Source organism: Eucalyptus grandis, chromosome 2 (genome assembly GCF_016545825.1).
Source record: "Eucalyptus grandis isolate ANBG69807.140 chromosome 2, ASM1654582v1, whole genome shotgun sequence".
Lineage (NCBI taxonomy): Eukaryota > Viridiplantae > Streptophyta > Magnoliopsida > Myrtales > Myrtaceae > Eucalyptus > Eucalyptus grandis.
The window spans coordinates 18862462-18934302 of record NC_052613.1 but is presented as its reverse complement, the minus strand read 5'-3'; the positions used below and the strand labels follow the sequence as shown (position 1 = coordinate 18934302).

Here is a 71841-nt window from a genome sequence, read left to right as displayed (position 1 = left end):
CATATTTCCAAATGAATGCATATAGGGTTTCTCATATTAGACTCATGTGCTCTAGGATGAGCGCATGATTGCAATTGTACGTATTTGTTGCCGTAGGTCTTACAATGTATTTTTCTTTTTCTTTGGGTTGAACAATGTATTGGTTGATCTGGTCTATTTGTAGTAGAATTGTAATGGAATTCATTAATTTATTAATGTCTTTTGGTTAGTCTATCAGCACGAGTTGTATATATCAATCATATTCAACTTCATTTGTGGCAGCTAAACTTTTATTTCAAGGATTCAATTTTTCTGAATTTATTTTCATTTTATGTGTTAGATAATGTTACTCTTTCAGATCTGAGCACATCAATGACGAGTGAATTAGCAAAATAAGCCTTTGTTCAATACGTAAGTTTTAAAAGAATAGATCGGTGTATAAAACTGCCAAAAATAGTGGAGATACTTTGAAATTTAACAAATAACGTATTTCAATAAAATCATTTGCTTATTTAAATTTTCAAAGAATTAAATTAATCTCAACACGTTAACGAAAATTTTCAGTTGACTTTAGATGGTTCACATCTTTGGGCGTTTTGTTTCAGCCTCTCTCTCGAGAGATAGTTGAGTGCATTATAGAAATTTTGGGAATATTAGGAATTGCATCTGATGGGATTTGATGATGCACATTTATTTTAGCGCGTCGAACAAGTTTATCTAAAATCAATTAGGTGTCTCGTGCTGTATAAAATATATTTGAGCCTCTAGTTTGTCTTTCACTTCTATCTTACATATATCATGAGGTTGATGTGTACTTGACTTTCTGAATCGACCCAATTCTTTCATACGTTGGAGACTTCACTACAATACTTAGCAAGGAAAAGGGAAAACTCCAAACAAGGGCCCGAAGTGGTCTAATTTTTTCGAACAAGGGCTTGAAGTAGACTTTGTTTTAAATAAGGGATTGAAGTGATGATATTAGTTCCAAAGTAGGGCTTGAAGTGGTTATGCTTATTTCAAATAAGAGCCTAGCCTTACTGATTGACAAAATATTCCAATCAATTAGGGATAATTTTGTTAAAACACAAGTTAAATTTAAATTAAGTTAGATTAAAAAATTTAAAAATAAAACAAAAAAAGAGAGGAAAAACATAGGTGGGAGGGAGCACTCTTGCTTGTGGTTGCTGCCCCATTGCTAGTGGGGCAACGATAAAGGTCGATGGGGTTGCTGGCACTTGGGCGAGGGTTAGCAACCCTTGCCAACCAGGATCTTGTCAACCAAAGGCGAGGCCAGTAGATCTTTGCTAGAAATGGGAGAGGGTGGCGACCCTTGCATAGGCTTGGTGGCCCTTGCCTAGCGCCTTTAGACTTCACCCCAAGTTTGGGGGCACTAGGCGAGGGTTGTTCTCTCGCTTCTGGCATGGGCTTGCTGGCCCTCACCTTTGGTCGACAAGCTTGCCCCACCAAAGATGGGGTGGTGACTAGAAGCGGGAGGGTTCCCTCCCGCCTATATTTTCCTCTTTTTTTTTTTAATGAAAATTTAAAAGCAAAAGAAAGAAAGAAAAAGAAAAGAAATTAAAAATTTTAAAAGACGAAATTACCATTTACATTTGATAAGTTTAGGCTCTTTTTTGACATTGATATGGGTTTTTGGGCTCTTATTTGAAATACGATCCAGTTTAGGCTATTATTGGAGAAAATGAGGGTATTTTGAGTAATTATTTGAAATAGTGTCCACTTTAGACATTTATTTGAGAAAATGAAGGCATTTCAAGCTCTTATTTGAAATTTTGCCCAAAATAAATTCTCGAAAAGAAAACCTTTATCATGATATTGGTAAAATGATTGTAGCCTTTTTCACTTGTGGATCCTTTATGCGAATAATAGCCCAAATACTATCGTCTCTTTTTGGGCTTGTTTGCACCTTGGTGGGTCCATTGCTTGGGCTTTCGGTAACATTAAAGTCCGGCCCAATAGGGGTTGGCCCGAGCTTTTGAGTCCGATGAAGTGGCTTGATAGTCCAAGTCGGGCCAATCATCGACGGCCGTCTTTGTGAAAAAAAAATCATACAAAGTTTCGATAAAAAGCATTGTGCATCCCAACTCGTTTTAATCTATACTGAGTTACGAGGCTAGCATATACTAGTCGTGAAATTACATGACTTGAGCATACTCATCGGAAAACTTATTTGAAGTTTCAACCGAATATGGATGAGTTCATCTCCGGTCCCTAAAAGGGATGACCATCGGTCTAGTTTCAATCGGAGAGTTAGATGGTTCCGGTGGTTACCGATTCTCATAACTTCTCGGTCCTCCTCAATTGACACAAGAACCTACCCCTCAAGCCTTTGAAATGTTTCCCCTACTTCATTAAACTGGTAGGTTTAGGTCCAATCAATCCCACGTGCTAAAATCTTCAATTGATTTGACCCCCATTCGACGGCCCAATGATGCGAGCTGACTCCAATTTTGGCACAAAGTGTTCTAATCTTTTACACGCACTTACCAGACTTGAACATTCAAATGATAACCTATGTTTTTTAGTTTAGGTTCTTCACGGACGTTGCAGGTTACCATGCGACCTGTTCACCATGGGATCATCATCCTACGTTGCGCCTAATGGACTGACAAATTTCAAGATTTTGTTGCAAATTTATATGTAGATAACGGGCTAGATGAGTCTCCGCACAATACAATTTTGTTATAATAACTATAAGTACCGGACCGATTAGACGTGATTATCAAGATTTGGTTCAGGGGCTTATAGATTTCATAACGCCAGTTTTGAAAGAGTAGATAAGACGATTTCTTTATCCGTCATTTGGCAAGAATGATGGCCAACTAGTTTTTCTCACGTTTATATTGTTGATCTCATTTTCTTTTGGCAAGGATGATGAAAGCAAACCCATTTCTCTTCCTTCTTGGTCAGGGATAAGATCTAACAATATTAATCATTTGAACAAGAGGATTAGGTCACAATTCCATTTCAACGAAAGAGATCATGTCGCCAGTCCACCATGGGACATTAGAAAAGGTTCTTTTTGGGCCCTTCTTTTTGTCCTTGTTGAAAGGATGAGGAGCAGCAAGACACCTTAGCAATCCCGTGAAATTTTTGACTATTTAGCATCATTCTCAATTCCGAGGATAACAAGCTAAATATCGAGCTGGAGCATGCTAGCAACTTGTCACGGGTCGATCAATTTCGGTCGATCAAACACCGCGCGGCCTTAGGATCAGTGATCCCAAGTCAGCCTTGCACACACACACGCTCGAACACAAGAACCGAATGGGCAAAGAGAGTGTATATTGCTTGTGAACGAACTGATTACAAAGTGGGAGAGGGATCCCTATTTATACAAGAGTGGGTCGCATCTCGGCCGTGGATCGTCCCTCCGATCCAACGGTTCATTTTGAATCCGTATAATCATTACAAGCTATACAACAGGCTACTCGAAGGCTACTCGATGGTCTGCATCCGGCAGGCCCTTGGGAAGTCCATGGGTCGCGCACGTCAGGCCTCGGGCAGACCATGGGCGTGTGTCAGAAGCAAGATCGGGGTTGCAGGTCCATTTGACACGCGACCAGCCGAATCGTCACGGGCTGTTCGAACATCGCTCAGGGGTCGCTCACGGGCTGCGCATGGGCTTTCCGCTCGTTCTGCTCATGGGTCGTTCGTGGGCTGCTTCCGGGCAGCCCCTTGTATGTGACACGGTCCCTCACGTACAATCTTGGATCATGCTTGTCCGTGGGCCGTGTCATTCTCCCCCACCTAATCTGGTGACGCCCTCGTCGCATCCGTGGCATGGAAGGCTTCTATGTGCCCCTTGAATTCCCACAGAGCCTCGGAGGGTTCCCAGCTTGCTTCACTCTCAGGAAGGCCTCTCCACTGGATGAGGTATTCCTTCCTTGGTGCCCGATATTTCTTCCGTATGATCCGATCCGCGGGATACACTCAACATCCCGATCATAGGAGGTCTTCACCCCAAGGGGCGCTCGCTGCGATGTGCCCCGATCCGGATCATCCTCGTCCACGTGAAACGGCTTCAACATGCTCACATGGAACACGGGGTGGAGTCTGAGCTTGGGCGGTAAGTCCAGCTTGTACGCCACCTTTCTGATCCGTTGTATCACTCGAAAAGGGCCTTCAGAGCGACGGATCAGCCCTTTATTCACGTTTTTGTACCGAAGGACGAGGTGCAACTTGACTAGCACCAAGTCCCCGACCTGAAACTCCACATGCCGTCACTTTTTGTCAGCCCATTTCTTCGTGCGTTTCGCGGCCCTATCCAGGCACGCCCGGGCCAAGTCCACGTGTTCGCCCCATTCCTTAGCGAGCTTATATGCGGCTGGGCTGCTTCCTTGATATCCCGAAGCGATTGCGCTTGGCGTGAGTGGCTGCTGCCCGGTCACGATTTCGAACGGGCTTTGGTTCGTGGACTCGCTCCGTTGCAAGTTGTAAGAAAATTGGGCCACGTCGATCAGCCGTGCCCAATTCGCTTGCGTGTTGCTCACATAGTGCCGAAGATAGATCTCCAGCAATCCGTTCACTCGCTCGGTTTGTCCGTCGGTCTGCGGATGCATGCTGGTGGAAAGATTGAGACTCGTCCCCAACAACTTGAAGAGTTCGGTCCAAAGCCGTCCGGTAAACCAAGGGTCGCGATCACTCACGATCGTGCGTGGAACGCCCCAATATTTGACGACGTGCTTGAGGAACAGCTTGGCAGCTTCCTCGGCTGGGCATTCCATTGTGGTTGGCACGAACGTCGCGTATTTGGAGAGGCGATCTACCACAACCATGAGGGCCCGACACCCTTCGGATTTGGGCAAATTCACAATGAAGTCCAAGGAAACACTCTCCCATGGACGTTCCGGGATAGGCAACGGTTCAAGGAGTCCCGCGGTAGGCCGTTGCTCTATCTTGTCTTGCTGGCAAACAAGACATGTCCGCACATATGTCTCCACATCATCCCTCATGTGCGGCCAGTAGTATTGATCTTCAACAAGCGCCATGGTGCGGTGGATTCCCGGATGTCCCGCCCATTTGGAGTCATGGCACTCTTTTAGGATTTCCCTCCGAAGTTTCCCGTGGAGCGGCACATAGAGTCGCCGTCCTTTGGTGTAGAGGAGGTCGTCCTCAAGCCAAAATCTCCTCGTCAAGCCCTTTTGGGCGTATCCAAGGAGGGCTTGGGCTGTTTGATCATGCTTCAGCCCCTCCCTGATACGATCAACCCAAGGACAATCGGGCCTGCTCACCACGTTGGCCAATTCGAACTTCCTGCTTAAGGCGTCGGCCACGGAATTGGACTTTCTGGGCTTATACTCCAGCACATAATGAAACTCGGCCAGGAAGTCTTGCCACCGAGCTTGTTTCGGGCTGAGCTTCTTCTGGGTTTGGAAGTAGCTCGTAGCCACATTGTCGGTCCTCACGACGAACCGGGACCCCAAGATATAGTGCCTCCATGTGCGAAGGCAGTGCACCACCGCGGTCATCTCCTTCTCTTGGACCGTGTATCGTCGCTCGGCATCATTCAACTTTCGGGATTCGAAGGCCACCGGATGGCCCTCCTACATTAAGACACCGCCGATGGCAAAATCAGAGGCATCGGTCTCTACCTCATATGGTTTGGAGAAGTCGGGCAGCATAAGAACCGGCTCCTCGGTCATGGTTCGCTTCAACCGATCAAACACCTATTGACACCGATCCATCCACTCCCACGACCTTTCCTTCTTCAGCATGTCCGTGAGTGGCACGGTGAGGCTCGAATATCCCTGGATGAAGCGCCGATAGTAGTTCGTGAGACCAAGGAAGGATCTCAACTCCGTCACCTTAGTCGGTGGTTCCCAATCAACAATGGCACGGATCTTGGCCGCATCCATCTGCACACGTCCGCCCCCAACGATGTGCCCTAGGAACGGAATTTCTTTTTGTGCAAAGGCACATTTCTCCCGTTTCACATACAAGTCGTTTTCTCGGAGGGTCCGAAAAACTCGGCTCAAATGTTCAACATGCTCCTCAAGCGTCCGGCTATATATCACTATATCATCAAGATACACTACAACGAACCGATCAAGGAACGGATGCAGTACCTTGTTCATGAGTGTGCAGAACGTAGCCGGCGCATTGGTCAAGCCGAATGGCATGACAAGGAACTCGTATGATCCATAGCGGGTCACACATGCTGTCTTCGGCTCATCCCCCTCAGCAATCCGCACTTGATAATATCCCGATCGAAGGTCGAGTTTGGAGAACCAATGGGCTTCTCCGAGCTGATCAAACAAGTCAGCAATAAGGGGAATCGGGTACTTATTCTTGACGGTCAGCTTGTTCAATGCCCGGTAATCAATACACATACGGAGGGATCCGTCATGCTTCTTTTGGAACAAGACCGGGGCACCGAACGGGGCCTTGGATGGCCGAACATATCCAGCATCCAACAGCTCTTTGAGCTATTTCCTCAGCTCCTCCAACTCGGGCGGGGCCATGCGATAGGGAGCCATGGCCGGTGGTCGAGCATCGGGTACCAGCTCGATCCAATGGTCGACCTCTCTCCCGAGGAGGCAGCTTCTTGGGCAGCTCGGGCGGCATCACGTCTTGGAAGGCATCGAGGACTCGGGATGCTTCTTCGGGCACCGAGCTTTCCTCCGCGCCCTCCTCCTTCAATGCCGCCAAGAAGGTCACCTCGCCTTTCTTCAGCCCTTTTGATAGCTGCATGGCCGACAACATCTTCCTATCGCGTCCCGATTCACGGTAGATCGAGACCATGCATTGGCACCGCTTGTCCAGGATACATATGCAATCCGCGAAGGGCATGACACCCGCATTGATCCGGTCGAGAAATCCCAAACCGAGTATGAAGTCGTAGTCATCAAGGGGAATTACCTCGATATCTTCCTTGCTGGTCCAAGGACCCAAGTGGAACTCCACGCCCTTGGCCATACCGCTGGTCGGGACTTCCCTGGAATTCACCGTCTTGAGCCAACCAGACTCATTTGCCTCGACCGGAAGATGCAGCTTCTTTGCGGCCTCTTTGGATATGAACAGATCGGACGCCCCGGTATCCACGAGTGCGCTCATCGTGGTACCTCCGATCTTCACATCTACGAACATCATTCCTTTCGGTTCTTTGGCCTTCTTGGAAGCCTTGATCGTTCCAAGGATTCGCAACGATCCCAACCGCGCCTCCTCTCGCGGCTTGTCCTCCTTGCACAGGGCCGCCAACTTTCCTCTCTTCGGGCAATCCCGAGCCATATGGGGACCATCACAAAAGAAGCACTTGTATGTGCGTACCTTGTGTTGATATCTCCCGTTGCTTGACTCGGGTTGATTCCTGTGAGGAGTCGGAGGCGGCCTGCCAGCATTTGGTCGAGGGAACCGGCCTCAATCTCCCCCACCAGTGGCCTTTTCTCTTGGTCGAAAGTCGGGCTTGGCGACGGTTGCCGGCCTATATTCAACAAGGGCCTTTGCCACAGAAGTGGCTGTGGTGAAGTCTGTTGCATTGCACCGTTTTAGCTCTGTTTGACCCAAGGTTTGAGTCCGCCCATGAACGGTGGAACGCCTGTCTCGGTCATGGACGGGATTTGGAGCGACGGCTCGAGAAACGCTTCACATATTCACGAACTCCGCCCCTTCGCTCTAGGCGCTTGAGTTCCCCTCGGGCTTCCTCCTCCGCATAAGCGGGATAGTAGGTTCGCCGAAATTCCTCGACGAACCGAGCCCATGTCACGATAGGATCGCCATTCCTACCGTCCGAACGACGTCTCCACCACAGCAGCGCATCATCAGCTAAATACATGGCTGCGGTGTTCACCCGGATCACGTCGTCGGTCGTTCCCATGGTTTGGAAGTACCGTTCCATGTACCATAGGAAGTTGTCCATGTCCTTTGCCACCCGGGAGCCTTTGAACTCCTTTGGTTTGGGTGCATCGGCACGGGACTGCACGGTGATCACCCCGTTCACGCGTGCTGCTTCAAGCTCCACGAGCTTGCCCTTCATCTCCGCCATTTCTGTCCGCATGGCCGCCATCGCGGCTTCCCAAGTCTCATCCCGCTGCTGCAGCTCGTGCATGAAGGATCCTTGCACCTCGACACGGAGCTCTCCCATGCCGGCTTGGAGTTCTTGCACTTCGGCCAAGATCTCCTCCCTACCGGCTTCCGCTCCTTCGACGGTGCAGTGCGGAGTCGTCCACAAACGCACAGGCGTCGTGACGGTCTCCTTTATGGCCGTCGGACGATTTTCCAGATCCTCTTCGGATCCCTCGCACACGAGGCAGCACGGGCCTTTTCGACCGGGTAGCCCTCCCGGCTGAACGCCCACGATCTTCACGCTCATCGCCTTGAACGACCGGAGCATCAGCGCGAGAATCAGCCATTTCGTTTGGGAATGATGGCTCTAATACCATTTGTCACGGGTCGATCAATTTCGGTCGATCAAACACCGCGCGGCCTTAGGATCAGTGATCCCAAGTCAGCCTTGCACACACACACGCTCGAACACAAGAACCGAATGGGCAAAGAGAGTGTATATTGCTTGTGAACGAACGATTACAAAGTGGGAGAGGGATCCCTATTTATACAAGAGTGGGTCGCATCTCGGCCGTGGATCGTCCCTCCGATCCAACGGTTCATTTTGAATCCGTATAATCATTACAAGCTATACAACGAGGCTACTCGAAGGCTACTCGATGGTCTCGCATCCGGCGAGCCCTTGGGAAGTCCATGGGTCGCGCACGTCGGGCCTCGGGCGGACCATGGGCGTGTGTCGAAGCAAGATCGGGGTTGCGGGTCTATCGACACGCGACCAGCCGAATCGTCACGGGCTGTTCGAACATCGCTCAGGGGTCGCTCACGGGCTACGCATGGGCTTTCCGCTCGTTCTGCTCATGGGTCATTCGTGCGCTGCTTCCGGGCAGCCCCTTGTACGTGACACGGTCCCTCATGGACGATCTTGGATCATGCTTGTCCGTGGGCCGTGTCACTAGCATACTACTACTCTTTCCTCATGAGAATAAACATGTCTCCTTACGAAATTCATTCTATAATCAAGGTTCAAATGGTCACGAGAAGCACTAGAGCTAACCATGCTTGATGGTACAATTGAAAACACTTTGATCAAAAAAGTTAATGGAGTCATGCATTCTTCTAATCAATTTTTTTTAATGATTGGCGGGTTACAAATATGAATATTGTCTCATATTTATATTTAGTTAAGTTTGCATGTGAATGATGTCCATGATTCGTAATCCACCGGTTAAAAGTATGGCTATGGGAAGTTTTTTGGGACTTGGATGAAAGAAAATATTGGCCGAACTAGAATACAATTGGGTAGATGCACATCCGCTGAACGTATGAAGAGTCACGTGGGAAATTGTGTGAATTTAAAAATTGATTGTGGGTGGGTTCACATGTGCATAGTGCACGCAACAACTTGCTTTTGAGAAAGAACCATAAGAAGGGTTTAGGAAGATTCAAATGGGTTGAATCAGTTTGGTAATTTACCTAAAGGAAGCCTGTCGAGGCAATGCTCTTCTCAAGCTACATTGTCACATTGTCCTCTATTGCTGATTGGATGAAATTTTCTCAAACCATGCTCATAATAATTGATATTTATAGATTACTGATATTACTTACATACAAATTAAAATTAAAATTAAAGTAGACGATATCTATATTTGTAACTCACCAATCAGAAATATGATTTAAGGAAATTTCCTCTACACATTTACCTAAACACTTTGTGTTCTTTTTACCACTGTTTTCTATGCATAGTCTTGGGAAATATTTGAAACTAAGGAACTATATCCAACTAAATTTTAATTGCAATGACAAGCGGCCTTTAATTCCGACTCTCGTTTCTTATGGCAAGCTAAAACTATCATTGTTTGGTGATGGATAATCACTTTGCCTGTCTCTAGCCTCTCCTCTCTTCCCACACTGTGGTCAATCTCTCAAAACGTGTTTTAAGAACTGTTAGCTCATCATATGATTCAACCGTTTGAAGGGTTGTGCTGAAACCGGTCAAGTCCTCAAGAATGGAACGGCCCAGACCTTCCCACTTTGAAACGGCGGCGATTCATACGATTTTCCGCACAAGCAACTTCCTCCCGCCCACCTTCGCTCCGTCTATAAATAACTCTAATTTGGGGTCGTTTCAGGACTCAAAACACAAGCTCAAATGCCTCCCCCAATCCTAGGCAGCTTGCTCATTCTTCATAACGTAGTCAGCATTGCAAAAAAATGGGCAGCAAGATCTCTTCCCTGTCCTCCAAAAGCAGTTCTCAGCAAAAAAGCACCGGCACAGGCACCACCAGCACCAGCACTGGCACCACCACCACCACCGGGAGCAGCAGCAGCAGCAGCAGCAGCAGCGCATACACCGGACTAGCCAACATCATCAAGCTCCTTCCGACGGGGACCGTCTTCCTGTTCCAATTCCTCAACCCTCTTTTGACCAACAACGGCGAGTGCCACACTTACAACAAGTACCTGAGCGCCATTCTGATTGCAGTTTGCGGCATTTCGTGTATTATCTCTTGCTTCACCGACAGCTACACGGGAAGCGATGGGTCGACCCACTACGGGTTCGCCACGGCCAAGGGCATCTGGCCTAGCTCGAGCTCGAGTAGCTCCACGAGCTCGTCGGGGTATAAGCTTCGGTTTTCGGATTTCGTCCACGCTTTCTTGTGTGTGATCATTTTCTTAATTCTGGCATTGTTGGACACGAACACCGTGAAGTGCTTCTATCCGTCTTTCGAGAACACGGAGAAGACTGTGATCATGGTTCTGCCAACCGTGATCGGCTCGATCTCGAGCACGCTGTTCACGTTGTTCCCGAGCACGCGCAATGGAGTCGGGTATCCTTCAAGCAGTACCACCTCGACGACCAGTACTACCTCGGAGAGCAATGCCGAGAAAGTTTGATGATACGCAGAAGCACATATGCATGATACGATGCAACCACATGGATATTTCCAAATAAATGCATCTAGGGTTTCTCGTATTAGACTCAGGTGCTCTAGGATGAGCACATGATTGCAATTGTACGTATTTGTTGCCGTAGGTTTTACAGTGTATTGGTTTATTTATTTATTTTGGGTCGACCAATGTAATGTTTGATATGATCTATTTCTAGTGGAATTCATGAATTTATTAATGTCTTTTGGTTAATCTGTCAGTGCAAATGGTATACATCAATCATTCAACTTCATTTATGGCAGCTGAAATTTTATTTCAAGGATTCAAATTTTCTGAAATTATTTTCTTTTTTAAGTTAGATTATGTCACCCCTTAGGATCTGAGTACATCAGCAACAAGTGAATTGGAGAAACAGCGGCACGTCCCATATATGAGATTTAATCCGAGTTTTTTGGTTGGTCGATTTTAGTCTGTCTTTAAAGCTGCCAAAAGTAGTGGAGATACTTTGAAATTTAAGAAATAACGTATTTCAAGAAAATCATTTGCTTATTTACATTTTCAAAGTATTAAATAAATCTCAACATGTTAATAAAATGTTTCGGTTAACTTTAGATGGTTTCCCATCTTTCGGCATCTCGTTTTAGCCTCTCTCGAGTGATCATTGAGTGTGTTATAAAAATTTGGAAAGATTAAAAATCGTATCCGATTGGATCTAATGATGCACATTCATTTTAGTGCGTTGAACAAAATTACCTAATAATTACTCCTTGATGGAATAACTATAATTTAGCAATTTTCTAAACCAATTAGTTACTGGAGTGATAATGCCTCGTGTTCTATAAAATATATTTGAGCCACCGGTTTATTGCTTCGATGTTACTTATCTCATGAGGTTGATGTGTATTTGACTTTCCGAATCGACCTAATTCTTTCATACTTTGAAGACTTCGTTAGAATCCTATTTATAATTTATTAAACGCTCTTTTGATCAAGTCATACCTAGCAAAATAAATTCTTGAATAATGAAAATCCATATCATGAACGAAAATCCATATCATGATATTGCTAGAAGTATTTCTGAGAAAAATGGTTGTAGCCTTTTCATGTTTAGATCCTTTCCACGAATCATAGCACAAAATCTATCATCTTTTTTTGGGTTTTTTTTTTCTTTGACAACCCAATTGTGAGAAAGCACCTTGGTGGGTCATTGTGTGGGCTTTTGGAAACAACAAAGCCCGGCCCAATAGGGGCCGGTCCGAGCTTTTTGAGTCCAATGAAGTGGCTCTACAGTCCAAATCAGGCCAATCATTAACGGCCGTCGTTGTGGAAAGAAAATTATTCAAGTTCCAATCAAAAGTTAGAAGGCTTGCATATAATAGCCACGAAATTACATGACTCAAACATACTCATCAGAAAGCTTCTTTAAAGTTTCAACTGAGTATGAACAAGTTCATTTTTGGCCCCTAAAAGGGGTAACCATTGGTTTGGTTTCAATTCGGGAACTGAATGGTTCTAGGCGGTCCCCATTTTCCATAATTTGGAACTGTCAATAACCAGCTTGACTCTCTATTCTAAGTGCAGAACTGAACAACTTGAATAGGACTGGACCGACATGTCTTTTTTTTTTTTTAAAGTAATTCTTTTTCTCTTAAAAAGTAAAGATGATTGGGGCACTTAAGATTCAATGTAAGGCAATTTGTAATCTCGTTCTCGTGGGTGCTGCTCTATGTTGGCATGTTAATTCGGCTGACCATCGTTGAGATTAAGATAATTGTTTGAATCCTAAACGGACACTAGTCTCTTGACTTTTTCATTATTGAGATTCAATCTTTATGAGCTGTCCCTTCTGTAATTTGTTGCATCACCGTTTACTCGCTTAAGCACATATGAACCACCTCGAGTAAATATGCCTAATTAGCGTCCTTGACTGACTTTACTTATGTTCAAGTTGATCTTGGATTTGAGGGTAATTGCAAACCACGTTCCCAAAACAAGAGAGAGATGGGCAAATCGAATCCGTACTTTAGAGCAACGTGGTGCACTTTGCTTTACCACTGAAAGGGTTTGCCATTTTCTTTTGCCGCTGAAACAAGTCTTCCAAGTGGCTCTCCCATCTCACCTAATTCACGTAGCTACCAAGCTTGATTACTAAAATGCCATTAAGTGGATGGAAAAGGTGAACTTATTAACCATCACAACTGGTTCCTAAATTGACCTGGTCAGGTGGGTCGGCTTCTGGTTCCATATCAGTTTCAGGTTTCAAGATAGGAACTAACCTAATATGAACTGATCCCTCCCTGTAAATTCACTTTCGACTTCGCCTGTGCACTTTCTAATTCTATTGTGATCGGGGTTTGTATGGGACTCGGGTTTTTAGGAGGCTTGTGCATGGGCTTCTTGGCCGATTTGTGTTTGCCAGGCTATAACTGAAGCTGGTAGACCGGGTGGCCCGTAAATGGACCGGTCAATGCAACCCGGGCAGGGATCTTTTGTCTGGTTTCTTGCTTGAGGTACTGTTTAGCCAGGAATCCCAAAAACATAAATTTAACCACAGAAACACAAGTTTCGTGAATAATGAATAAAAGAAGCTTAATATCACCAATACTTCAAGTTGTTTGCCATCGAATTGCTCATGGGGAGTAAAGATACCATTTGTTTCTGAACTTTTGTGGAGAGTTAATATGGTCCCTGAATTTTGTTTATTTGAGTTGACCATGGGGATATATAAAAAAAGATAGAAATGTCAATGTGAATCGTGAGTTTGTACCAACTAAAGACCAAATATGTTTATGCACAAAAAAAAAAAAGGACCAAATATGAAGACGTGGAAAAAAGCTATAAAAAGGCAAAGAAAAGGAAATTTGGAGGGGGGGAGGCAAGGAAAGAGAGAGAAAGAGAGAGGATGACGACCAAGCCATTGTCCCGACTACAATGAGGGTCAAAATCTTTGTCAAGCTTGGTAGGTCGCCCGATCTCAAGTGATGGCCTTCATGCCTCGCTTTGTTTTGAGATTGAGAGAGGGAGAGATGTGGTTGCAACTAGTCACGGAGCCAGGAAGGTGCAAGAGGCTCATCTCCCCCTTGACCACCATGCAACTTTATCGCAATAGGTCCAAAGCGTCAATTACTAAAAATAACACAAGGAATGATCTGGCCATTTTTTTCTTGTATAACCATCTTCATTATTTGTGAAAAAGTATTTTATTTATTATATTTGCAATAAATGATGAGATAAGATATATTTTATGATCATCCACACTAATGACATAATTATTTGTTGGTGTCTTTGAACAAGATGAAACTTCACAAAATGAACTTTGTAAATTTCACTAAGCTTATTCCAATGATGGCTCTTTAGTCATTTTCATTCGGTCAAAATCAAAAGTACGTTTTCCTACACCTTTTCCTTTGTATTTTGATTTATATTGTGGTGTGCTTCCTTACACGTAATGATAACAAATATTAGTCAAACTTTCAACTGAGTACTTTGAAAATTTTGCTCCCTCCATTAGGTTATGTCTCTCACACCGGTTGCATCCCCTATTTTGACATCAAGCAATGGTGGCGGAGGCCTAGTGAGAGGTCGCGGCCCACAAATTCACAATGGCTATGATGATGACAGCGAGGGCCAGTAACCCTCGTCAAGATCTAGACAAGAGTTGGTGACGAGCTTGCATCTCTCTCTCCTCCCTTCCTTGCCCGAGATTTCATATTCCCAAGCTTTTTTGGTATTTTTCCAAAATCTCTTTTGGTATAGCTACATATATTTGTATTACAGATCGATTAGAAAGATACTAGATTCTGGTTGATCGCTTAGGTCAATCTGTCAACCACGCAGTGAAAAGAATCTAACTTCTCATCTCAATCTTAAGCAAGCAAAAGCGGCGACCAAGCACCGATTTCAAAATTACCATTCCGTCTCCTTGTTAAAGTAGATTAAATGAATGACGATGATATGCATGGGATGTGAATTGCTTTTTAATATTCGAAGTGGTCCCAAACTTTCTTTTATCGAATCTAATCTCCAAATTTGCAAAATTCCGTTCAATATGGTCATTGTGTTAAGAATATTGCCATGTCGCATATGTTTTTTCATGTGAACTGCCATGTTAGCGTTGATTAGGCCGAATTCTATCTAAATGCACACGGACACATAACATCAAGCCATTTATAATATATGATGTGGAAGTTGTATGTAAGCCACAGGGATGCTTGCATAGCAAGCCTAACATGAAGTTAACACAATCATGGTCAAGTTAGCTAATGGTGTTAGAATTACTACCCGAAAACTACATTGGTTGATTTTTTGAAAGTTTAAGAGCTATATTGAGCATAAAAAAATTTCAAGACCCATGTCGAACATTTGAAAAACTACACGGTGTGTCCATCATATCATCCTATATCTAATATATGTGTCATATGAATGATGACATGATATAACGAGTCCATCATGATGTCCGTGTGATAGGAGTGATAGGAATTTAAGTGTAAAATCCATTCTAAATGGTAAATTTCACTCTTATAGAATTGACGTGTGGCAAAACGGATGCACAAATTGCCTAATTAGAGTAACTACCAGAATTATTGACGGTAACGAGATTGTGCCAACTTATCCTTCGAATATTCATAGTTAGATTCTGTAAATCATGGTCAGCCCAATCCCCGCTTCTTTTACTGGTTGGTTTACGTCGACTTCTAATTCCATTTGTTATATCAGCTGCTGAATTCTCGGATTGCTTTACTCATGTTTGACCACCCAATGACAAGCCATAGTCCACTTTGGCACAGTGTTTTTGGCACAGTGTTCTTATCCAACGTTCAACGTTTAAATCATTGGTCTTTCACAGATGAGAACAAAATACACACGGGAAAAAAAAGATTATTAAATACCTGCGCATTGATAACATCATTCGTCGATTTTGCACTTGTGATAAGATAATCTGTTGTCAATTTGCAGATGCAACTGAAATGTACTCGAGTTGACTCTTCATGTATTATAATCTCTTAAATTCAGGTGTACGTTTCTAATTTCATTTCTTCACGGATGTTTGCACAATATCATCGTACCAATTACAAATACCGACCGGCTAGACATGATTATCGAGTACTATATATAAAGGCATAAGTATATATCAATCGGCATATACCCTTTTGAGTCATGTCATTGTAAGAAGATTTCTTTACGTCATGTGGCAAGACAGATGGGCCTCAAGTTTTTCTCACGGTTTGACATTTATAGTATTATTTGTATCGCATTCTTCTGGAAAGAGAATGAGAAAGAAAGCCTTCCTTGAGGGCTTCCCCTCCGTTTTCCATGAAAGCGAACTTCTTTCTTTTTCGTCTCGGTCAGGTATGAGATCTCATGACATTCTTCATTTAAACTGAAGAGATCATGTCCCAAGTCCATTTGAAGTAATACCATGGGACAAGAAAAGGGTTCTCTTTGGCCCCTGCTTTTGTCCTTGTTAAAAGGATGAGGAGCTTGGGTAACCATCTCACCAACCCAACGGATTCTTTGATTTGAGCCATAACTACTTATCATTGTTCTTGTTTTTACAGCTTGAGGTTAGCGAACTCGATATTGTCTTGTAATTCTACTGGCACACTGGTGAACTATAACCCGCTCCATATGAGAGTAGACATGTCTCCTTTACAAAATTCATCATGTCCTCAAGTACCAATGGTCTTGCACTTGGGAAGACAGTGAATGCGAGAAGCGCCGGTAACCATGCTTGGTGTTACAATTGGAGACACTTAAATCGAAAAAAAAAAAAAAACTAAAAATTCATGCATTCTTCCAACCATTTTTTTTAATTGGTGGGTTTCAATACAGATACCTCATCATTTTCATATTTAGTTAAGTTTATATATGAATGATATCTATAATTTGTAATCCACCAATTAAAAGTATGTTTAGATAAAATTTCCTTTGATTAGAATGGATGATAAATATGGCAGGAACTAGAGTATAAGCGATTAGATGAATGTTCACCAAACATAGAGAAAAGTATAAAAAAAAGTTCCAAACCTACTGTAATTGTGCCAATTCAATTATAAGCATTTCAATTGTACCAATACTTTTTCATATTTTGTCAATTGAGTATATCTAATCAACTTTGATTGGAAATCGTCAATGTCTGTGCTGCCCATCCCACGTGTCATGATCGGTGCTATTGTGGACATTTTGAAATAATATTTTGAATTTTTTTGTTCTTTTCTTTTCTTCTTATTATTTTTTTGTTTTTTTTTTTACTTTCTTTCTTTTTTTCCCTTCATTTTGGCCGGTGAAGGCTAGAAAGCCCTCAGACAAATCTGGTGAGGGCCTCTTTGCACCCTTGCTCACAATTGGGGGGCCAAGAAGGCCTTAGCGAGGTCCATGACCCTGTTAATGGTCGGTGAGGGTTTGCTAGCCCTTGCTTAGTGGCCGATGACCATGAAATGAAAAAAAGAGGAAAATAATAATAATAAAAAATCTAATTTTTAAAAATTGTAAAAGTTTTTCTATGTGAGTTGGCCGTGCCATGGAGGACAACTAGTATTCATATCAGCAATTTCCGGCAAAAATTTGCTAGAAAAACTCAATTGACAAATTTTGAAAATATTTAGGACTAAATGACATAATTGAAAAGTTTAAGACTGAATTAAAATAAGCGCAATAGATATTTTTTCCCAAAAAGAATTGTGTGAATTTTTTTGCTACTTTTCCCCCAAACATATGAAGGGTAAGATGGGAAATTATGTGAATTTAAAGATTGATTGTGGGCTAGGAAACACCGATATCGACACGCGATATAACATGACATGACACACCAACAAGTTATTTCTCAAAAATAAAGAATTTTGACATGTTATGACACACTGTATATTAAATGTATACTTTATATATAAATAATAAATTATCATTTTTATTATTATTTGAATCAAATTAATTTGATTCAAATTCACAAATAAATAAATAATAAAAAAGAGCGTGGAATGAATTTATACTAAAAATCGCAAGTCATGGGAAGTGAGAATTGGAATAGAAGACAAGACTAGGTTTTTATTTTTATTTTTTTTTTTTTATTATCATATTTACATTATGATCCTTCATTTATTGAAAATTTTCAAAATTGACCCGTGCGTATCGGATTTCTAAACTTGCGTGTCAAAGCGTGTCGAGAGAGTTGACCATATGTCGAATTTTAATACTTGTTGATTGGATGTTAAAATATGTTGGATATGACATGAAGGCTTTAGAAAAGTGTCGGTGTTTCCTAGATTATGGTTGCACATGTATGTAGTGCATGCAACAATTACTTATAAGATGGAACCATAAGAAGGGTTTAGGAAGATTCAAATGGGTTCAATCACTTTGGTATATAATCTTCCATAAAAGAGAAGGATATAGTCACAAGGCATAAAGGAGAAGGATATATAGTCACAAAGCATGCTCTTCACCTCATTGAAGCCTATCGATGTTATATTTTTCTCTATCTATATTTTCCAACATTGCTAATCTCAAATCATGCTTATTATACTTGGTGGTTACAATTTATGAACATCACTCATATGCAAATTTAAGCTAAAATTAAATGTGAGTGATCCCTTGATGTGTTCTTGGTTAATTAGGTTTGGAGATACTTGTGAGGCCCCAAAACATGTAGTTTGGTGTTAGGAAGTTTTCGAAACTAACAACGGCATCGAATCAAATCAATCTACTATTAAAAGCAAGATGTTTAATTACGATTTCTTGTCACAAGTCAAAGTTATCATTCTTTATCGATAGATTATCACTTGCTTAATCCATCCTCTCATCTCTTCTCACAATCGTCGACCTCCCAAAACGTGATGTAACAGCCATCGCTCTTAATTATATTCGACCTTCGAGGGGTTGGGACCAAATCGGCCGACTGCCTTTTCCCACTTCGAAAATATGGCAATTGACGCGATTTTTCGTACAAGTTACTTCCTCTTCCTCTTCCCCCAACGTCTCTCCACTTATAAATCCCCATAATCATCGGTTGCTTCAAGACATTCAAACACAACCCTTCACAAAACCCTAGCTAGCTACCTTGTTGTTTCACAAATCAATTAGCATTTTACGAGAAAATGGGCAACAAAAGCTCTGCGAAATCCAAGGCCGATTCACAGGAAACAAGCACCACCAAGAAGAAGAGCGCCTTCAACGGACTAGGCAACCTGATTAGGCTCCTTCCGACCGGGACCGTCTTCTTGTTCCAATTCCTCAACCCAGTCTTGACCAACAATGGCAAGTGCCACACCGTTAACCAGTACCTTAGTGCCATTCTAATCGGGGTTTGCGGTTTTTCGAGTTGTTTCGCTTGCTTCACTGATAGCTACAAGGGGATGCTCGGGTTGACCTACTATGGCATCGCCACGACCAAGGGCCTCTGGCCGGGCTCGAGCTCCGTGGATTTATCGAGTTATAAGCTTCGGTTTTCAGATTTTGTCCACGGTTTCATGGTGGTGATTATTTTCGCCGTCCTGGTATTGTTGGACACGAACACCATGATGTGCTTCTATCCGTCTTTCGAGAATAGGGAGAGGACTTTGACCATGGCTTTGCCACCCGTGGTCGGCGCGGTCTCAGGCGTGGTGTTCGCGTTGTTCCCAACCAAGCGCCATGGAATCGGGTATCCTGCTTCAAGTGAGACTAAGACTACCTCAGAGACCAGTACTACCTCGGAGAGCAAAGCCTAGAGGAACTTGATGATAAACATAAGTAAATATATGCATGATCCAATGTAATTACATGCCTATTTCCATATACTTGCATCCACGACTTCTCATGTTAGACCCATGTGCTCAATGAGAAGCATGTAAATACGATCGTACGTGCTTGTTGCCGTAGATCCTACATTTTATTAGTGGTGAATGATTTATCTGTATTGGAATCGACAGATTCATCAATGTCTTTTTACTAGTCTGTAAGCACGAGTGGCATATTAATCGTAGTCAACTTCTTTTACATCAGTCGAATTTAATTAAAAAAATCCGGACTTTTTAAAGTTAGTTATTTCTTAAACTAAAGAAAATTATTCCTTAAGATCTCGACATTTCAACAACTAGCGAATTGGACGACGGCTTCCTTCTTTTTCTTTCCGTTTTCCTCCCTCTTTCTTCCGTCCCGTTTTGCTCCTGGATGCATCTGATAACCGTGCATGACCTCAATCCGTCAATCACCGTGCAAGACGCAAGAGCTTACCTTGACCAACAGCCGCGATCGCGCGCCCGCCCTCAGAGCCTCCGTGCCGGCAACTTCACTGCCGTCTTCAGAGGCCTGTCCTCAAGCACCCAAAGCCTTTGTATCTCCCTCTGAGCCCCTCTCTGCACCTGCCAGTATTGAGTTGAGTTGGGCTCGTGATGCCAGATCCGACGTCGCCCAAGCCTGGCCTGGCTATGGCTGCCTGAGGCTGGGTGGCCACTGGGGAGGGGGGGTGTGGAGGTTGGGTCGCGAACCTGAACCCGAACCCTCCTATGACCTCGTCAGAAAGAGGGTAGGGGAGATTTAGGCCTCATTTGTTGTGCGGAAGAATACCCTAACTAGATGAGAAAAGTAAACAAGAATAATTAAGAACACGGAGATTTACGTGATTCGGCGAAAGATCCGCCTACGTCCACGGGAGAGAGAGACGATTTCTTATTTGAGCGTATCACAAGAGTACGAGGTATAATGTTGAAATAAATAGATCTCCCCACTTTCCTAAATCTAGTAGGAAATGAATTCCACCATAAAGATATTATCAAATTTAAAACCCAAATCTAGGAAATATATTAGGAAACAAATAGCTTGCAATCTTCAAGTCTTCCTAGATTTCCCGATTGAATTTTGTGGAATTCAAGACAATATCAGCAAATCTCCACCTTTGGCTTGAATAAACCATAAGCTTCCACTTGAACCAAGATAACGAATATATCTCTCCCTCCACCGTACCTTCGCAAAGGTACACCCGCACCTGGATCAGTGCGGCCTCCATCAACTTCAATGATGAGTGAGAGAAATCAAGTCCTTGCAGGACTTGAACTTCTCTGTAGTAACCGTCTTCGTGAGCATATCTACGGGATTATCTTTAGTATGGATTTTCTTCAAAGCAATGCTACCATTCTCCACAAATTCTCGAATTTTGTGGTACCGAACTTCAATGTGTTTCGTTCTAGAATGGAACACTTGATTATTCCTTGAGACATATTGCGCTTTGGCCATCGCAATATAATGTAGCACTTTCTTGCTTTATACCCAACTCTGTGACCGAACCGGTTAGCCATATTCCCTCCTTCGCAGCCTCAGTTACTACCATATACTCAGCTTCAGTTGTAGACAATGCTACAGTAGCTTGAAGCATTGCCTTCCACGAAATAGCTCCACCACCAAGTGTAAAGACATATCCTGTGATGGACCTTCACTTGTCCAAATCATCAGTGAAGTCTGAATCAACATAACCTGCTAAATCGATCGATCCTCCCTTGGAACTGAACATCAAACCCATTCCAATAGTTCTAGCCAAATAATGAAAGATCCACTTAATAGCTTCCCAATGCTCCTTACCCGGATTGCTCATGTATCGGCTAACGAGACTCACCGCATGAGCCAAATCTGGTCTGCTACAAACCATAGCATACATGAGGCTTCCTACTGCGCTGGCATAGGGTACTCGAGACATCTTTACAACTTCCTCATGTGAAACAGGGCATTGTTTCTCAGATAATTTGAAGTGATTTGCTAAGGGTGTACTAACCGGTTTAGCTTTACCCATGTTGAACCGCTCCAAGACCTTCTCAACATACTTCTTTTGATTTACCCAAAGCTTACTTGCATGTTTATCTCAAAAGATTTCCATGCCAAGGATCCTCTTTGCAGCACCAAGATCCTTCATATCAAACTCACTACTTAACTGAGACTTTAGGGAATTAATGTCTCTCATTTTTGTTGCAGCAATCAACATGTCATCAACATAGAGCATCAACAGAATAAGCGACTTATCATCCAAAACTTTGTAGTAGACACAAGAATCATGCACACTCCTCATGTAGCCAATACAAAGCATAAAAGAATCAAACTTTTTATTCCATTGCCTCGGAGATTGCTTCAAACCATAAAGTGATCTCTTGAGCAAACAAACATGATCCTCTTTCCCTTCCACCTTGAAGCCTTCGGGCTGCTCCATATAGATTTTCTCTTCTAAGTGACCATGAAGGAATGCCGTCTTCACATCTAGCTGCTCAAGCTCCAAGTCATACATGGCTACCATAGCTAGTAAAACACGAATTGATGTGTGTTTTACAACAGGGGAAAATATCTCGTCGTAATCAATCCCCTCCTTCTGTGCATAGCCCTTAGCAACAAGTCGGGCCTTGTATCTCTCTTGCTCTTTCTCCGTTGTTGCTTCATTTCTTTGAAGAACCCATTTGCAACCAATGACATTCTGATCCTTGGGCTTCTTCACAAGTTCCCATGTCTCATTCTTTTGTAACGATTCCATCTCCTCCATCATTGCGGTCATCCACTTTTCTTTGTGATCACTTTTCAAAGCTTCATGGTAGGAGCTTGGATCGCCAGAGCCTACGGTAAGAGCATAAGCAACCATATGCTCAAAACCGTACCTCTCCGGTGCTTTGGGAGTGCGCCTTCCTCGACCCGTCGCAATGGTACGAGGAACTTCTATCGTTTCTTTGACTTCCGGAGCTTCATCGGATGACTCGCCATTCTCTGTAGATTCTTTGGTTTTAAGCTCCACCTTAACGATAGATTTATCACTCTCCTCTTCAACAGCCGCACGTGGCACACAACTTGACTTCAACATTGCAGATTCATCGAATATAACATCCCTGCTCGTCAGAACTTTCTTCTCACTTGGATCCCATAATTTGTAGCCTTTCACTCCTTTCTCATAACCGAGAAATATGCATTGTTTTGATTTTGGATCCAATTTCGAGCGCTTCGAACTTTGCACATGTACAAAAGCAGGACAACCGAATATTCTTAAATTAGAATAATCAACAATTTTACCAGTCCATACCTCTTCAGGAATTTTGCATTTAATTGCAGTTGATGGAGACCGATTCACAAGATAACATGCCATGCAGACAGCTTCTGCCCAAAACTCCTTGCTCAGTCCCGCATGTAGTCTCATGCTTCGAGCTCTCTCTAATAAGGTCCGGTTCATCCTTTCCGCTACGCCATTCTGTTGGGGCGTATCCGGAATTGTGAAGTGACGTTTAATCCCTTCATTCTTGCAAAGCTCCATGAATGGTATTGATTTGTACTCTCCTCCATTGTCCGATCTCAAGCACTTAACCTTCTTCCCCGTTGAAGTCTCAACTTTAGCTTTCCATTCTTTGAACTTTTCAAAGACTTCACTTTTGTGTCGCATGAAGTAGACCCAAATTTTGCGAGAGAAATTGTCAATGAATGTCACGAAGTATTCTTTCCCTCCTTTTGACTTTACCGGTGAAGGACCCCATATATCCGTGTGTACATACTCGAGCACGCCCTTGCTTGTATGAGTTGCAGCATTGAACCGAACTCTGCATTGTTTTCCAAACACACAAAATTTACAAAAATCTAATTTGCATGTTTTTATACCTTTGAGTGCATTCCTCTTGTGAAGCTCCATCAATCCTCTTTCTCCCATATGCCCGAGATGCATATGCCATAGATAAGTGTTATCTATCTCCATGCTAGCATCCGTGGACACAGATGCTCCACCTTGCACTATGATTCCTATAAGTTGATATAGGTTCCCGTGCCTCTGTCCCTTAAGAACAACTAGAGCTCCCTTAATTACCTTCAAGACTCCACCTTGAGCCGTGTACTTGCATCCATTGGATTCAAGTGCTCCCAATGAGATCAAATTCTTCCTTAGACTTGGAACATGACGTACGTCTGCCAAGGTTCTAATCATGCCATCAAACATCTTGATTTTCACGATTCCAACACCCACAGTCTTGCACGAAATATCATTACCCATGAGAACTGAACCACCATCATATGCCTTGTACTCATCGAAGGCTTCTCGATGAGGACACATGTGAAAAGTGCATCCGGAGTCCATGATCCACGAATCTTCAAAGGTGTCCTTCCCCGATGATATGGACAAGACGTCCCCATCATTGGTCTCAATCTTTGTCGGCTATACTTGCCTCATCCGAGCTCGTCTTCTTTTTCTCGTTCTTATTTGGACAGAATCTCTTGGTATGCCCTTCCTGATTACACCCATAGCATCTTCCTTTGAACCTTCCCTTGGATTTTGATCGACCCCTACCGCTCGATCCTCGATCTGTTGATCTTCCTCTTCCTTGATTGTTTTTCTCCTTTGCAAAGAGTCCCTCTCCCGAAGATTTTGAACTACTTGCCTTTTCCGAGTGTCGTTTGAAATTAGGGCAGCAGTCACCTCTCTGATCTCCAGGGTTTCCTTGCCATAAAGGAGTGTAGTCACCAAGTGGTCAAACGAATCTGGCAACGATGCCAGTAGTAGAAGCGCTATGTCTTCATCCTCAAACTTTACCTCCAAGCTTGTAAGTTCAGTAATCATCTTATTGAACACGTTAAGGTGTTCCAACAGATCTCCTCCTTCACTCATCTGAAGTGAATACAATCTCTTCTTCAAGAACAACTTGTTCGTAAGAGATTTCGTCATACAAATGCTTCCGAGTTTGAGCCATACCTCCAGAGTAGATTCGATTTCCGCTACATATTGAAGGGCCTCATCCGATAGGTTCAATCGGATTGCGCTGCACGCCCTCTCCTCCATGTCAGCCCAATCATCATCAGTGATGGTGTTCGGCTTGTTTGATCTTCCCAGAAGAACCTTTGATAAACCTTGTTGAATCAATAGATCCTTCATCCTTCTCCGCCATAGTGTAAAACTATTCTTCCCGGTGAATTGTTCAATATCAAATCGAATGGTTGAACCTTTTCCAGCCATCTAGTTAGAAGTCGCAATACAGGAACAGAGAACCTGGATAGCTCTAATACCAATTGTTGTGCGGAAGAACACCCTAACTAGATGAGAAAAGTAAACAAGAATAATTAAGAACACGGAGATTTACGTGGTTCGGCAAAAGATCTGCCTACGTCCACGGGAGAGAGAGAGACGATTTCTTATTTGAGCGCATCACAAGAGTACAAGGTATAATGCTGAAATAAATAGATCTCCCCACTTTCCTAAACCTAGTAGGAAAGGAATTTCACCATAAAGATATTATCAAATTTAAAACCAAAATCTAGGAAATATATTAGGAAACAAATAGCTTGCAATCTTCAAGTCTTCCTAGATTTCCCGATTGAATTTTGTGGAATTCAAGACAATATCAGAATTATTGATTTCAGATGATGCGAGATTTAGCATGGGTGGCGACGCCGGGGTGATCTCCAAGCCTTGAAAAGAGGAGGGGGATCCAGAGAGCGGAGGCGGGAGCTGCCGCTGATGCGAGGTAGATGGTGGAGCTCAAGTCCGGCGAGTGAAGAATGTACAAGTAAGATGACAGTGACATCCTCACTGAAATTCTCACGTAACCTTTTGACGAAATACTATTGAGAAAAGATTGGGCTTTAGGCGATTTTGGCGGTTGGTGACAAAAGTTCATCCGTGTTTTCTTCTCTAAGGTATATTCTCGAGTGCTTCTCATACGTCAAAACAATTTAATATTTTTAATAAAGAATATACATTAATTTCTACTAGCCGGTCCAGTTGAGCCTTGCTTCCTAGAGTTTCTCACCAGCAATGGATCAAAGTCTTGTAGAGAATGGAGTGTAGACCAAGCTGTGACTAATATCCAAGTAAACACGCGACTCAAGACTGGATGAGGTGTTATTATCGGCAAGGCTTTCATCACATGAGCCCTTGTTGATGGCCATACCGATCACAAGAGTCTTTGTCGATGGCCATTTTTATCAATAACCATGATCAGCTATTGATATACAATAGCGGCTGGTTGATGATCGTCATCATAAAGCTAATTGCAGAAGATATAGATTGAAAGGAATCGATTAACAGCCGAATGAGGAACCATGTGAAAAGAAAACTAACCCTCTGGTGGGTAAAGTGGGTGCGAATTTCAGGCAGAGTGGTATTTGAAGTTAAAATTGCTTGCGGATAAGCCAATGGAGTACAAAAGGTCAGATTTGAAGACGAATTCAAAGAAGTAACGCCTTGGATGAGAGTCAAAGTGGCGACAAGTAAAAGTCCGGCATTAAGGCGCGAATTTGAAGGAGTAACCGCTTGGACATAAAAAATCGTGGCAATATGAAGATGTGGAGCCCGAAGGTTTTGAGATGTGAAGGCATAGTTAAAACTGCTGAAAAGCTGTTTTATGGATAGTTATGTTGTAAATAAGAACTAGTGCTCGCGTGCAGTGGAGCCACTCTAGAACAAACAAACAAAATTTGTTACCTTTTAATTATCTTTCAGTTTGTATTTTGGTTGTAACTTTCAGATCTTCGTTGTCTATTAAATTCCGGTGTTGTATCTCTATGTTATCATGCTTTGTCGTTGATTAAAATCCGACAAAGATTTGTGTACTACGACGTCGATTAAAGTCTGTTGTAGTATATCCATCGCTTTCCTTGTATTGCAGCAATACATCTTGTCCAGAATTGTCATAGGACTTGCCTCTTCTTATAAAAATTGAAAAATGACTTTCGATGAAAAGTATTTTGTCATCCTATCCACTTAGCAAAAAAGTTACAGAACCTCTTTCATGGATTTCCTAGTGTTCTCAAGGTCGCATGATACCCTCTGAACTTTAAAATGTAATCGAAGTCACATCTTCCCTACTGTCCGAATTATGGTTGAAGTTCACTTGGCACATTCAAATTAATTAAGTGCATAATCTTTCTACTGTTTTGTCAATAACTAAAGGGTGTGTCATGAGCTTATTGTAAAAACTTGTTCGTGCCACTCATGACTTTGAATCCGTAAACGCACCAGAAATTTGTCCGAAGGGTTTGCTGTCCAAATATTTCATATCTTTGCAAGGGCCATTTTACACAAATGTTAAGGGCATGTTTGACAATTTGCCAAATAATGACTGATTTTATTCTTTTGTTTTTGAAAATAAATTTGAAACAGAAATCCATTTGGTTTATTCCCGATAACAAATTTGTTCCCAAGAAGAGATTTGGAATAGAATCAATAAGAAAAAAAAAATATTGCTTTTTTGTTCCTAGGAACAATTCCAGAATCAAGTTAATTTAAATTTCTTTTTTCTCTTCTTTTTTTCTTCTTGTTCTTCCTTCTCTCTTCTTCTTCCATCATCGCTGGTCTCGACAACCTATTGGGCGAGGTCCGGTGAGCTCGCTGGAGGCTCACCCAGTCACCGGCGAGTGTCGCTTGGCTGGGCGAGGCTCGGTCGAGCTTGGGCTGGGCAAGGCTTGACCTTGTCTAGATTTGGCGAGGTTGAGCTCGTCCAACCATCGGTGGGGCTCGACCTCAGTGGTCGTGAGGTTGGCCTGGCCCAACCAAGGCTCAACTAGAATCAAGCCAACCCAAATTCTTTTTTTTATGTTATTCTTCTTTCTACTCTCTTCTTCTTCCACCACTACAAGTCTCCGATCGGTTGAGCGAGGTTCGACAAGCTCGCTGGAGCCTCATCTACCGAGCCTTGGCTAGATGAGCCTCACCTAGTTGTGGCACGGCTAGATGGTCTCATTGAGGGTTGGCGACACTCTGGCGTGGTTGCCGGCCCTCGTTTAGCCAATCGTCGGTCATTCCAATGCCGGCGACAGGCCAAAGGTTGAAGAAGAAGAGAAAAAAAGAAAAGAAGAAAAGAAGAAAAGAATAACATTATTAAAAATTTAAAAGAAAATGGTTTGAATTGGAATTTTGAGAATGGAGCCAAATGTAATTCTATTCTGGGAATAAAAATTTTGGGCAATGACCAATTGCCTTCAAATGTTAGAAATTGTTTATGGGAATATAATAAAAAAGGATCATTTTTGATTAAAAATTATTTCCGAGAATAGAATGGTTGCTGAACGAACTATGATTGTATGAGTAGGGAAGTTTGCAACTGAGGGAGTGCACGGGGATGCACACCCGTCCTTATTGTTATGGTTGCTGACCCACGCTTCATGCGTTGAATTTCAAGTAAAATTCATTGCGTCGAGATATTAAATTCAAAATCATAGAAATTTGAATTCAAAAGAAAGTAGAAATTTAAATATATCGCAGATGATTTCTACGAATATTATCCCCTACAAATAATATATTATCCATGAATGTAATCCCTTTCAAACATAATAGTGGACAATCCTTTTCGTTCTACACTTAGTCCGGTCGCGAGAGTTATTGGGTTAGTTAAGATTCATTGACGAATATATCTCAAGTTGCCCCATCAACCATAGCTTGTGCAATGAAAACAAGTTTCTTGGAACCACATCCGGAGCTTTCTATCTCGATAAGCTGTCCAGCACTATTGAAGTGGGCTATCACGACTTTCTTACTAAGGCGCGAATCTGAAGGAGTAACTGCTTGGATATAAAAGGTCGTGGCAATATGAAGACGTGAAGCCAAAAGGTTTTTTCTTTTTTTTTGGTCGGTCTTACTCTATTCCTATTCTAACACTACTCTCAAACTTTTGCCTTACCTCATTATTGTCCAAATATTTCATATCTTTGCAAGGGCCATTTTACACAAACGTTAAGGGCAATGACTAATTATATTATTTTGTTTATGAGAATAAATTTAGAACAAAATCCGTTTGGTTTGTTTCGGTAACAAATTTGTTCCCGAGAAGAGATTTGGAACATAATCAATGAGTTAAAAAGAAAAGTTGCTTCTTTGTTCTTAGAAACAATTCTAGAATCAAGCCAACCCAAATTTTTTTTTTCTCTTCTTCCTACTCTCTTCTTCTTCTTCCATCGCTGTTGGTCTTCAACGATCGGTTGGGCGAGGTCTAGCAAGTTCGCTGGAGGCTCACCTAGCCATTGGTGAGCCTCGCTTGGCTGAGTGAGGCTTGGCCGAGCTCACCCAATCGTCTCCGGGGCTCGACCTCGCTAGGCCACCGTGAAGTCGGCCTCGCCTAGCTGCGGACGAGGCTTGGTTGATGAGGTGCGGCCTTCTGGGGCTGGCGACACTTTGGTGAGGTCGCCGGCCCTTGTTTGGCCGGTCATCGGTCATCCTAAGGTTGGTGACTAGCCAAAGGTTGAAGAAGAAGAGAAAGAAAAGAAAAAAAGAAAAGAAGAAAAGAATAAAAAAGAATAAAATTATTAAAAAGTTAAAAGAAAATAATTTGGATTAAAAATTTTGAGAATGATCTTTTGAATGCAATTTTATTCTGGGAATAAAAATTTTGGACAGTTACCAAATATCTTCAAGTGCTTAGAAATTGTTCTCGAGAACAGAATAAAAAAATAATTTTCAATTATAAATTATTTTTGAGAATGAAATGGTTGTTAAACACACTATAATTATACGAATAGGGCAATTCGAGACTGAGGGAATGTACGGGAATGCGCACCCATCCTTATTGTTATCATTAGTTGCTGACCCGCGCTTCGTGCGTTGAATTTTGAGTAAATTCATTGCGTCGAGATATTAATATTCAAATCATAGAAACTTGAATTCAAAAGAAAGTAGACATTTAAATACCTAAAATATGATTTCTACGAATATTATCCCCTACAAATAATATATTATCCATGAATATAATCCCTTTCAAACATAATAGTGGACAATCCTTTTCGTTCTACCCTTAGTCCGGTCGCGAGAGTTATTGGGTTGGTTAAGATTCAATGACAAATATATCTGAAGTTGCCCCCTCAACATTGGCTTGTGCAATGAGAACAAGTTTCTTGGAACCACCTCCGTAGCTTTCTATCTCGATAAGCTATCCAGCACTATTGAAGTGGGCTATCACGACTTGCGAGATTAGTCGTGTTCTTTATTTAGCTGTAAAACTTGACGTCATAAAAAATTAATTACCGTTAATTATTTACATATAGCTACATGCAAAATTGTCCAAAATGTTTTAAATTTATTACACTTTTGCTAATTGAGTATTAAACTTTTCAATTTTACCAATGAGTTTTAAACTTTTTACGTTTTGACAATTGAGTTCATTTGGCCTATCTAAATTATAAATCACTGACGTGCATGCAAACTTTTTTACTTGGCACCATAAACATTGATGCGGACAATTTTTAATGATATTTCGATATTATTTTATTAATTTTATTTACCTTATCCTTTATCCTTTTTCTTTTCTTCTTTTACTAACCAAGGGCAATGGCACTCTCGCCCAGATATGGGGAGGGTTGGTTGGTGGCTTCGCCAATGTAGGGTTAGGAAAAAGAAAAAAAAAGGAAAAAAGAAAATAAAAAAATGATAAAAATATTATTAAAAATTATTTATGTCAATGCCAATAGTGTCATGTAAGACAGCCGATGTTCACGTTAGCGATTGTTAACTAAACTTGATAGGATTGACTCAATTGGTAAAACGTGAAAAAGATTTATAATTCAATTGACAAAATTAAAAGATTTAAGACTAAATTGAAAAGATTATGTAATATGTTTGAGACTTTTGGACATTTTTCACTAAATACACCCCCTAAAAGAAGGAAACTTGGAAAAGAAAAGGAGGATCACCACCTAAACTCATATTTCCATTCCATGTTTTGGTTCATTTCCTTTTTATTCGTGGTTTACCGGCATGGATATCACCTCACATATTTATTTAGCTAAGTTTGTGTGTGGATAATGATCGTAATTTAATCCACCAATTAAAAGTATGATTGGAGAAAGTTTCCATCGATCAAGATGGAGGAAAATATAGTCCGAACAAGAATGCAATTGAGTAGATGCATATGGTAACTTATATGCAAAAAAAAATTGATTGTGGGTGCACCCACGTACGTGACGCATGCAACAACCTGCACATGAGATAGAATCATAAGATGGGTGTAGGAAGATTCAAATGGGTTCAATCACTTTCGGACTTAACCTCCCATAAAAAATATTATAGTTCTAAAAGCATGATCTTGACCTCATTGAAGCCTGCTGAGGCTATAATTTCCTCCATTGCTGGTTGGATGAAATTTTCTCAAACCATGCTTATTATAATTGGTGGTTGCAAGTTATGAATATCACGTACATGTAAATTTAAACTAAAATTAAAAGCAGATGATCTCCATTCACCAATCAGGAACATGGTTGAATGACATTACCTCTATATAAAGTGTGGGTTTGGTTAATAAGGTTTGAAGATACTTATAAGGCCGGAAAACAATACTTTAGTGTTAGCAAGTGTTTGACACTTAAAGATAATGCCGAACCAAGTCTAGTTACCATAAAATGCATTACGCTGAGTATGATTTCTTGTGACAAGTGAAAACTATCCTTTTTAATTAATGGAGTATCACTTGCTCACTCCATCCTCTCCTCTCTTCTGACACTCGTCAATTTCCCAAAACGTGATGAAACGATCTCTTGCTCGTCATAAGATTCGACCGTCGAACTGAAATTGGCCAACTCTCTACGGTTGTACGCAAAACCTTCACACTTTAGAATATGGCAATTTCATTTTTCGTACAAGCAACTTCCTCTTCTTCTTCCCCAACTTCGCTCCACGTATAAATAACCTAATTGGTGCTTGTTTAAAAGACACACACAAACACAACTCCATATACTTCATAAAACCCTAGCCAGCTTGCTATTTTTGCAAAGCAATAGGCTTTTTCCAAAAGAAAATGGGCAACAAAAGCTCTTCGAAGTCCAAGACCGATTCTCAGCAAACAAACACCACCAAGAGGATCACATTCAATGGACTAGGCAACCTCATTAGGCTCCTTCCCACCGGGACCGTCTTCTTGTTCCAATTCCTCAACCCCGTCTTGACGAACAACGGCAAGTGCCACGCTGTTAACAAGTACCTGAGTGCCCTACTAATCGGAGCTTGTGGCCTTTCGTGTAGCCTTGCTTGCTTCACTGATAGCTACACAGGGAGTGACGGGGAAACCCACTACGGGTTCGCCACGGCCAAGGGACTCTGGCCTAGCTCTAGCTCTAGCTCGAGCTCGAGCTCGAGCTCTGGTGATTCTGTGGACTTGTCGAAGTATAAGCTTCGGTTCGGAGATTTCGTCCATGCTTTCTTTGTGGTGATTGTTTTCGCAGTTCTGGTGTTGTTGGATAGCAACACCATGCGGTGCTTCTATCCGTCTTTCGAGAATACGGAGAAGACTTTGTTCATGGTCATGCCAACTGTGATCGGCACCATCTCAGGCGCGGTGTTCATGTTGTTCCCAACCTCGCGCCACGGAATTGGGTATCCTTCAAGTGACACTAGCACTACCTCGGAGAGCAAAGCTTAAAGAGCTTGACGATACACATAAGTACACACGTGCACGGAACAATGTAACCACATGCTTGTTTCCAAATACTTGCATTTACGACTTCTCGTAGTAGACTAATTTGCTCTAGAACGAATGTGTGATTACATGTATTTGTTTCTGTAGATCTTACGTTGTATTGGTAGATAAAGGATCTATTTGTTTTGGTATCAACAAATTCATCCATATCTTTTGATTAGCATGTCATCATGATTGTCATATGAATTATGTTCAACTTCATTTACAGCCGCCATATTTTGTTTCAAGGATCCAAATTTTCTGAAGATGGCTTTCTTTGAATTTAGATAATGTTACCCCTCAAGCTATGAGCAACAATAGCAATTATCAAATTGGACGTTTCAAATCGGGTCTACTTTTTTCCCTTTTTCCCCTCTTTCTTCTATCTCATTTTCCCCCTGTACGCGTCTGATGACTGTGCATGACCTCAGTCGCTCGATCACTTTCCGTGACGCAGAGCCAACCTCGACCTACGGCCACAACCGCGCCTCCTCCACCAGACCCCATGGGGCAGGGTGGTGACGCCGGGGTGGTTGCGACCTGGGTTGTCTCGAGGTCTCGGCGACCAACCCTCGAACAGGGGTGCCGTGAACGCGAGCTAGACGGTGGAGCTCAAGTCCGGCCAATGGACACGACCTAGACTACGGTGACTGGAGGCACCGGCCGCGAGGGGACTGGGATTGACGGGGCGCGGTGGCTACATCAGTGGCAGACGAAGGAGGGGGGAGAGAGAGAAAATTGAGAGAGAGAGAGAGAAAATAGTATTGAGGGAAGATATGAGCCACAGGCGATTGGAGGTAGCTCACAAAATTTTATTCGTGTCTTCTTTTCTAAGTTATATTTTCCTGAGTGTTTCATACGTCGTAATTGCTTAAAATTTAGGATTAAGGATATACGTTAATAATTTTATGTATCTTAGCCGCTCAATAGAACCTTAGCTTCCTAATGTTTCTCGGCAGCAATCAATCAAACTCACATTGACATTGGAGTACAGATGAAGCCGTGACTAATAATGGATAATTTGTACTTACTTACCAAAAGTGTTTAGTGTTATCTGACAAAAATTAGCCTTCAACTTTGTTAAGCATGTATTGATATTTATAACATATTCACAAAACCTATATCAAAAGCATTCGGGAAATTCACAATGAATACATTTTGATCAATTTGAAAGGTCTTGGAATCTTAAAATTGACTTGACAATATGCGTTACGACCTCCAGATCAAATTTCGTGGAGGAAAATTCTCCAAAATACAATTAGAAAACAGTTAATTATGAATTTGGTCGGTTACTACTTCCCTTAGTTAAATTTACAAGAACTTCTTGTTTTATTCTTTATGGGTTGTTAACCATGCCCTCAACCATAAGCTTAAATTTGAGTTTGAATGTGAAGAAAGCATGACTAGCTACATTCGATATCAATCAAAATTACTTAAAGATTAGATGAAAGAACAAACGAATGATTCAAGGACTAACTACTGAATCACAAATAAAAAACAAGGAATAGATTCATTTTCTTACAAGTCAAATTTAACAATGTTAAATCGTCAACGGATTGATTGATTCATGATCATAAAAGGAGAAATGTGTTTTTTCAACTTTAACACATAGTTTTACTTTAAAATAGATACTTCTTTTATTTTTAAAAATACCAAGATGAAAGGGGATTCGTTAACTAATTTCTTTTTAAAAACTTAGCTAATAATGGTGTCAAGAGATGAAATAGTGCGATCAATTTTTTTTTTTTTTTTTGAATGTGAGGGGTAAGGTTAACTATTCACACTGAACGAAATCTCGTGGTTAAAGGGTAATTTGGTCAGTTAACATAAAATAGCGGGTTTTAGCTAGAAGTGGTGCGGAAATAGCGCCACTTTATAACAACAATATAATCTAATATTAGTATTAATCATGGGAAACTTTTTGGGGCAAAAAGGCAAGTGGGTCTGGCCCAAGAGGGGCCAGCATAGTTCGGCAGGTGGGGGTCTCAGCCTCAACATCTGAAAATTGGTCATCTTCATGGCGCGTCCGGTTCACAAGATTAACTATTTCCTTCCTTGTCTATTTCTCATGAGATGCTTGTTCCTCCGATTGGTTCAAAAATGGATTAGGGAAAAACGTTCCTGTGCGAATTTGTGTGGAAACTCTTTCACATGGATTTCCCAGTGTTCTCGGCGTGGCATGATGCATTAGCAAACTCTGGAACGAAATCAAAATCACATCCTCCCAGCCGTCCAAATCTCGGATTGAAAATCATTTTCTATCGTTTCGCATGACCAAAGAGTGTGTCATGAGCTTGTTGTAAACAAATGTTGATGCCACACATGGCTTAGCCTCAACATCTGAAAATTGGTCATCTTCATGGCGCGTCTGGTTCACAAGAATAACTATTTCCTTCCTTGTCTATTTCTCATGAGATACTTGTTCCTCTGATTGGTTCAAAAATGGATTAGGGAAAAACGTTCCTGTGCGAATTTGTGTGGAAACTCTTTCACATGGATTTCCCAGTGTTCTCGGCGTGGCATGATGCATTAGCAAACTCTGGAACGAAATCAAAATCACATCCTCCCAGCCGTCCAAATCTCGGATTGAAAATCATTTTCTATCGTTTCGCATGACCAAAGAGTGTGTCATGAGCTTGTTGTAAACAAATGTTGATGCCACACATGGCTTAGATTCCATATGCCCATCAGAAGTTTGTCCAAAGCGTTCTAGATTTAGTCCATTTGTTTGATCTGATAAAAATTTCGAGGTGAGGAGCCAATTGATTGTGTTTGTTAATCTCGAGAGATATTGAGTTGGTTAAGACTCAATATCGAAATGTGTCTTATGTTGCTCGATTGGTGATTGTAAGTACAATGAATTCAATTTCCTAAGAGCCGGCCTAGAGCTTTCTATCTCTATATAGAAATCCAGTACCCAATGACAGGGGAATATCAGGACATGTGAGATTAATTGTGAGACTTCTAAGAAGTTAGAACACTTCAGCCCCCCTAAAAAGGGATACACAACTCTTCCTCCAACATGGAGGAGAGACCATATAAAAATTATCAGTGGAAGCCCAGAAATTGGGCTTGGCTAATGCAATAAAAATAAGAAAAAAAGAAAAAAAATTTGCAGTTCACCCTATAATTTTTTAGGCTTTTACTTGCCATATACTTCTCCAAGGGTATCTCACCTTCAAAGCCATCTGTCTTGCCTTCTTCTGTCTGAGAGGGTCTTTCCTAGGCTTACAACCTGTTTTAACAACGTCAACCTTGACTATGTGGTGGTCTGAAGTGCCCTTAGATGAGATCACTGAGTATGAATTGGGCACAAACTTGTAAGGTGCCTCTGGAGATGCCCAGACGTAGTCCACACGTGTGCCATACTTGCACGTGCCTTGCACATCTGGCAAGAGCCAAGAGAAGAGATTAGACTCATGGGGAGTGTACTTTTTCTTTTTATGGAGGCATGTGAGCTAGGTAGGACAAGGAGCACGTACTTTGACCTTTTGCAATGATGACCACAGGCTCACAATCCCCAGCAGAGTTCTTTGCATCAATGTAATCTTTCCCCTTCAAAAACTTGGTTACTTCAACCTTTGGTGTGGGCTTCCCTATGTCCTCATAATACTACATAGGAAAGCAACATAGACGGTTTCAGAAGTACACAAACAGAAGAAAATAGCAACTTTTTAATCAGGGTTTTTTTTTTCCAGAAAAGAGAAATTATGTTTCTTTTTCTTGAATTTACCTTGACAATGTCCATCCATCTAGAGATGGAGTAATCTGATTCATCCAGTGAGTTGAGGCCACCTGCGAGGATGTGAGGAGGGTCATATGACTGAACGATTGCTCTGATCTGCCTCATCCTCCAGAACTCATCCAGGTGGTCCAGCTGTGTGCAGTTGAAGCTAAGCTCTCCTGCCCATGGCACATCTATGGTGGCCTTCAACACATTCCTGGTCATCACCCACAAATCCAATCATGTCCACTGACATTGAGCTCATGTGGACTTGTGTTTTGGGATTTATGATTAGCCCGCCATGAGAGGACAACAATTTTAACATGATTCCACGGATAACATGACTTAATTGAGACGAAGATGATAAAAATCACTGAATTGGGACTCGAAACTCGGCACTACTTGAGCATATGATTACCTTGAACTTAAAATTTTCCCTTTCTATCCCTTCTGCGGGGATAGTTTATTAATTTGAAAGGCACCAAATGGTGGGTCACGATGGGAGTGCAGTAAAACTGAAGTGAAGTTTCAGTTTCATCCCCGAGATGTGGCTACTCTTTAAGCTTCTAATCATACTAAAAACAGAGCACAACTCCCTCTCAAGAGGTTAACAATAGCCAAAAATTCTACTTGCTGATATGTCAAATGACAGACTCAATTTTCCAGATAAGAAATTTGCTGATTGACCCCTCAAGCACTCAATTAAAATGCCTACACGGCAAGCGCTGCAGAGCACAAGATACCATGCTTTTCCTTGACCAATGCAATGATTTTAGGAGGATGATAACGAGATGACTGAGCAAGCACCTGAAGTCGTCATCGTCAGCTATCTTCTGAACCCGCCACCGCTTGATTGGCCACCTCGACAGGATCGCGTTGCCATACTCAGGAGCCCAGCTCTCAGCAAACACGTAGTCCATTCCCAGAGCACTTGCCAGGTCGGAAAGCGGCCTCATTCCCTTCTCTTCCTCAGCCTTCACATCTTGCAATGCCAAAATGTCAGCGTTCACCTCCCTAAGCACTTCTAAGATGCTCTTGCCACTCCTCAGATTCTCTTCGTGATTGCTCCTGGAATTTCCCAGGGCTAAGCTGTAGGGGAAACATATCGGTGATCTGACAGGGACTTTGCTTCGAGTGTTGGCACTGCTGGTGATCATGATCGGCGGGCTCTTGACATCATTCTCTTGAATGAAGCCAAGCAGCTTGCTATTGGCTATGGAGATCTCGTTCTCGGGCAGATTTATCGAGACCTTCAGATTCGACCTAGCAGGCCTACCGTTCACAGATGGGTGCAGAGGAGACTGCTTCAATATGCTCCTAGGCTGAGAATCAAGTCCTGGCTTCTGCTGATTATTACCAAACACGAAGTAATGTTCCTCTTCTTCTTCGTGATCGAACACAGAGGTTTCATCGTGATTTGGGACGGCGGGCGCGAGAGAGAACATCGCTACGTTGAATGTTGCGACCCGGATCGGCCTCTCTGGGAAAGAGAAACTGAATTGGCCATTGTTCGAACTGTTCTTGGCACCTAGCGATTCACCGGAACGGACTCTTGAGCCAAATTTTCTCAATCTCTTGACGACGATCTTTAGACGTGGCCGCTTCTTAGTCAGCCTCCGCATTCGCGAGCAGAGAATCCGGACTTTTCGGCGTAGCACACTCAGTATGTGAGCTGAATGCTCAGTGCACAAAGCTTCATGGGCCATGTATCTGTTAAAGAAACAAAACGATGCTTTTAGCACATCATGAGCACCTTTCTTCACAAGATTAGAGCAAACGAAAATCTTTGTTCATGGCAAGATTGAGGGTCCTGAGAAAGATGATAAATAAGAGAGTTAGTAGAAAACAGATGAGGACATTGGACAAAGGTTGAAAAATGTTGTAAACGACAATGTTGAGGGGGAGAGAGAGGGGAGGGGGAGGGATATATACCCACCAAACTCCAACTGCTCCAATGAAAAAGGTGGAGGCTTGAGTTTGACTATAAGCACGAAAACTGTTGGGCTCCTTTTCCAAAGTACCAACTGCTACCAATCGCATGTGAACTTTTGAGCCCAAAACATAATAAATTTACATAATTAAGGATGGAAATTAGAAAATAGGGTCATGATTAAACGTAGAAGCAATGATCTTTGCTACCCTCCTCAAAAGTTATACAGCTGGGAAGTCAGTTTTCATGTGTAGAGCTTCAAGAACTCAAAAGAATCATATGACGAGTTGGGCGAATATATTTGCAAATAAGACTAGGTTCTGTCCTCGGTTTATGATCCTTCTAAGGAAAACACAACTTATGAGGAAAGGTCGAGCCAACGATGATTGTGGTCCGGAAAAGGTTGACTTATGTGTAGGATTGCTTGTCTTGGACGGTGGTGAGCGGTGTGTTAAGAAGTCATGTTTTCTTTTAGGGATCTTTTATTGGTGTTAAAGTGCGTAGGTTGAACCGAAATGAAGTCACCAAAACATGAAGAAAGCATGCGAATGTGTGGGCGTGAGTTGACTTTAGCGGTCCTTCAGAAAATGTTTAATAAACAAAAGCTTTTTGTTGTTGTTGTTTATGTTATTGTTCTATAGTGATGGGAAAATGATGTGATTATGCGCCGGAGTGCTGCAATGTCCGCAAGTAGGAATGACAATTCATGTTGTTGTCTGCAAACTATTCATAATTACAACCTAAATTATCTGAATGATATCACGAAAGAGTTAATAATGGCCATCATTCAAGGAGACCCTTGATTTCTGAAACATAAGCTAATTAGTCATTTACATACATAGTTACAAGTCTTTTGGAAGGAATACTCTATAGGTATGTTTGAATATACATTTTGTGATTTATAACCACTTGCTCTATTTCACATGAGCCAAGTTATCCAGAGTATTTTGAGTAACCACACAATGTAGAGCATCTCTCATTGATCTGAGACTCTAAAACATTACAAATTCCCTCCAGTTTAATGAACTGACATCCTTTTTAATATTGGCCCGTATCGTGATATTACTCATATATTATGTGCGGTCTAGTTCATTCCTATTATCTTTGCCATCTTACAAGTTTATTAAGAGCCATACGTCGTCTAAGCTCTCTCACCTGGTATGGCTTAGTCCATCCAAGAATCGCCCACCTATTGAAGGGGGTCCAACTCCGATATTCAACGTAGCAATTTGGCGTGTTCCATGAGGTTCAAGTGTTCAAAAAGAGTATCCCCTTCACCACACAAGACATATTTAAGGAATACGGTTCTTATGAATCACTAGAGAGTCTCTCTTCCATTGAGAGTGAGTTATCGTTCTTCAGATGTCTCCTTCTATCCAATATTGGATTCTCAAGCAGGCAACTTTTGAAGAAAAACTCCGTACTTTGTCATTCTTCTATAAAAAATAAATCGTCAGTGATGCATACGGAGAATAGCAGTAGTTAAGGAACGTCGACCCGCGACCAAAAACCATAAATTCTTGCAGGTACTTGCATCGGATTGAGACGGAGGACAGTAATCGTTTTGGGTAAACTAAGGACAATCGAAAATCCCCACAAAGTACAACCCTCTTCATTCTACGCTCTCATGATAGGCTTGAAAAAACCGTGCTGTGTACCGACGCCAACTAATGCTTTCACGTCCTTGAGTTGCGATGCAAACAAGACTTCCAACTCTACATGGAAGTGATTTTTCAATGTTTGCCACAGCAAAATCATGAATTTCATAAAAAAAAAAAAAAAAAAAAACTTCAGCACAAACTACAAAGTCGAATATAGGGTTCAGATGTCTGAGCACCAGACTCGACATCAAGGGCCCCCACCAAGGAATTCGAGCCCAGCTGTTGGGGATCAAGGCATGGCTACTGGGTTCCACGATAAGTTGATCACGAGCCTTGGTATTTCTATCCCAAAAAGCCCTGGTAAAAGTAGCCGGGTCATTTTACCCATGCTTCTCTCACTGGCTCCATAAATGTTAATATAATATGTATCATTTTTGTAAATTCTAATTATCCATTTCATCAACTTTTGCATTGTTTTCCTTACCAAAAAAATAAATAAATTTTGCATTGTTCTTCAAGGATCGCGTAATGCTTGTCTTTTCTTTTTATTAGATATATTTTATAATCCATAGATGATCTAGTTTAGTTAGATTGAGAGAGAGAGAGAGAGAGAGAGAGAGAGAGAGAGAGAGAGAGAGAGAGAGAGATTTTGAAGTCAAAGGCAGAGGCCTTTCTCTCCGATGGGTTCCGAAGCCAGCTCTAGGGGTCGGATTTTCCTCAAGCGAATCGGACATGGACATGAGCCTAATTGAAGCTGAGCGTGAAATGGGCTGCTAGGAAGCTGAGCGTGAAATGAGGTAACTTTGATGGACCCGGTCGAAAGCAAATGGCCGGATGGGCTGATATGATGGGCCGGCTTTGGTTCCTTGCAAGCTATAATATCCCAGTTGGACTCTCCCTCTCCCTCTCCCTCTCTCTGTCTCATCCATTTATTTATTTGTTTTTCTCTTTTTTTTGTTGTATTCATTTTTTATTTTTGCAAAAATGCATACTTTACCAGTCACAAAAATTCAGGCATCACCAATTGATAATTGCCACGGGAAGCTGAACTAGTAAGAGTTTGTGCACAAAGTGTGTGCGCTAGAAAAGGTGAGTGACATGCATGAAATGTCTAATTATAGGATTTTACATAGCATAAATGTGCAGCTTTTGGTATTGCCCAATATAGGAAGGGATCTTAATGGAAATTTTTTTATTTAATTAGAGAATAAGAAATAAATAAATAAAGCAATAACGTAGAAGCATTACTCATAGGAAGCAAATAAATTTGAGAGATTAGTAAGGAGAGAGAAGTTCGCTAATCAAGGTGCAATTTTTAGTAAAATAATAGTGAGAATGTTACGTGATAATAAGAAGAAGTGTTTCCAACTGAGAGATATAGTGATCACATCTGAATTTTAATAAATCAACCATGTTATCTAAGCATATAGAAATTTTTATTTTCACGAAAAGAATCTCCATCCTAATATGGGCTGCATATTTATAAATATACATACATATATATGAGTAACTAATAAATTGCAGCTCACACCTCATAGATCCCCATAAAAGCTAACTAATATTCCCTAAGTTCATAACTTAAGTTCTAATAACAACTTTGTCATATCGCAAATGCATCCCAAGATTTAGAAAATGACTAGCTATCCTTTGGAAAATATAAAGGACGAAGCCTTTAACAAAATACAATAATTTTAAATAAATGTATTGACTCCGCAGAACCTTTCATTAAATAATAGTTATAACAAAATCCAGTGAGCCATGAATAATAAAAAGTTAGAAAGTAATTAATCCCCTCAGAATCGCTCTCCACGCGTATTAAAACTAAAAGATGAAAATTAATGCGATATTTAAAAAAATTGGGAGAGTCGCTATCAAATTGATCTGAGTGCTGGAATAATTTTTGAAACTGCTTCCGAATAAGCTTAAAGAAACATAGCAAGATGAAAAAGGCCACATTCTTCTTAGAAAAAGAGACATGCAGGGAAATTTAATTTACTTAGGAAATTATGCACCAATAACTATACCTATTATATAGGTTTAATTCTTGAGTAATAACAAATAACTTCGGAGGATTGATTGATATTGCATTTATCATGTGGTTACGACTTTTTAAGATGGTGAATATAGGATGACAATACCATGGAAAAATGTACAAAAATACACCGTAAGTGCTAAAACTTAGCACACACTAAAATGTCAAAACTTCCAAAAAATACACGTAAGTGTTATTATTATTATTATTTTTTTTTTTGAAAATTGGGACATTTAAGTATCAATTTCGATGATGATAGCTAGAAATCCAATGTAACATTATTTTAAGAATAAATGTAGTCTAAGTGGCTCATCGGAGTTCCCTACTCAGCAATAAAAGTGCGAAATAATGTTGTTTTGCCACAAAGTTAATTTTTAATATAAATATTAAATAAGTTAAATTAAAAACTAAATTAAAAAAAAAAAGAGGTTTTAGCAAAGCAACGAGGGCCTTTACATTCCTTGCCACCGTTGTTGCCGCTGTCATCACCGTCGCCTCCACCATTGTCGGAAGGGCTGATGACGTGGGGTGAGGTCGGCCGGTGTCGAGCCCGGCCTTAGCCTGTTGTTGGCAAGGGCTTGTAGCCTTTTCCCAGGTTCAACGAGGGTTGTCGCTAGCTGGGGCAGGGTCATCTAGCCACGCCATAGTCAGCGACGGCCCTTGGGCCCTTTGGCCGAGGGCCGGCGACCCTTGCCAACGGTTGGCCATGGTCGCCGGCCACTAGTCGAGGCCCAATAACCTCGACCGACCACCGTCATGAGGCTTTTCTAGTGATGGTGGGGTGGCAGTAGCCGCAAGCTCTAATTGCATTGCCGCAACCCTTTTTTGAAATTTATTTTAATTAATAATTATATTAAAAATCAAATTTTGAGATAAAACAACATCGTTTTGGGATATGATAGTCAGATCAACGTTACAAGGATAATTTTTTTTTTGAAATAATTGCCATCTCAGTAAAAAATATTGCCGAAAAATGCTACGTCAGTATTTTGATCAGAATTTCTCGTTATTGACATTTAAATATCCCTTTCGTTTCCGACTGTAATATTTAAATATATTTTTAGAAATTTTGATAGTTAAATGTTCACTTATATCGAATTTTGGCATTTGAAATTTTGGATACTATGGGAAATGCATTTGCCAACTTGGTTTTATTCTCCTTTTGCTTCTGGGCCACGAAAATCGTCAGATAAAAACAAATTGATCAATAAATATCTATGTCACTTCAATGCTAGCATTGTCATTGCCCACGCAAGTGTCACAAGTCAGTCGATTAAGAACAATCATACACCTGTGCGGCCTTAGGATTATGATCCCAAGTTGGCCTCACGGACGCTTAGCTCACAAGAATGGAGTATGAGAGTGAAACACAAGAGTATTACTTGTGAATGAGAGAGTATGTACAGCTGAAGGGGAGGGTCCCTTCTTTATACAAGGACGAGTCTAATCTCAATCGTTGATCCTCTCTCCGATCCAATGGTGGCATTTGAATCTACATCATCGTTATAAGTCTATACATTAGGCTACTCGATGGCACTAGGCATATGGAAGGCTCAAGGGGCGTGTGTCAGAAGAAATGGCAGGGCCGCCTGACACGAGAGTTGGACGGTTACGGGCTTGTCCTGTGTTGCACATGGGTTGGTCAAGCACTGATCATGGGTCATTCATGGACCGGTCGTGGGCCGCTTGTGACATCCTGAATTTTCGACCTGTCTCGAATATATGAAATGGGCATTCGCCAGCGCGCCTATGGTCCATTTTCTCTGAGCTGATCATTCATGAGTTTACCAATCTATTGGGTGAAGCCGTTAAGGGATATAATCGCGGTAAAATCCCTAAAAACTACGCGGTAGGTCGGATCGGACTAAAATCGTGTTCGATCGATTTTAACCACAAAATAGAATTCGGTTTCGGGAATCGGACGTTCGAGCATGTCACGGTTCATGTATAGGACGTCATCTTGTCTTTTGGAGAAATTCCATCGAGTTCGGGATTTTTACGGAAAATCGTGTCGGGCAATTTGAAAAATGAACGGAAATTCGGATTGGCCAATTTGAAGGGATTTTTGGGATATGGTGTGAGTGAATTGATGAATAGAAGTTGTTTGGACTTTTTTTGAATTCAAATTGGACCTCAACCGAATTTGTTTGTTCAGAAAATCGGATTAGAAGAAAAATGAATTAAAATTCGGAATTGAAGAAAACGGCCGTTTTGTTGCTAGAGATTTATTATTCGAGGGGAATTTTGTACAAGAAAGCAAGTGGGGATCAAGTACCTCAGCCTGGGAATTTTCAGGGTTCAAATTGGATTAGACAAGAGCATTTGAGACTAAGAAATTTTGATTATGAGACTTTCTTTTAATTTTTCCTTTCTATCTCTATTTTCCCTCTTTTGGCCGACTTCCCCACGCCCACTACTCTCTCTCTCTCTCCTCGTGCGAAATTTTCCCCCACCGACGTCTCTCTCTCCCTGCCGTAACCCATTTCCCTCCTCTCTCGATTGCTTTGATTTTAGTCAAAGCTCTCTATTTTTCTGCTTTATTTGACCGATACTTTCATCCACACACTTCTATCTTCCTCTGCACGTCTTGGAGCTTCGGTCTTTGCTTTGCTTTCGTTCTTCTCTTTTATTAGTCCGCCCGAAGTCTGCAGCATCACAGAAGGGAAGCCACGATCCACCGAGCGTTCCTCACGCAGCCATCCACCGAATTTCAGTCAACATCCTTGCAAGTAGAGCTCATTTGTTGACCGTGTGAAGCCCCCCACTCACCCAGCAACAGCTTCAGTGTCGTGTCTTCATCTCCTGCCCCATTTGCTGCCACCGAAGACCCTAGCAACGTCCACCGAAGCTTCCTCCTTCGAAGACTTTGCTGCCCGCGTGCGTCTCTTCCAGCTCTGCCACGTTCAGCCCACGTTCCACGGAGCCTCACGCCTGCATCGCCAGACCAAGCCCACCAACGACCGAAGCCCACCGGTTTTCTCTCACTCTCGCTGTCCCCACGCGGGTCAACGAACCAACTACTTCTCCCATCTTTGACCGCGACACCCACCAACGGATGCCAGCAGCTGCTTCTGCCATCTTCGATCCTCCTGCCTCGCTTGCTGTCTCCATCTGGCCGTGTGAATCGCACGAAGCAAGCCGTGGATTCCAGTGTCTTCGGCCCACCAGCAGCCCAGTTGAGTCCAGAGAATTGAGTCAGCCAATTTCAGCCCTTGCCGCTCCTTTGCTCGGGCCCATCAGCCCAGCAAAATGAAGTCCAAGTTTTAAGCTCAGTCCACTCAAGTCTTAGCCCATCTTCACTTGGATCCAAGCCTGCAGCAGGCCCATCTTCAGCCCACACGATTTCAGCAATTCAGCCCAAGGAGTCAAGCTACAGCCCATGCGAAATTCAGCCTTTGGAGCCCAAGTCTACAAGTGTAGCCCATCTTCAGTTTTTGGCCCAAGTGAACCTCAGTCCAGCAGCAAAGTTTTTGAGGCCCAAGCCCATCAACCAAGCCCAGAATTTTCCGTGGGCTTGCAAGGCCTGTTGAGCCTGGCCCGAGTATTCGCCAACGCCACCGAAAGTTTGGATTTTCGCCGTCGCGTCGTCGTCGCGGTGTCCCGATCCCCACTTTTAATTAAGGAGTTTTACTCACTAATACTTTCTTAGTTTGCTACTTATGTTTAAGGGTTGACTAAATTTAATTAAGTGCAATGAGGTGGTTAGATTAGAGTAGATTAATGATTATTAGATAATTGTGATGCATGTTAGACAATTGAATTGTGCAATTAGCAAGTAGAGACGTACTATTATTTATCAAATGCATCTCGGGATTTTTCCCGACCCATTTCGGGCTTCAATCAGGCATTACAAGCCTAAATTGAATTTTTAGTATTTATTTATTAATTTTCGAAATTAATTACTTATTTATTTATTTTTCCTAAATTCAACTTTGGATGGTCGGTGACCGGAATTTCGTGCCGATTTCAGTGATGCTTTTTGTTTATTTAATTGAGCACTGGTTTGTGGAAATTGAGTGAGTTGATGAGTATGTGGGGATTTATCCCAAGATTGATCAGTGTCAGTGTTTAATTAAAAATTGACTGTGAGAGGTTGTGAGTTGAACCTCGAAAGCCGCCAAAGTATGGCTGTGTCAGTGGGACCGCGTTTTGCCACCGAATTTGGAATTGGTCGTGCCCGTTGGGCCGTAAATTGCCACCTGATAGAGGTCAAGCCCGTTGGTTCGTAAATTGCCACCTGATAGAGGTCATGCCCATGGGGTTGTAAATTGCCACTCGATAGGGGTCGCGCCTGATAAGACTGTAATCTACCACCTATTAAAGGTCGTGCCTGTTGGGTCGTAAATTGCCATTGATAGAGGTCGCGCCCGTGGGGCCGTAAATTGCCACCTGATAGGGGTCACGCCTGATAAGGCCGTAATCTGCCACCTATTAAAGGTCATGCCCATTGGGCCATAATTTACCACCTAAAGATAGATTGTGTCCTTTGGTCCGTAAGTTGTAGCCAAGAAATTTGATAGGTTGTGCTCGTGAAGCCGTGAGTAAGATTTGAGACTGAATAAGGGAGACGACCGGGGAATGGTCGGATTGACATGAAATCGATTAGGTCGATTGATCAAGATATCGATCTGTGATGTGATTGCTTGGGTGCCTATTGAACTATGCTAAAATGCAGGTGGAGTCTGAGGCCAAGGTAAGTCCTCTAACCCGTGCGTGCATAGGCAGCCTACATAGCGTATTGGTTTACTAATCAAGTCTTAAGGGGTATAACTTGCTGAGACGTAGTTTCATCCCGGTTGTGGGACAACATTTCAGGACCTTGATGAGGAGCCTGAGGAGAAAGAACCCGAAGAGGAGTACCTGGAGGAGAACCCCGATGATGATCCGAGTACAACTCGGATAAGGACTATGATCCCATCCTCTTTGTGAACCCTGTTTATAGGTGGTTGAGTGTGAGATTAGACCTTTGTGAATAGTATGGTAAAATACTTTGAGGTGTGGTTGTATAAAAGTTTGGTTGTGAATTCAATATGAAAAATATGGCTCTACTTTTCTATCACATTATTTTATTGTCTGGGGGTTATAATACTCCTGCATATGCATATTAAAATGAAAAGGGTCAGCGATACGTCATGGGATATCGCTTTTAAAATCGATCAAAGGTAAGGAATATGTGCGTGCCTGAGGATCGAGGCGTGACACCGCTTGTGGGCTAGCCCTTGTGTGTGACACGGCCCCATCACAGACGGTCTTGGATCATGCTTCGTCAGAGGTCGTGTCAATCTCCCCCTAATTGGGCAATGCCCCGCTCACGTTTGTGGTATGGAAGGTATTGATGTGTTTCTTGAATTGCCACTGCAGTGTCGGACGGTTCCCAACTCGCTTCACTCTTAGGAAGGCCTTTCCATTGGACGAGGTATTCCTTCTTCGGCACATGATATTTCTTCCATATGATGCGATCCGCCAGATGCATTCAACATCCTAATCATAAGAGATTTTTGCTTCCATGGGCGCCCGTTTCAATTCGCCTCAATCCGGGTCTTCCTCATCTACATGGAAAGGGTTTAGCATACTCGCATGGAACATGGGGTGTATCTTGAGTTTGGTTAACAAGTCCAGCTTGTATGCAACCTTTCCGATCTGTTGCAACACTCGAAAGGAGCCTTCATAGCGACGGATCGGCCCTTTGTGCACGTTGCGATATTGAAGAACCAAGTGTAGCTTGGCCAACACCAAGTCTCCAACTTGGAATTCCACGTGCCCGTCACTTCTTGTTGGCCCACTTTTTCATGCTCTTTGCAGCCTTACGTAGGCACGCTTGCGCTAAGTCCACATGTTCGTCCCATTCTTTGGTGAACTTGTAATCGGAGGGATTGCTACCTCGATATCTCAAGGCAATTGTGCTTGGTGTAAGCAGTTGCTGCCCTGTTACGATCTTGAATGGGCTTTGATTTGTGGACTCACTTCGGTGCAAGTTGTACGAGAATTGGGCCACGTCAATCAGCTGTGCTTAGTTCACTTGCGTGTTGCTCACGTAGTGCTAGAGGTAGATTTCTAGGAGTGCATTCACCTACTTCGTCTGATCATCAGTCTGGGGATGCAAGCTTGTGGAAAAGTTGAGGTTCGTTCCCAGCAACTTGAAGAGCTCGATCCAAAACCACTTGGTGAATTGAGGATCACGGTCACTCATGATCATGCATGGTATGCCCCAATACTTGACGAAGTGCTTGAGGAATAGCTTAGCTACTTCCTCGGCTAGACAATCTTTTGTGGCTAGTATGAATTTTTTGTATTTGGAGAAACGATCTATGACGACCATGAGGGTCCAACATCCTTCGAACTTCGGCAAGTTCACGATGAAGTCCATGGAGGAGATTCTCTCCCATGGATGCTCCGGGATAGGCAACGGTTCAAGGAGCCCTGCCAGTGACCATTGCTCTATCTTGTATTGTTGGCACACAAGACATGTCCGTGCATAGGCTTTGATGTCGTCCCGCATGTGTGGCCAATAGTAGTGATCCTCAATGAGTGCCATAGCGCGGTGGATTTCCGGATGACCCACCCATTTAGAATCATGGCACTCGTGCAAGATTTCCTTCTTGAGTTTCCGGTGGACCAGCACATAGAGTTGTTGTCCCTTGGTGTAGAAGAGATCATCCTCGCACCGGAATCGCCTTGTCTTGCCTTCTCGAGAGTACTCAAGGAGGGCTTGGGCCGTTCGGGTCATGCTTTAATCCCTTCTTAATGTGATCGATCCATGGATAGTTTAGTCGACTCATCATACTGACCAGTTGCAACTTTCGGCTTAATGCATCGGTCACAGAGTTGGACTTTCCAAGCTTATATTCTAGTACATAGTCAAACTCGGCTAAGAAATCTTGCCACCGAGCTTGCTTTGGGTTGAGCTTCTTTTGAGTTTGAAAGTAGCTTGTGGCCACATTGTCAGTCCTTATGATCAACCGAGATCCCAAGAGATAGTGCCTCCATGTACGAAGGCAATGCACCACCGCGGTCATCTCTTCTCTCGGACCGTGTATTGTCGCTTGGTATCGTTTAGCTTCTGAGACTTGAAGGCAATCAAATGCCCCTCCTGCATAAGGACACCACCAATAGCAAAATTAGAAGCATCGGTTTCTATCTCGTGTGGTTTGGCGTGGTTAGGCAACACGAGTACTGACTTTTTGGTCATGGCTCGCTTTAACTGATCAAATGCCTCTTGACACTAGTCTGTCCACTCCCATGACCTTTCTTCAGAATGTTCGTGATTGGCATGGTGAGGCTTGAATATTCCTAGATGAAGTGCTGGTTATAGTTTGTGAGACCAAGGAAGGATCTCAATTCTGTCACCTTGGTCGGCAGCTCCCATTTAACGATGGCATGAATCTTGGCCACGTCTATCCGCATTCGTCCACCCCTAATGATGTGCCTAAGGAAAGGGACTTCATTTTGCGCAAAAGCGCATTTCTCCTGCTTTATGTACAGGTCATTTTCCCACAAGACCTGAAAAACTCACCTCAAGTGCTTGATGTGTTCCTTGAGCGTTCGGCTATACACGACAATATTGTCGAGGTAAACCATAATGAACCGATCATTGAATGGATGTAGTACCTTGTTTATAAGAGTGCATAACGTGGCTGGCATTTATCAAGCTAAAAGGCATGACGAAGAACTCGTACGATCTGTAACGCAGTTATGCGCGCGGTTTTGACACTTGAGGTGTTCGCGCCTCGAATCAAGATGTATCTATAGGCTTTTTAGCAAATTTACAATCTTTTTATTTATTTTAGCGTAGTTTGCAAAGGTGACAAAGTACGTGGGCCAAGACCATTTCGACCGTGTTTATGTTGGTTGTAGTGCAGGTGCGCGCGATCAATTGTCCATATAAATTTGACAAGATCTGAAAAGATCATACAATATTCTTTTTATTCCTTTTCTTTCATGTCGGTCTCTATGACCTCCTTATTCTATTATTCAACAACCTTATTAAGCCTTTGCCTTCTTACCTTTGGTTAGTACTGCTCTGGGTCTCTGAATCGGGAATTTATCGTAGGTTCCATAAAAACATCCATTGTGCACTCACCTGTGGAACCAACTTTAGATTAATTGTTTTTTTTTTTTTTTTTTTTTACGACCAGTAAGGTTTTATCGATGTCATAAAAGGAAGATGAGCTACCCTGCTACATGCTGAAGTCATACAACTTAAACAAGACCAAAATGCTAACATAACAGCTTGTAGTTGCCCGAAGACATTCGTGCAATAACAACAGCATTCTTAAGAAGTCTTCCTTGGACAGGTTTATGGATCTTGACAAAATAAGATCAGCGCTTATATACTTAGGTAATTATATGTTGAAGTTATATTCACGAAAATCTCACTTCTTGTGCTGGTTTTTGGTACATGACATCATGTCTTGCCATTTCCTTTATTACCAGTCAATAACTAGTTACTATGGATAATATTCCAAATACATCACACTCTACGTTTCTTAGGTACCACTTTCAAAGGATGGAGCTTCCTTAGTGTTATTCCGATCCGCTCTCTCATGTCTAGGTCTCTGAGTCAAACCACCACCTAATTCCCAATTGAAATGGTAAAGCAACGTTGCAAGACCCAGATGAAGCACCCTATGCGCCAATGAAAGTCCGATGCACATTCTTCTGCCTGATCCAAATGGAATTAGCTCGAAGTTTTGACCCTTGAAGTCAGTGTTAGATCCTAAGAACCTCTCTGGTTTGAACGCCAATGGGTCCTCCCAAGCATCCGGGTCTCTTCCAATTCCCCACACATTCACGAAAACCTGTGTATCTTTGGGTATATCAAATCCCATGAAATTGGTTTCCTTTAGAGCATTTCGTGGGACAAGAAAAGGCAATGGTGGATGCAATCTTAGGGTTTCTTCACCACAGCTTGCAAAAACGGCATTTTTTCCGTGTCATTTTCTTCGAGCTTCTCGTCAACCTCACTACCTGGTCAATCTCATCTTTGGCCTTTTCATGGACTCGGCTGGCGGAGTAGCTCCGCCATCGCCCACTCGATGGTGCTGCTTGTAGTCTCTGATCCAGCGAAAACATTTCCTACACCATCAAGAAGACCCATTTAGTATACTATCGTGTCTAGCTAGAATATCACTAATATTGATTCTTGTGCCATCATTAAAAAATTCTATCTAGCTTGAAAATCACTCTCTTGAATCGTCGAGTTAATAGTAAAAGTTCTCGCGCTTCACCTGATAAAAAATCCTGATCAAATATAGCGATTCCTATACTTCGAATTGACAAACAAATGTTAAGAGTGCCGACAGATTCACAAAAGAATTACTCATTTTGTGTTCCAATTTGAATAAGATTGTCGATCTCAATCCAACCTCTTCTATAGGCTTAAGACTTGTTTACTAAGGTCCAATGATACCTTCCACAATTGAAATAGCCTTTTCAACAACTACTTACTATTTATGAAAAACATTTAACACTTTGAGTTTTTAGGGAACATTGCATAACAAAAAAGTTGATACTAGTATATAGATTTTATCATTCTATCCCGGTTTGGCCAATCCCCACTCATTTCATATAACTAGCTTGAATGCTCTAGGAAAACACAAGATTGATTTACAGTTTATTTAAGGGTTGCGCTATTTCCACCCTCATATAACTAACTCCACCCTATTTTTCATTAAAAAGCAAAATTGCCCTCAACCATTAAATTGCAATTTAAAGTGGTAGACCCAAATATATTCACTTTCCTTCTTTTTCATTCTTATTATATTTTTATTTAGAATCTAGTCACGATAGTTAAACTTTTCACATGTTTTTTTTGTTTATTTAATATGGTTATAATGTGTATATTGAAGGCATTTTGTTTTCTTTTTTATTTTTAAATTTTACTTCTGCAGAATAAGTTACATCGAATTTTTTTTTCCAAGAAACCTAATTTTACATTGTTGAGCAAATTCATGGATTAATTGTCATATAGAATCTAGAGTTTAATATAGACAATTTTTCTAAACAATCTCATCTTCATATAATTTTACTTTTGTTATGTATATCACCATCAAACCCTTTCTTATTAGGTCTTTTTTTTTTTTTTTTTGTTTTTTGTTTTCCAGAAACACTTCATGGATGATATTAATTTTTGTTATTCCTATTTGATGAGATTTCACTTGAATTTTTGAAAAGACATTTCTTATTTAATAAGAATTGTGATTTAATTACATTTTACCTTTTAAATTTTCACATTGGAGAATGTAATTATGATTTTACTTCGAAAATTCCTTATAGGTTTTTTTTTTTTTTCTTTTTCCTATCGATCATCCCATTATATGTATACGTGAACAAAGTGATAAGAAATGATTTAATGGTGACATGCACAACAAATTTTAAAGTTTATAAACAAGTTATTGCATTAAAAAAGTGCATGTGTTAAAATTTTTCTAGTCGATTAATCAACAAATTTTTTAGACAACATTGAAAAGAATTTGATTTAATGAAAATTTTCTTTACGAGTAATTTAATTTGTACATAAGTAAATTGTAATAATATAGTAAAAACATAGTGCCTTTAATATACATAGAATATCCACAATAAACCAAAACAAAACTTGCTAAATCTTGATTATGATAAATAGATCCTACATAGAAGAAGAAAAACCAGAAAAAGAAGGAAAGTGAATAAGTTTGAGCCACCACTTTAAATTGCAATTGAATATTACGAACCATTTTGTCTTTTTGGTGAAAGTGGACGGATTTAGTCATATAAGGGGCGGAAATAGAGCCATCCTCATTTTAATATTAACTACTAAAATTTCTCTTTGACGTGTGATGTGATCTTACTTGTTTAAATGTCACTTAAGTTTACCACACTGCTTAATAAACCAAAACGAAACATGTTAAATTTTGATAATGATAAAGTGAAAATATAGTGCCTTTAATATACATGGGATATCCACAACAAACTAAATGAAACATGTTAAATCTTGATTATGATAAATGGTTCCTACATAGGAGAAGAAAACCTAGAAAAAGAAGGAAAGTAAATAAGTTTGAGCCACCACTTTAAATAGCAATTGAATGACTAAGATAAATTTTACCTTTTTTGGTGAAAAGTGGTTGGATTTAGTATATAAGGGGTGGAAATAGCGTCTCACTTATTTTAATATGAACTAGTAAAACTTGTCCTTGATCTTACTTGTTTAAATGTCAATTAAGTTTACTGCACAACTTAATAAACCGAATTTGATCTAATATCTCTAAGATGGTAATCTATGATCATGCCTTTTTGGCCGTGTTAGACGTGGAAGGGAGGAGCAAACTCACCAGAATGATTATGTTTACGTTCTGGGAAGAGATTTTGCGAGGGCCTTCTTTTCCATCACCCTCATAATCCAATAACGCGTCCAAGAAGTCATTTGTCGTTCCCATCTCTCCCCTGAGCTTTCGCTCCTCCAACCTCTCTTTACAAAACCTTCAGCAATCTTCATGGCTCGACCCATGTCCTTCGCCATGCTTGCCTTGATCCCCTGCGGGTCCAACCATTTCAACCACGGCATGAAGTCGGCTACGTTAGGCTTGCCGGCCCACTCCATGAACCGGTTCATGGCGTCATAGAACTCGGCCCCGTCCTTTGATTTTGGGTCCAATAAATCTCGCGAGAGAACCATGTTGCCCACCACATTAAATGCCAGGAGAAAGAGGAAGCGGGATAAGTCGATTCCTTGCTCTTCATAAAATGAAATTTTTTTTACGATTAATTATAATAAGAGGCTGTGTAGCAGCACGTAACATATTAGACATGAAAAAAATTTATAGCACCAAGTTGCGCAACTAGTTAAAAAGAGGATATAGTCGAATCGACCTCTAAGCTATTCTTGAGCTCCACTTGACTTACTATGAATGCTGCAATGTTCAACACGAAAGGTCGAATTTTTAAGCTCAGGTCAAACCTAATAAAGTGCTTCTAAGCTTGGTTTCGACTCTACTTCACTAACAAAACTAAATTAGCATCTAAACTCTTAAAACTTCAAGCTGACTACAAATAAAATTAAGTGGAAAGTTTACTTATGCATGCTTTTTGAAATTTATAGAGATGTACTTGATAAATGCAACGAAAGATATATAAGACTCAACTTCTCGATCATGCTCGAGTTTGGGTCAATTAAATGATGAAGCTACACGAGCTTGACATAATTCAACAGTAGAGTCACTCTACTTCAACTCAAATTTGAAAAGAATGAAAGCGAGTTCGACTAAATAACATATTTAATCCCAACATCTCTTGGTAACTTGAGTTATTTACACTAGTATTTAAATTGTTGACTTTGTCTACAGTACACAAAGCAAAGGGACAAAAGTATCAGCGGTCCCTAAATCTTTACAGAAAGTTTAATTAGGTCCCTAATTTTTTTTGTATAATTAATTCCGTAAATCATATACTTTCATGTCCGATATGGTCCTTTCATTAAAAAAGAAAACGAAAATTCAGACGTGGGAGTTAAGTACCGTTAAATGCTAACATGGTATCCTACGTGACATATAAAAAAACTTAAAAAATAGAATAACACAAAATTCATAAACAAGGAAATTAAGAAACAAAATAAATATTAAAAAAAATGAAAAATAAGGAAATTTGAAAAAGAAAAAGAAAAGAAAAGAAAAGAGAAACGAAAAACAGAAGTCTCGTTAGTGAACTAGGGCAGACGTCCGTGAATTGTGGCTATACTGAATTAGGGACGGCGGCGACTCGTTGCCGGTGGTCGTGCGACCTGTCGAGGTGACGCCGATCTCACGCCACCTCAAAGGGATCCAGCCTGAGGTGGCGCATGGGTGCTTGGATGGGAGGTGGAGGTCGCAGACAGCAAGCACTGAATGACCCATGTCGTGACTCGAAACTGCCACCCGCCCTAGCCAGACAGCCCTCTATATTTTTGTGCATAATTTATTAGTTAGATTTTTATATTTTCTTATTTTTCTTATCCATATCAGCACTATATTTAGAAATAATTCATGTCACCAAATAAGTTAGTATAATCAGTGTTAGGGCGACATTCCTCATAATCATTCTATATCTATGAGGAGGGTCAACTCCAATTAGAAGATGTATAATTTCGAGGACTAAATTTACAAACAAAAAAGATTCTGGAACCTAATTGAACATCTTACAAAAGTTGACAAACCATGGTTCCTTTATCCCTGAAAAACAGGCCCAATATTTTATTTTTTTGAGTTAAATCTAGTTGCAAGTTGTATTCTTTACTGAATACATTATTTTGACGGAATGGATCCTTCTCTCCTAACCGAGCGTTTGTAGAAGTCTTAACATGTCTTAATCATTGATTTTAGGGAAAATGTCACAAATGGTCCTTCAACTTCTACTTAATGTGCAATCTTGTCCCTGAGCTTTCAATTTGCTCAATTTGGTCCATGAATTATCGATAAATGTCCGATCTAACTCCTGACTATTTGAAAATTGACCAATTTTGTCATTCTGTTAGTTTAACGGAATTGGGCATTTTGGTCTTTTTTTTTTTTTTTTTCTTCTTCTTCTTCTTCTCTCTTCCCTCCGTTAGCCATGGTGGAGTTGGTGGAGGGAAGTTGGCGTCCGGCGAGGGTCGCCCTTGTCGGTGCCCTTGCCCGATGCCGACGAGGGCCACCCTCGCCTGCGTCCGGCAAGGACAGCCCTCGCCTGCCTTGGGTGAGGATGGCCCTCGCCAGATTTGGGAGGGCACCCCTCGCTCGATGCTGGCAAGGGCGGCCCTCTCCGACGTCGGGCGAGGGGTGCCCTTGCCAAATCTGGCGAGGAGGCCTCGCCCTGCCGACGTTGGGCGGGGGTCTAGCGAGGCACCCTCGCCCGACGCCGGCGGGGCAGCCCTCGTTGGCGTCGGGTGAGGGCCTCCCTCCCCAGATCTGGCGAGGGCACCTCTCGCCTGACGCTGGTGAGGGCGGCCCTAGCCAGCCTAGGGTTGCCCTTCCCTCCGCCATGGCCGGTGGAGGGAAGAGAGAAGAAAAAGAAGGAAAAACAACCATCACTTAATGGTTTGAACGGAAGGACTAAATTGGACATTTGTTAATAGTTTAGGGACCAAATTGAGCAAATTGAAAACTCAGGGATGAGATTGCACATTAAGTAGAAGTCCAGGGACCATTTGTGACATTTTCCCTTGATTTTACTTATATTAATAATCGACATGTGGTTGTGACACTAGTAGAAATATCGTGTAGGGTATATGATTTTGGTTTTACTTTGATACTTTCGAAGAAGCTTAAGAAACGTTCCCCCCTCCCTCCTTTCTTTGGAAAAAAGAAAAGAAAAGAAAGTCAAAAGGAACACCAAGCACGTGAGAAATAACCTGTTGTTACTTGTTTAGCTGCCATTTCTTCCTCTAAATACCCGATCATGCTGTCGACGCACTTCTGCCTGAGATGGGCCGTCTCGTTGATGCGCTTGGTCACGAGGAGCTCTGCAGAGCAGAGACGTCGGAGAACGCGCCAGTAGCCGCCGTAACGACCCACGGCGAGCGAGCCTTGGTCGTAGCCGAGAGCCGTCAATGCATGGGGACACTTGCGGTCCGCGAATGCCAAGTCGTGGCCCTTGAAGAACTCTGCGGCGGCCTGAGCTGATTGGATCACCATGGTGTTCACGGAACCGAGCTTCAACCACGTGACAGGCCCGTGCTCGGCTCGGAAGCTGTGGAGGTTCTGGTGCGGCATGATCCCGAGGTCGAGGATGTTGCCGATCACGGGCCATGCGGGGGGCTGAGGGGGGAGCTTGGTGCGCTTCCAACGGTTGAGAAGGAAGAATAGAAGTGCCGGGAGGAGGAGGCCGAGCCAAAAGGGCGAAGTAGGGCAGTACTCCATTGGCCAAGCTTTCAGCTATTGCTCACCTTGCACCTATGCGATTATTGCGTGGAAAACAGGATATAAATATACACTCTTATCCTCTTCACTTCACGAGAAACCAACCCAATACAATAAAGAAAAAGAAATATATGCCGTCCACATTATAAAAAGGAAAAATAATAATATATCTTTGGGCTACGAAATGGAGTAAACGTGTTGGTCATGTTGATTCTCGTACATCCATTTCATCGAATTAGGTAAAATTAGATTCTTCGTTTTAATAATTTCAATATTGGTCTAACAACTTACGCGAATTATGCAATCAAATCTTGTACAAAGTTATGCAACCGAGTCTTATAACTTAAAGTTTGGTATTCAATGTAATCTCCGGCTACCAAAGATTGAAAATTCCTGTCAAAATTATGATGTCTTGTTCTATCTTGAATTTCATGGACTGCTTTATCGACTTATTTGTCCAAAAAAATCAAGTAATTATGCACTTACTTTTGCCTTAGTAAGATGACATGTCATTTTTCCAAAATTACTATATAACTAATTCAATCATCAATTTGATTGAAATTTCTGATCTTCACTATCCAAGGGACTACTTCATGTTGAAACATGATTTTCACCGATGAAATCATCATGTATTTTCAAAGAAAATTATTTCGGCAATCAAATTCACCAATGAGGACGGAGTTTGATTGTTGATATAAAAATAATCATTTTATATGATCTTGCATTCTTTTTCTTGCTGCGTCCCTTATGCACGTTTAAGCTAGAGGCAAGATAGTTCATTAATAGTTAGGTTTCAAAATGAGTAAGTCATCCATTTATCTTATGAAGATTAGGGATCTCCTATGCTCTTCAACTAGGGACAATGTCTCATGAGAACCTCAGGCCGATGGCTATTATTTTGATTGACAGCGACTCCATGGTTCTTACTTGGACTCAATTTCTTCTCGATAATTTTGAACTGGCTTCTCCTGATCAATTAAAGACCCAAACAAACTCAAAAGATTGCAAGCTAAGTATTGAGATGAGCGTTTTCGAGTTTCTTTTATAATGATATAGTTCATGGACTAATTCTAAGTGTAGTTTCCTTAATTTGTATTTTTCTAAGAAACATCGGCTGATCTTGTACTGGGCCCCCTAAATGAAAAACGGTGATGTCGGACTTTCAAAAGTGGATTTCACAATAGCTGTTCGGCCTAGAATTTTTACGCAAGTTACGTCGGCCTGTTGACTAACTTGTTGGGAAAATATGGCTTTGAATTGGGTAGAACAATGAAGACGGATATTCAGAGTACTCAAGTCGGACTTTGAGGCGTGATCACTTTCTTTAAGGATTTATTTGCCCCACAATGTTGCTAATGGTCACCGGCAAAAATCCTCTAGGATACAACAAAGTTTCGGATGATAATACTAGATAGCAATTCTAGTATTTCTCCAGGGTCTCTCTAGGAAACAATTGAAAGAATGACTGTAGTTTTTTCAGACATAAAGCTCGAAAAAGATGAAAAATGATCACTATTTTTTTTCCAAAAAATAACGAGTATATATATAAAACAGTATTGCAACTCTTCGTGAAAATTGCCAAAGAATGAACAAACACGTCCTTTATAAAAATTGTTCGGATAAACAAATGCGACTCGTCGGAAGAAGTTGAAAACCGAACAATTGCAACCTTCGGGAAAAGTTACAAACCGAATAAGTAATTTTCCAAAGGTTGTATCGAAAAACACAAATAAAATTCGGAATAATTTTTTTTTATATAGAATTTCGAATTTTCGTTTTATATTTCATTTCCGAAAATTTTCAAAATAAAAAGCAACCTTTGAATTTATTAAAATTAATAACATAATAAATAAATAAATAACAAAGGGATTAGTGCTAATTAAACTGCGGGCGCGAGGCGTGCTAAGTGCTAAGTGCGCCAAATAATCACGCACCCGCACGTGGGTATGGTGGGGTCTAACCCCACCCGATCATTCCTTGAGGTACACAAGGAAACCCTTCACTTATAATGAACCCACCTTCTCCCACTTTTTCTATGTGGGACAAGGAAAACACACTCAGTTTGTTTTGACAAACAAACCTCCAACAATTCCCCACTTTGTTTGTAAAAACAAAGATTTCAAAATTAAATTTTTAAAAAAATCATACAGCCAAAATTTCAGTAAGATTAATATACATACATAAAGGTCTCTTTCGAGTTAAACCTTTACTTAGTGCAAGTATCTCAAAGCTCTATCAAAGTGACAAGTAGCTCGGCTTTAAACTTGTACTTTTATGTAATAGAACTGGACATACCACACATACACTAACCTCTTGTTTTAGTGATAAGTTCTATATTACTCCGCACTATTATGGCCTTGTGCTTGATCCTATTTCATGAGCTCTATAGAAAGTAATCCTCACTTTCGTAAGAAGCGGTACCACTTCTAAGCTCATATAGGTGAAGTATCTACCATGTGTTTCTGTTACTATCAACACACTACAAAATTGTATCATACTTCATTAAGAATTCAATTCAGCCTACAAAAACGTAACAGGACGAGCGATACGACTTCTCATATCAGGGCTACGTTAGTACCAAACAATCACATTCAATAACTTGTTCTTACTTATTAAACCTTGTAACTAGTGATGTTCTAGAAAAATGTCGGGTTACCATTATTGGTGATTTCAATTAAAGGGTTTCAGCCCCATTTCTTGTGAGGTTGTTATTACCATATGTCTTGGTAAAGCCTTCGTCACAAAGGATCGGCAAGATTTTTACTTGACCTCACATAGACAATTGTTATGGTACCATCTTTAATCAATTGTCTCACATATTCATGTCTTAGACTAATGTGTCTAGACTTACCGTTATAGGTGCTACTATAGGCTCTTGTCAAAGTGGTTTGACTATCACAGTGGATAGAAATAGGAGGCATAGGACTAGGCCATAATTTGATATCCAACAACAAATTCCTAATCCACTTAGCCTCTTTCCTAGCTGCCGCCAAAGCAATAAATTCAGATTTCATTGTTGAGTGAGTTACATATGTCTGTTTTTTGCTCGCCTAAGATACAACACCTCCAGCTAGTGTGAAGATCCATCTAGAAGTGGAACGCTCATCTCCCACACTTGTAATCCAACTAGCATTAGTGTATCATTCTAATACATCCGGATAATTATTGTAGAATAATCCTAAATTTTTAGTTCCCTTAAGATAACAAAAAATTATAGTAATAGCTCTCCAATGTTCTGTACTTGGATTACTAGTATACCTACTCAACTTGCATACATAATAAGCAATATCGGGTCTAGTACAATACATCGCATACATTAAAGACCCTATAGCACTTGCATATTCTAGTTGTGCCACTACTCTACTAGTATTATAATTTAATTTAATACTGGAATCAAATGGAGTACTTATTTATTTAAAACTAAGATGTTGAAATTTATTTAATAATTTTTCAACATAACTATATTGGCTTAAATAATAACCCCCACTATTTTTCTTAACTTTAATACCTAAGATAATATCTACTTCACCCAAATCTTTCATTTTAAACATGGCAGTTAGATACTTCTTAGTCTCATTAATTCCAATCATATTCGTTCCAAAGATAAGCATATCATCAACATACAAGCACACTAAGACACCATAGTCTTTAGTGAATTTAGAGTATATACACCTATCGGCACTACTATTGATCAAACCACTTGACAATATGACCGAATTAAACTTTTCATGCCACTACTTAGGAGCTTGCTTAAGTCCATAAAGAGACTTAATCAATGTACATACTTTTCTTTCATTTCTAGGAAGAACAAAACCCTCCGATTGTTCTATGTAAATTTCCTCATTTAAGCCTCCATTTAAGAAAGCAGTTTTAACATCCATTTGATGAATACAAAGATCATAAATGGAAGCTAGAGCAAAAAGAACTCGAATAGAAGTTATACGTGCAACAAGAGCATATGTATCAAAATAATCTATTCCTTCTTTTTGTCTATATCCCTTAGCTACAAGCCTAGCTTTAAAAGCTTGAATAGAACCATCGAATGATATTTTCTCCTAAAAACCCATTTGCACCCAATAGGTTTTGATTATTTCGGTAAATCTACTAATACCCAAGTATTATTGGACATAATTGAGTCAATTTCATCATTCACAGCTTCTTTCCAAAAAGAAGCATTTCTAGAAGACATAACATCATCAAAGCTTCTAGGATCATCTTCTAAATTTAATATTAAAAGGTATTTATTTACCACATTATTATCTCCATCTCATTCAACAAGAAAACGTGAGTAATAAAATCAGGACCTAAGTCTTTTATTTTCCTAGCTCTAGTACTTCTCCTTGGTTCAATCATGTCTTTAGAATCATTTGTTTCTTTCTCTTGAGAATCACTCTGAGTTTCCATAGATCTTGAATTATTTTCAATAATTTCAGAACTTGTAAAATATTTATTCTCAAAGAATTCAATATCTCTCGATTCTACAATGACATTGGACTCTAAATCAAGAAGCCTATAAGCTTTACTATTTTTAGCATACCCAACAAAAACACTTTTGATAGCTCTAGGACCAAGCTTTGTTCTCTTAGGATCCGGAGCTCGGTAGTATGCCAAGCACCCCCACACTTTAAGATATGACAAATTTGGCTTTCTACCTTTCCATATTTCATAAGGGGTTATGTCATTTTTCTTGGAAGGTATTATGTTATGAATATAACATGCAGTAAGTAATACTTCTCCCCAAAGATTAATTGGTAGCTTTGAATTTGAAAGCATACAATTAACCATTTCTCCAAGAGATTGATTTTTCCTTTCAACTAAACCATTTTGTTGTGGAGTATATGGTATTGAAACTTGATGAATAATACCATGTTCTTCACAAAATGAAGATAATTCATTTAAGAAATATTCTCCACCTCTATCTGATCGTAGAACTTTAATTTTCTTTTCTAATTAATTCTCTAGTTTAGCCTTATGTATCTTAAACATGGCAAATGCTTCATCCTTCGATCTCATGAGATAAACATATATGAACCTACTGCAATCTGATATAGCTAGTATAAGTACCTAGAGGGGGGTGAATAGGTATATAAAGGATTTTTCTCGATAATTGCACAATACTAGACAGTTGATAGATTTGAGACAAACAATAATCAAAGTAAGACTGAGAGAAGAGAAAATTGAACACGCGGTTTATAGTGGTTCGGCTTATTTCAAGCCTACGTCCACTCTTCTGCACTGACAGCCTATTGGCTGGATTCCACTATGAACAAAGAGATGTTACAGCGATGTTCTTCCTTGATTTCTTGGTGTAGATGATCTACCACACTCGCTCAAGGTATCACTAAGTATAGACACTCTTTGTGTATACAATTTCGCTCAAAATGTATCGACTAATAATCAAGGTGCTTCAGACTTTGGAATTTCTCTATCGATCATGCACTAAAGCAACTAGAACGTCTTCCTTTTATACTCCTTTATGCCATCATACCCGTTGGCACTTACCAAAGGAATTCCTCTAATCTACCCGTTGGACGGAATCAATCAAGAAGATCATTCGAGCTATTAAAGGAACTGACGATAGCCCATCAATCTGTTCGCCCATACAATCGGGATCTTGGTTTCCAAGAATAGAACCTTCCAAGAATATTTTGTCGACCATCGGATCTTCAAACGATCTTGATTACGAATAAAAGAATCCGTTATTTTTATCCAGCCAAGAGATCTTCTCCAGAGGATAGGACTAAATCCTCAACCAAATACTTCGGCTCTGGATTGCCTTCGTTACTGGATTAGAAAGAACTGTCAATGAGAATAGTCTTGAGTCTTGAGTCTTGAGTGCTGAGTCGGTGATCTCGAAAGTCTTCGAGACTCTAAATGAAGGTCCGTATTTATCCGCACTAGACCGATAGAAACGTTTTGTCGCTTCAAAATATTTTGGAAAGATTTCTCCAACACAATCATCCACAAAGGTAATAAAATACCTTTTACCTTCATGTGTTAGCATACCATTAAATTCACATATATCACTATGAACCAAATCCAATAAATTCGAATTTCTTTTAATAGTAGGAAATGGCTTCTTAGAAAGTTTTGACTTAGCACATATTTCACATTTATCAAATTCGCCATTAAAATTTATCAAGTCTAATTTTCTCATATTCTTCAAATAACAAATATGTATATGTGCCAACTTTGCTATGCGATAAAACTTTGTGTTCTTCTTCTCTTCCCTAAACTCTTTTACTTTGTTCGTAACTTTATTTAATTGTTAGAGTTTAATTTCCTTTTCAAAGTTTACAGCTAAATAGACTCGGGTTAAAAGTAAAATTTTATACTTTACTCTACAAAAATTTGTTTTCGCACCTATTCACCCCCTCTAGGTGCTCGTACTAGCATTTACAATTGGTATCAGAATCTGTGTACTCATTTAAATTGAAGTATTTTTACTTCAGAGTTAACGATCCATGGCTAGTATGTTGGCTCCAGGTCTGGTTGAAGGCAAAGCAACACTAGACCGCCTTATTTTGATGGAAATGAATATAACATATGGAAAAACAAGATGAAGTCATTCCTAAGATCAAAAGATCCTTTGGAATGGGACGTGGTAGACAAATGAATCATTCTTAAAGCTACAATAGTCTCAGAAAGAGGAAAAGAAACTGTTGAGTCTAGCGAGATGACTCAAGAAGAGATAACCAAGAGACAAGCTCTTGATGCAAAAGTAATTTATTCCTTATATTGTGCATTATCTCCTATTGAATATAACGGAATATCTTCTTGTAAAACAGTTAAAGAAGTCTGGGATAGGTTACACATTACCTATGAAGGAATCGATCGAGTGAAAGAAACTAGAATTAATATTCTGCTCGGTCAATACGAAGCCTTCAAGATGAAACCGGGAGAATCTATCATTGACATGTTTAGTCATTTTACAGAAATCGTGAATGGTTTTAAGTATCAAAGTCAACCAATCTCTAGACCCATGAAGGTTAACAAACTGCTGTGTGGACTTTCCAAAGATTGGAATCACGTAAAGATCTCAATAAGGGAGACACAAAGGATCATGCCACTCTCCGTTGACGAATTGGTTGGCACTCTTTGATATAGCTAGTAATAGCACCTAGGGGGGTGAATAGGTGTTAAAATAATTTCTCGAGATATGAAAGCAATACTAGACAAATCAGAAAGGAAGCTCTCCTTTAGTTAACAAATCAAACTACGATTAAAGTAAAGTAAAGAGTAGGGAAGAGAAAATTGAACACAAGGTTTATAGCGGTTCGACTTATTTCAAGCCTACGTCCACTCTTCTGCACTGACAGCCCGCTGGCTGGATTTCACTATGAACAAAAGAGATGTTACAGCACTGCTTTCCCTTGATTCCACAGTGTAGATATTCTATCACACTTCCTCAAGGTATCTCAAAGTATAGACTCTCTTTTGCGTACAAGATTTCGCTCAGCAAATGAATTGACTAAGAGTCAAAGAGCTTCAGACTTTGAAATTCTTCTATCATGCACTCCTCGAACACCTGGAACGTCTTCCTTTTATACTCCTTTGTGCCATCATACCCGTTGGCACTTACCAAAGGAATTCTTCCAATCCTCCCGTTGGACATAATCAATTAGGAAGATTATTCGAGCTATTAAAGGAACATGTCGATAGCCCATCAATCCTACTCGCCCATACAATTAGGATCTTGGTTTCCATAAAAAGAACATTCCAAGAATACTTCGCCAATCATCGAATCTTTAATCATTATTGATTTGAATAAAGGAATCCGTTATGTCATATCCAACCAAGAGATCTTCTCTAGTCGATAAGGCCAAATCATTAATGAAGTAGTTCTGGATAGTCTTTCTTCAACGGATTAGAAACTGTCAATGAGAATAGACTTTGAGTCTTGAGTCCGGGTAGTTCCGGAGGTCTTGGACTTTAATAGAAGAGTCTGCAAAACTTCAGACTAGATGATAGAAACGTTTTGTCGGCTTCAAAATATTCCAGAAAGATTTCTCCAACAATCTCCCCCTTTTGATGGTGACAAAACTTTCCTGCAGATTTGAATAACTTTGACTTGCAAAACATTACTCAAGCAAATATGGATATCTCATAAAGATTAATAGCTTAATGATAACACTAGAATCTGCAACCACAGAAAATAGGTTAGTCTTGCATGAGAGTAAAGTCATTCATAAGATATCAATAGTACTTAATATAAACAGCTAGTCAAATCCAAATCCACGTTCAAACCAATCCTCATCCGCATACGACACACAAGTCAAATATCAAAACAAACTAAAAATTCAACAAGTTTAAGTTCAAAGATTTCAAATCTTGCATCTCTCCCCATTTTTGTCATCATCATAAAAAGAAGTTGAGATGGGAATAGAATGGAGTCAAGTTTGCTTGGGAATGCGAACAAATTGGAAATCTCCCATGGATTGGATGATGCCTTCCAGCTTTTTCAATTCTTCCTTCAGTTGATCCACCTCTTCACCTTTAGCATTGGCTTGAATTTGAAGAGTAAGGGCTTGGATCTGATCAGACAATGAAACAGAAGAAGCTTGTTCTGCATTCTTCAAGTTCGGAACTTCGCTTTCCAAAGCATATATCGACCCCGCAATTCCAAAGAACATCAATGATTCTGCAAAATCTCTGAGTTATTAGTCTCGCTGCACGGCTTCGGCACGATCTCGATGGAGTAAAGGCGGACGATGGTATATCAGCATAATCACGCAGATTTGGCGATGAAGCACCATGTCCCTCCTCGGAAATTGAGAGGCATGAATGTCTTCCGGATCTGTTGGAGAGCGATCGACTCCTTGGTAACAGGATATGAGGACATTCCTCTGTTTTCACCATCTCCCCTTATTTCCATGTCTTCAGGTGGAGAAGAGTTTTCCTCATGCTCTCATTCCTTTTGATTTTCTCTTTCTTCTTCAAACCTTTCCTCGTCCGTTTCTTTTTCTTCAGCTTCTTTCTCCTTTTCTTCCTCCTCCGCTTCTCTCTCCTCTCGCTTCCGTTTCTTCTTCTTTTTCATGTTCTTCTCTCTCCTCTGCTACTTTCTCCTGTCGTTCCATTGATTCAGGAATAGAACGACTCAGCTTCTTCAATGCTATAGTAGGAATTGTGAGGTCATCCTCATCATCTTCATCAGTAATGAGAGCTTTTCTCTTCTTAGATGGAGCAACCATGGGTTTCTTCCATTTTCTTTTCGATGCAGAAGAGATTTGATGAGATTTGACTGGGGTCTTCTCCTTAAATTTCTCCAACGCCTTGTCGAGCTCTTTCAGACGCATTTTGGACACCATTTTCAGTCCTACCACCATTTTGTCACATGGTCGAACACATAAAATTTGTGGAGGATGAATATTCAAATGTCTGAATATCTTTGACACAAGACTTGGATAAGGAAGTTGGCCCTTGTCCTTCACCACTGCTCTATACATGTGAAACATAATAGTGTGAGGAAGAGAACTTTTTCCCAGCATTGATGGCGTACATCAATTTTGCCTTTGAGTTAGAAACATCAGTCTTGGAAGTTGATTTCGGTCTGAGGCAATTGATCACAATCTTGTGAAGTAGAATGTTGAACGCATGCATCCTTGAGTAGGAAATCCTTCCCTCTGTCATTTTGTCTTTAACAAGTTTCAATGTGGCACGAGCTATAGAGACACTAATGGGTTGATATCTCCCTCTCTCAACCCCAATAACATCTGCCAACATATCCACATCCACTACAAAGTCCTGATCTTGGACACTGAAAGAGATTCTATTCGCATCCAAGAAACTAAGATTTGAATAGAAATATGCAGTTAATTGAGCATAGGCTTATGTGGTGTCAGAACATAACTGTTCAAGTTGAAGAAAACTGAACTTTTCCCTCAAATTGACATTCACAGCATCAAGGAAATCAAAATCTACACTCCTAGGGTTCATCACCCCACGTTTCAACAATTTGGAGTATAAATCCTTCTGTTCCTTCGATCTAAACAACTCTGTTCTTTTTCCTCAAAATTTCGCCGCAACACCCATTCTCGTTTGAAATTCTCTGTACAATCTGTCATCATCATTCCCATCTATCGGATTAAATCCCCCAACACGCAGATCACTTGGGATATTTGCAAGGGTTTTTCTGCCAACCCCTTAGGAGCAATTTCCAAACTCTCCATTTTTCGCAAAAAAGATGTACTCATTCCCATATCCCTTGTCCTTAAGGAACTCATCGATGTAGTTCAATGGAGTACCAATGCTCTTTAAAGCACGGTAAAGCTTATAAATAAAAGAGGGCTTTTGAACTCTTACAGGATCCGCGTCTTCAATGATTTCTTCCTCTTGTTGATGACCGGCATCCTGTGGACTAGATGGTGGAGAATGACGCTGCTGAGAATGTTGTGGGCTCTACTGCTGACTTGGTGACTCCTCTTCCTCGGTGAGATCAAAGTGAGTAGGCCCCTCACTCATTCGCTGTGGTCCCCTGCTTGCGATCCTCGAAGACTTTCTTGAAGACGACATCTTTATCAGTTTTTGAGAGATTCCTTGCTTGACTTTCCCAAGAAAGATGACAACTTTTTCGAAGATTAAACAAGGGAGAAAGGCAGGAATGGAAGATCAATGCTTTTTAGGGTTTTGGAGTTAAGTGAAGAGGAACCGACTGTATATAGCTCAGTCGAAACGGGGAAATACTAAACGTCATAAAGGAAGGTTAAAAGATGCCTTTTAAAAAATAATTGCCTTTTCAAAAATAGATAACTGCCATTAACTTTTTTTGAAAAGGAAAAATTGCACTTTTCACGGAAATTGAAGATAGCATAAATCAATTATGAATGGATAAATGATTGTACCTTTACGAGATTTAATATAAGAGAAAATAAAATAACTTACAGTCAAGAACTATGATTGTCTGAGACTGAGAGTCTCTAGACTTTAACTTCTTCAAGCTTCAAGATGTTGAGTCTGGAACGGATGATTTCAAATTGATTTTTCTCCAAAGGCTTTGTAAATATATTCGCCAGTTGGTTCTTTGAGTCAACAAACTGAATCGAAACTTCTCCATTTTGAACATGATCTCTAATGAAGTGATGTCGAATCTCTATATGCTTTGCTCTTGAGTGAAGAATCGGATTTTTGGTAAGATTGATTGCACTGGTGTTGTCACAGTTAATCTTCGTGCATGAATCTTCAATTCCAAAGTCTCTTAGCTGTTGTTTTATCCACAGAATTTGTGAACAACAACTTCCAAGAGCTACATACTCTGCTTCGCCTGTAGAAAGAGCTACGTATTTTGCTTCCTTGAAAACCAAGACACCGTCCCGCTTCCAAGTAATCGATGGTACTCGAGGTACTCTTTCTATCAACTCTGCAACCGGCTAGATCTGCGTCTGAATATCCAAGAAGAGTAAAGTCTCCCTTTTTAGGATACCAAAGGCTGATGCTTGAAGTTGAAGCTATGTATTTGATAATACGCTTTGCAGAACTTAGATGAGATTCTTTAGGGTCTGCTTGAAATCTGGCACAAATGCAAACATTAAACAAAATGTCGTCCGAAGTAAGATAAAGAAGTGAACCGATGATACTCTGTATAGCTTCCGGTGAACTTTATTTCCTCCTTCATCTTTGTCTATCTTCAAGGAACTTGACATTGGTATATCATCTTTTTGCAATTTTCCAGTCAAACTTTTTGACAAGATCATTAGCATATTTTTCTTGATGAATAAAAGTCCCTTCCTTCAATTGTTTCACTTGAAGTCCAAGAAAGTAGTTTAGTTCACCCATCATGCTCATTTCAAATTCATCATGCATAGACTTAGAGAATTTCTTGCACAAACTTTCATTAGATGATCCAAAAATGATATTATCAACATATATTTGAACAAGCGAGATAACTTTTGCTTTCTCTTTTGATAAACGAGTAGTGTCTACTTTACATTTTTCAAAGCCATTTTGAATTAAAACTTACTCAGCTGTCGTACCAAGCTCGAGGTGCTTGCTTTAATCCATACAAGGCTTTTTTTAGTCTAAATACCGAGTCGGCTTCCTTGGGTCTTCAAACCTGTGTGGTTGTTCAGTATAGACTTCCTCATGGATAAATCCATTCGGAAAGCACTTTTGACGTCCATTTGGAATAACCTGAAATTCTTATAACAAGCAAAAGCAAGTAATAATCGAATTGCTTCTAACCTTGCTCTTGGTGCGTAAGTTTCGTCATAGTCTATCCCTTCTTCTTGCGTATATCCCTTGGCCACGAGTCTTGCTTTGTTTCTTACGACTTTACCTTTTCGTTCATCTTGTTCCCGAAAACCCATTTAGCTCCAATAATAGATTTACCTTTTGGTTTATGAGTCAACTCCCAGACATTATTAAAACTGAATTGTCAGAGTTCTTCTTGCATAGCTTCAATCTAGCTTTCATCAGATAAAGCTTATTCTATGCTTTTTGGTTCAATTTCAGAAATAAGAGCCACAGCACTAGACTCTTCGCGCCTTTTGGATCTTGTGCGAATTCCTTCATTAATGTCGCCAATAATGAGGTCTTTGGGATGACTGGACTTATGCTTCTAGTTACTGGTTGGTTTGTCAGGTTGATGATCACTTCCTTCATTTGAATCTTCAATAACCATTTGTTGCTGGTCTTTCAGAGTCTAAGTTGCTTCTTGAGATTTAGTCTTTGTAGAGTTTGGAGCAGGTTCAGATTCTTCAAGATGAGTCTGAGCAGATTCATTTTGCATAGAATCCTGGAATTTGACATTCATTGATTCCTCCACAGATTGACTCTTCTTGTTATAGACTCTGTAGGCTTTGCTTGAGGTAGAATATCCAAGGAAGATGCATTCGTCTGATTTTTTTTCAAACTTACCAACTCTATCATTTGCATTTTTCAATATAAAGCATTTGCATCCAAACACATGAAAATATGAAACAATAGGTTTCTTTCATTTGAATATTTCATAGGTTTTTTTTTTTTCTAGAATAGGCCTTAGAAAAACTCTATTTATAATGTAACATGCTGTTGAAACTGCTTCAGCCCAAAAACGTGAAGAGATGTTACTTTCAATTAAAAGAGTTCTAGCGATTTTTGAAGCGATATGTTCTTTCTTTCCACAACTCCATTTTGCTCTAGAGTATATGGATAGGAGAACACATGTTGAAAACCAGATTCATCACAGAATTTTGTAAAATCATGATTTTCAAATTCACCTCCATGATATGTTCTTATACTCGAGATAACATACCCTTTTTCATTTTGAACCTTTTTTTGCAAACTTCTCAAAGTAAGGGAATGTTTCAGACTTACTTGCCAGGAAATATACCCAAGTAAATCGTGAGTAATCATCCACAATTACTAGGCAATATTTCTCACCTCCAATACTCGAGTTGGTTGGTCCGAAAGGTCCATATGCGTAAGCGCAGTACACGATTAGTGGAAACTTGATTTATTGGTTTAAAGGAATTTCTTACCGCTTTCCCAATACACATGGTGTACATAGATAAGATTTTGGTATGATAATTTGGGTAGACCACGAACAAGCTTCTTTGCTGAAATTTTGGCTATCTCGCTTCATATTGATGTGCCCAAGCTTTCGTGCCATAAGCTCGCTTCATCTTGAATTGAGATTAGACACCTTTGCGATTCATCTGGTTTCACATCCAAGAGGTAGATATTTCCATGTCTTCGGCCCATGAATGACTGAGTAGAGTCTTTATTGGTTCTTGAACATATTCCCTTTTGAAAATTGATTTTGAAACCAGTATCACACACTGGTCGATACTTAGCATTGTAGTTGAGTCATTCCACTAGGAAACATTGCTTATTGTGAGGTTTCCAATCTTTACAGATTCCAAATCCCACAATTCTTCCTTTTTGTTTCCTCCAAATGAGACTTTTCCACCATTTACTTGAACGAGCTTTATGAAGCAATTTGAGTCTCCTGTCATATGTCTTGAGCATCCACTATCCAGATATCATTTTACCTTTTTCATGATAGTAACCTGTATTTAAAAGAGAAACTCAAGCTTTCTTTGGTACCCATATTTTCTTAGGTCCATTGGTGTTAGTATGATATGCAGTTTTTGCCCATACTTTCTTAACATGTTTCCAAACCATAGGACACTCTTTTTCAAAATGAACTGCATTATTGCACTTTGACCATCTGAGAGCATTTCGACCAACTCATTTTACAAATACTTTTTGAAAATGATTTTTGTAAAATGTCTTTGGAGGTCTTTGCTTAATTCTTTCCTTCACTTTAGGAAAATCAATTAAAGGAATGGTTTATGCTGTCATTCCTAAACTAGATTTATTGAAATAAGGTCTTTGTGCTGAAAGAATTTTTTCAAGTTTCTCAGATCCTATTGAAAATCTTTTTGAAATATTTGATAAGTCATTTTTTAAAAATTCATTTTCTTTCAGAAGATTATCTTCGCTTTCTTTAAGAGTAGAAACATTCGTGTCTAAATGTTTCAGCTTTTCTTTCAAAACATTTTCTTGTTGTTTTAGTGCAGAGTTTTCCTTTTTAAGTTCGGAAATCCTTTTAAGAGAAGTCTTAAGACTAAAACACAGCTCATTAATGTATTTAGAAACTTTAACATGGATTTTAAAGTTACTTACCTCAAATTCACTATCTCGAATCGAGTCTGTCTCGGAGTTTGATTCGAATCCGATTGTGCCATCGACATATATTGGCATAATCATCATCACTTTCTTCACACTCGTATCACCTGGTTTATGCTTTAAGAGCCTTTCGATACTTTTCAGCTTTTCCTTTCTTCTTTTCAGAAGAGGACAGTTGGGTCCGATGTGTCCCTTTTTCTTACATTCAAAGCGGACTACATCTTTGTTTGATTCATCATCATCAACGGACTTGTCTGTTGCTTTTGAAAACTCTGTTTCTTTGGATTGAATCTTCTTTTTTTTTCTATTCAGCTTTCTGAATCTTCTTATCATGAGAGCAAGCTCCTCATCATCCATATCGTCTTCAGAATCTGTGACATCAGAATCATCATTGAATTTTAATGCAATGGATTTCTTATCTTTAGGATCTTCGTCTTCATTGATTCGTGCCACTTCATAAGACTGAAGAGTTCCAACCAACTCATCGATAGATAGTGGCATGATTCTTTGTGTCTCTCTTATTGAGGTCTTTATGTGATTCCAATCCTTGGAGAGTCCACGCAGTAACTTGTTTACCTTCATGGGATTAGAAATTGGTTGACCTTGATTTTGAAGACCATTCACGATTTCTGTAAAATGACTAAACACGTCAGTTATAGATTCTCCTGATTTCATTTTGAAGGCTTCATATTGACCGAGGAGAATATTGATTCTGGTCTCTTTCACTCGATCAGTTCCTTCATAGGTGATATGTAATCTATCCCAGACTTCTTTTGCTGTAACACAAGAAGATATTCTATTATATTCAGTAGGTGATAAAGCACAATATAAAGAATAAATTGCTTTTGCATCAAGAGCTTGTCT

The 71841-nt window shown here is 40.6% G+C and overlaps 6 protein-coding genes across 6 annotated transcripts in view; 4 read left to right on the top strand and 2 right to left on the bottom strand.

Moving 5' to 3' along the window:
• Positions 1-229, top strand: part of LOC120290149 (protein DMP2-like) — a 1025-nt gene extending 796 nt beyond the window's left edge. The window contains exon 1 of the mRNA XM_039305850.1: positions 1-229. This exon is cut by the window's left edge and continues 796 nt beyond it. The gene's annotated coding sequence lies outside the window, so the exon portion shown is untranslated.
• An 8465-nt stretch (positions 230-8694) lies between these two features.
• Positions 8695-10936, top strand: LOC104434703 (protein DMP2). Its single transcript, XM_039306848.1, has 2 exons — positions 8695-8894; positions 10323-10936. Exons 1-2 carry the CDS (start codon positions 8695-8697, stop codon positions 10894-10896), a joined length of 774 nt encoding a protein of 257 aa, XP_039162782.1. The 3' UTR covers positions 10897-10936.
• An 8044-nt stretch (positions 10937-18980) lies between these two features.
• Positions 18981-19704, top strand: LOC104434702 (protein DMP2). The gene has a single exon (XM_010047581.3). The coding sequence runs from the start codon at positions 18981-18983 to the stop codon at positions 19590-19592; it is 612 nt and encodes a 203-aa protein (XP_010045883.1). The 3' UTR covers positions 19593-19704.
• Positions 19705-31519: 11815 nt separating this feature from the next.
• LOC104425287 (protein DMP2) lies at positions 31520-32464 on the top strand. Its single transcript, XM_010037942.3, has one exon. The coding sequence runs from the start codon at positions 31581-31583 to the stop codon at positions 32199-32201; it is 621 nt and encodes a 206-aa protein (XP_010036244.2). The 5' UTR covers positions 31520-31580; the 3' UTR covers positions 32202-32464.
• A 2694-nt stretch (positions 32465-35158) lies between these two features.
• On the bottom strand, positions 35159-37858 carry LOC104425275. Its single transcript, XM_010037930.3, has 4 exons — positions 36769-37858; positions 35971-36178; positions 35720-35849; positions 35159-35625 (listed from the first exon to the last, which is right to left on the bottom strand). Exons 1-4 carry the CDS (start codon positions 37665-37667, stop codon positions 35372-35374), a joined length of 1491 nt encoding a protein of 496 aa, XP_010036232.2. The 5' UTR covers positions 37668-37858; the 3' UTR covers positions 35159-35371.
• Positions 37859-52847: 14989 nt separating this feature from the next.
• LOC120290552 (iridoid oxidase-like) lies at positions 52848-56391 on the bottom strand. Its single transcript, XM_039306847.1, has 2 exons — positions 55863-56391; positions 52848-53236 (listed from the first exon to the last, which is right to left on the bottom strand). The coding sequence occupies exons 1-2, from the start codon at positions 56368-56370 to the stop codon at positions 52848-52850; spliced, it is 897 nt and encodes a 298-aa protein (XP_039162781.1). The 5' UTR covers positions 56371-56391.
• Positions 56392-71841: the final 15450 nt, after the last annotated feature.

Excerpts from the sequence above, each read along its gene's own strand:
- LOC104434703 (XM_039306848.1), top strand. The coding sequence starts at position 8,695 with ATGGGTCGCGCACGTCGGGCCTCGGGCGGACCATGGGCGTGTGTCGAA. Across the intron at positions 8,895-10,322 it reads CTGCTTCCGGGCAGCCCCTT|CAGCAGCAGCAGCAGCAGCA; the intron begins GTACGTGACACG and ends CACCGGGAGCAG.
- LOC104425287 (XM_010037942.3), top strand. The coding sequence starts at position 31,581 with ATGGGCAACAAAAGCTCTTCGAAGTCCAAGACCGATTCTCAGCAAACA.
- LOC120290552 (XM_039306847.1), bottom strand. The coding sequence starts at position 56,370 with ATGGAGTACTGCCCTACTTCGCCCTTTTGGCTCGGCCTCCTCCTCCCG. Across the intron at positions 53,237-55,862 it reads AGCTAAACAAGTAACAACAG|AGCAAGGAATCGACTTATCC; the intron begins GTTATTTCTCAC and ends CATTTTATGAAG.
- LOC104434702 (XM_010047581.3), top strand. The coding sequence starts at position 18,981 with ATGGGCAACAAAAGCTCTGCGAAATCCAAGGCCGATTCACAGGAAACA.
- LOC104425275 (XM_010037930.3), bottom strand. The coding sequence starts at position 37,667 with ATGGCCCATGAAGCTTTGTGCACTGAGCATTCAGCTCACATACTGAGT. Across the intron at positions 36,179-36,768 it reads GCTGACGATGACGACTTCAG|GAATGTGTTGAAGGCCACCA; the intron begins GTGCTTGCTCAG and ends GGTGATGACCAG. Across the intron at positions 35,626-35,719 it reads CATCATTGCAAAAGGTCAAA|ATGTGCAAGGCACGTGCAAG; the intron begins GTACGTGCTCCT and ends GGCTCTTGCCAG.